The sequence below is a fragment of the Phalacrocorax carbo genome, chromosome 5 (assembly GCF_963921805.1).
Source record: "Phalacrocorax carbo chromosome 5, bPhaCar2.1, whole genome shotgun sequence".
NCBI lineage: Eukaryota > Metazoa > Chordata > Aves > Suliformes > Phalacrocoracidae > Phalacrocorax > Phalacrocorax carbo.
In genome coordinates, this window is record NC_087517.1 from 28,872,016 (window position 1) to 28,943,951 (window position 71,936).

Here is a 71,936-nt window from a genome sequence, read left to right on the forward strand (position 1 = left end):
CTCTCCAAATTTAGAATCTCAGATGCATATAGACTGCAAAGGCCCAGCAAAATACTAAAGGATCCAAGGCAGGGAGAAAGATCAGGAAAGCAACAGGTTTAACTTGCTAAAGGCAAACAGTTTTTGCACTGGGAACAGGAAACCAAGAGACAGTGCAACGGATGTTGTGGGTGTTGGAAGGGCCACCACTGTAGTGACTATGCATACCTGGGAGACTCATCATCACTGTGAATGCTGGCTTGCACTCACATGTCCCTCCTACCCCAGCTGGAGTCAGTGGGCTCATCCTGCCTGGCCTCTCCATGCTTCATCTCTCCTAGGGTATCATCTGGAAAGCACTTGGGCTGGCACTATGCTGGGCTAGAAGTCGTACCTGTGACATGTATAGACTATAAAAGTGACACACACAGGTGTGATGTGCTGGTCCCTGCTTGAGAAGATTAAAAATGAAAAAAAGAAATGAAGGGGGAAGCAGAGGCATGATGCTCATGCACATGTATGAAGCTCAGCAGTTGTGAGGGCAGAAAGCACAACTGGGCCATTCTCCACACTGCCTGAAAACTGTACCCACCTCACCACACCAATGTGTGGGTGTGCATCTTGTGGGGGACCCCCTGCTCCACAGAAACAAGAGGAACTAGTGGCTTGAGCCAGGAAATGCCCAGTCTGGTCACACCTGCAGTTTCACTTCTGCACTTCTGCCACAGCTCAGACCTTCCAGACTCAAGCTGCAGAGTGCAATGGCTGCTTTCATAGTCCAGGCATTTCTCCCTCCCTCCCTCACCTCACACCACAGGAAACTGCCAGCATATGTGTCTGGTTGTGCTATGTGGATCTACTCACTTCTCAGAACAAAATGACCTAATCCCTGTGTGATGACTTGTAGGTTTGGGGATTTTTTGTAAGGAGTTTTGCTGTGGTCACAGAGTTGCCCATCTCTTACAGACTTTTCATAATCCAAGATATCCCCCAGCACTTATGGACAGAGGATGACAACCTTCGGTTTCCAGAAGACAGGGTTGGGAAGCATGTGTCCATTTAGAAATGAGACAACATATCTCCTGCTGTGGGAGTGAAGGAGTAAAGAGGCAAGGCAGTACACTGTGGTAAGGGAGTATGGCAAACTGACGGCAGCAGATCTGTATCAGATTTTGTCTGTGCCACCAGGCTGGAGCCTTGTGAAGATCATCGGTCCCATTGCTCTTCAGGAAAGATCAGGAATATGCCTCATTACACAGCAATGATGCAAGTCAAGGTGATTGTCTGGCTTGGGAGCAGGAGGTTCTGACTGACTCACATTCTTTATTCCTCATGAAGATTGCCAGGGTATTGATAGGGCATCCTCAGCATACATTCCCTCTGCAATCTGTGGAACTTGCTTTGCATACTAAGAATAAATGTCTACAATTTATTCTTGCACAGATTGCAAGCATATTTGTGTACAGCAAGAATAAATACATGCCTGACCAAAACATTAAATAATATATACTATGTGTATTAACCTGCAACATACCAGCCGATCTCTAGAAAGACTGAAGTCTATTCCTTCACCTACTCCTGCAGATGTCCTGAAGTTCTTTGAATATCTGGGTAGCTAAGAAGCTGGTCTAAGACACCTTCTGTCCCTACAACTCAGCAATCTGGTGGCCAAGATCAACTGGGCTGAGGGGTCATCAGAAAGACTTGGCAAAAGCAGTGCAATGTAGAGATGACATGGAGCAGCAGAGAGAGATAAGCTTTACCCTCAGTGCTGCCTCTGAGCTTTCACTGGCACTTCCTATGTATCTTCCTTATTGAGACTGCAGGCTCTTTGGACTATGTGTTAGTAGTCACTACATTTTTGTGCAGTGCTTGGGACCCAAATCTTGGTCATGCTCCTCATACTGTAGTACAAATTACAGTGATAACTTTATAAGGTGTTATATCAGATCCCCGTCCCTTCCTCTGCAAATGGCAGCGCTAAAAGCCACAGAGGAGAAAGTATAAAAACAAACCTGCAAAGTTGAGGGGCTGGGACAGAAACACATAAATGTTCTTGTTTTCTTCCTTCCACACATTTCACTTCCTTTCTGAGGGCCTCTTATCTACCACTTGGACCACATCTGGCCATCAGAGCTGTGGTCTTACCAGAGCTTATTTTTCACTTTATCACTTGTTTATATGGCTGCACGAGTCATCATCAAAGGGAAGCCAAGAGACCTCTGTAAGTGATATCTCTTGATTTCACAACCCAGAAACCACAGGTAATCCCCTCACACTGTATTAAAGCACAACACTGCTCCAAAGGTTTTCCATTGTTGGAGAGAATTGCTGATGCTTGACTCGCAACAACTTTGCAATACCACAGTACTGGGGTTGATATAAGGAAGAGGAACAGAGTGCATTTCAAGCACACACACAAAATCCAGAAGACAAATGAGCATTTCTCAAAGGGCAGAAGGAAGCTCTTTTATGGTTCTCTAGCCCCACGTCACTCCCTCAGATTAGAACAGACTGAAAATGCTTTTCCTCATGGGGACCATGTGTATATGGTTGGGAGGGGGTAAACATACACACACATAATCAGTTCTGTGAGTATATGATGTTTCTTTTACAGTTATGTCAGCATGCTTTTCTATTTCCCCAGCTTTGCTAATAGTAAGGTCTCCTTGCGCAAATAGTCCATGCTGCTCAGTGACTGCTGATTGCCCTATTCTCTGGTTGGCAAAATGTGGCCCCTCCTAATGGAAAAAAACATGCCTGAAGAAACTTGCTATTTGAATGCATCACTCAGCCCTCTTACAAAGTAGATCTTAATAACTCTCTTGCTTCATCCTGGGGGACCCAGAACTCTTGTGGCTTTTCACATGCATTTTGCATCAGAACATAAACACACAGACCTATGCTCCATCTGGCAATGGTGTCTTGTTTCCAACAAACCTAGCTGCTCTAGTGGAAGATATTAAGCCTTTATGATGGACTATCTTGTCCTGAAAGAAATGTGTTTCTATCATTAGCTAGCAGTCATCTCATGGCCTTCAACAGGAGCTTTGAGAAGTAATCTTTATGATTTCCATTTTCTGCGATTGCAATCATTGTGATCACAAATATGCATTTATATTGCAGTGATAACCAAAGACCTGTTTTTTCACACTGTACAAGCTGAAAAGTGATATTCTAAGCCCTGAAGAGTTTAAAGGGTAAAAGCAAAACAGATGAGAATTGACTGACTGGGAAATAGAATACAAGAAAATGTAAGGAATTGTAATGTGATTGGCATGTGTGGCTGTTTGCTTTTAAATTGGGTGTATAACCAAGGAAAAAGGAATGAAAAGAAAGGAATATATAGTTAACTGCCTTTCAGGCTTAGCTGGCTTTGTTTTCAGTCAACCACCAGTTTAATGCTTGAGCAGAGGAAAACATTCTACATCTCTCAGCTACACAACAGTGAACTGTCAGTGGTGACTGGGATTTACACTGGTGCAAGGGCATGAAATTAGGAACTGGAGCTGTCTCTTTTTTTTCATAACAGCACATATAACTTGCCATAGCCAGCAATCTGCAGAGGAGTGTCTCCAGTTTCTGGCTAATTGGCTGAACAGCCTCTCTCTTCCCAGGATACTGACACTTTCATTACCTTCCTTTCTGCTCCCACGTATCATTCCTGGATGTTTTGGTAGGATGCTGTCAGATGCATGTGAGGGAGAAATTGCTTTGGACTGAAAGGAAGAGCTGATCCCATTTTCCTTTCCTGACAAACTACGGTTCTTTCTCCTGCCAGCATGTGACTTGGGCAGAACTGGGCTCTGCATTTTATGCCTCACCCTGACCTTGACTGTGGCATTGTATCAGCTGCATTCATTAATTGCAACAGTTCTCTTTACTGCATGTTGTAAAAGGGGAGTAATAAACCTAATGACTTTATGTATTGCAGACTTCAGCTCACGTTACTCATCCACTCAAAGCAGAGACTGCTCAGGAGAAGGAATTGCTGCTTAATTAACTTCCCTCTGCAGTGAGGAAGCCTTGGCAATTGGATCATGTTAATTCAGATTTCAACGCTGATGTTCTATTATCAAATACCTTTTATTCCAAAGGAACCCTCCCTTCCTTGGATCAAAACAAATTTGTGATCCGCAGCCCGTTGGTCTCCAGGTTCCAGCTGCACTTGCGAATATTAACCAACAGGATAGGGAAATTGGTTACAGTGATGCTGACTGAAAGCACAAGCACTGTGCCTTCTTTGCAATATCAGCATGTGCTGGTATTTGTTTAGCAAATACTGAATCTCATTGATCACATCAACTTAGAGCAGGAATCTCATTCCATAGGGAAATAGTATGGCAACTCATAAGTTGGTTTGAAGGACTAATACAAAAATACAAGCACAGAGGCTGTCTAATGGTTCTTTTGCCCTCAAATCTGAGGTCTCTGCTCCTGAAGCAGAGCCCTCTTGATGTGGCTGGGTCAGTCCTGTGCACAGAAGACAGCCATGTGAAGAAGAGTTCCTTCAAAGCCTCAGAAGAAATTTAGCCATCCACCTGGCAACAGCCTGAGTCCTGAGAAGGTGAACGGTCTCACTGTGAAGACTGAGACACACAACAGCTGCACATTCAAAACAACCTTCTGTTACAAACAAGCAAAAGAAGGACAAATGTAAGTTCTTCAAGGAATCAGATACTCTGAAGCAACAAAACCACAAATCAATATGGGATCCCCATTCCCCAGAGACAAGTACCTGAAAGTGATTTAAATACGTCAGGAACTCCTGAGCCATCAGATGTACAAAGACCGATTCAAGCATTACAAGGCTGAACTATGCATACCACCTAAATAATCCACTAAGTTTTTAGGACATGGATTCTTTTAAAAGCCTTTGAGTTCTCCATACACTTTGAAAGAGCCCCATATGAGGCCAAAATGTTGGATCATCTTATCTTTTCCCTGCTGAATAAAGCAAATGATTTTGCAAAATGTTTGCAGATGCTTTTACTTAAAAAGTACTTCAGGACACAGATTGAAGCTTGAAGCTTTTATCTAAATGGAGAGCCTGACTGTCAACCTTTTATTTCTTTCACATGGCAAGGAGGATGGAGAGAAAGTGGAAGTTTCTTCATTATTGCAAAGCTAAAATGGCAATCCTTACCTGTGTAAAGCCTTTTTCTATCGAGTTGTTTTAGGTTACGAAGGGTTAAGTCACCAGTATGAAGCAACGCCAGCACTGCAGAAAAAAACCCATGAGATCTTTTTAGTGGTGTATATGTCTATGCAGTGTGATGCATCTGCAAACCATACTGAATTATCTGATTAGAAAGTGAAAAAAAAAAAAGGCAGCCTGCAGTGAGAAAATGAGACCCTGTGCCGAACCCATCTGCCAGCGAAGCAATTAAAAAGATGGACTTCTTAGAACAGCAGTGATTGTCATTTGTGTATGACACTCAGTGGGCTATGATTTCCTCAGATAATACTCACGCATTGCAGCACCTGGTGAAGATCATGTGACGATCACTACATAGCCCACTATATTTTCAATAGTTAGCACTAGTTTAATCCCAAGCTAAGCTATTTAACAGGTGTGAAAGAGCAATAGGCTCAGTCTCCACACAGAGAGTGGGGCAGAAAGACTTGCTTGTGTGTTTTTTATTTCCTGCAAATGTGTTTCTCAGAAGGTTTGTGGGCATGTATCTCCCTCCTCTGGTGCACAATAAAGTAACACCCTGCTGGAAGACACAAGAGATTTGTTGTAGCAAAAATGAAAACTGGGAAAGAGTCATCAGTGAAGGAGCACAAATACTTAATAAATGTCATGGGAGATAATGTATTTCCTTTGCTTCTCCATTTCATTATACTGTCATCATATATATCTAATAGCTGTCTTCCACACCTGGGCACCTTGTATTGATGAATATTTTACCCTGGAAATAGTTCAGCCCCTGTTTTGAAGTCAAATCTCCATGATTTTCTCTGAACTCACTTATTTCATTCCTATCAGATTAATCCTGTTTGTTACTAGGACTATGCAGAGACCCATTTCCCCATTTTCCTAGTTGCATTGTTTATTTACAAAAATGCCGTGATTGTAAGTTTCCAGTCCACATGGTTAAAATGACCTGTATTTCAGTCATTTTATGTAGATCTATACTTGACACTTACTACAGTGAGTCCACACGGCCAATGACAGAGAGCCTAAAAAAGTGGGGTTCATCTTATCTAACTTCTGACACCAAGTTGAGTGGGGAAGTAGACACTCCAGAAGGGAGAGCTGCTCTGCAGGGAGATCTGGATAGGCTGGAAGGGTGAGCCAGCAAGAACCTTACAAAGTCCAGCAAGGAGAAGTGTAAGATCATGCACCTGGGAAAACATAATCCAGGACTGGGATCCACCTGGCTGGAGAGCAGCTCTGTGGAAAGGGATCTGGGGGTCCTGGAGGACAGAAAGCTCAACACGAGCGAACACTGTGCTGCTGCAGCCAAGAAGGCCAAGAGGATGCTGGGTTACATCAAAAAGGGCATCACCAGCAGAGATAAAGAAGTCACTATCCCACTCTACTCAGCGCTTGTCAGGGCACACCTGGAGTACTGTGTACAGTTCTGGTCCCCGCTGTACAAAAAGGATGTGGACAGGCTGGAAGGGGTCCAGAGAAGGGCCACCAAGATAATCAAAGGACTGGGAAGCCTGCCATATGAGGATAGGCTGAGAGAACTGGGTTTGTTCAGCCTTGAGAAAAGGAGGCTTAGAGGGGATCTCATCACCATGTACCGGTACTTAAGGGGTACCTACAAAGAAGATGGAGACTCCCTTTTTACACGGAGTCCCATGGAGAGGACAAGGGGGAACGGACACAAGTTGTTCTTGGGGAGATTCCGATTGGACACCAGAGGGAAATTTTGCACAGTGAGGGCAGTCAACCGTTGGAATAATGTCCCCAGGGAAGTGGTTGACTCGGCCACGTTGGACACCTACAAGAGTCTTCTGGACAGGGTGCTGGGCCATCTTGTCTAGCCTGCGCTCTTCCTAGAAAGTTTGGACTAGATGACCCCAGAGGTCCCTTCCAACCTGTGATACTGTGGTTCTGTGATCTCCACTAAGCAGATGATTTTGCTCCATTGATTTGAAGGGGGCTCCAGAGAACTACCTCAGATACAGACACCTGCATTGGCTAGCAGCCTGCCTAAAGCAGTTCCCAGAGAAAAATCTTCCCACCTCTTGCGCTCCGCTCTACCTTCTGTTTGGTTCATCCTCTGTTTGAGCTGGCTACTCTGCCAGAAGTCCTAGGAGAATAATATCATTGGCCTAGTCTACAACATCAGCCAGAAAGAAAGAGTGATCTGGGCAGGGAGTAGCAAGATATCACTGCTTACATCCATCTGTAGAAGAGCAGATATTTCCTCATAGGTGGGTAGAAAGCTGCTTGCTGCTCCTCCAAGTGCTGTGGTGACCTCCAGCCGCACTGATGAGAGCAGTGAGGCCTTTCCTTTATTACCAGACTGGCTCTAAGGGACCAGTCCCGTCAGCTGTCACCCAGACCTGGATATTAACCAAGTGCTTGCAGAACGAAGACTCATCTGCTTCAAGTCTGGAGTGACTTTTGCCTAAGCAAGACTGGTCATGATGGTGCAGAAAATTCAGATTAGAGAGGAAATCCTTCTGGTGCAGACTTCTTTATTCTTTGTCACAGTTAAGGGAGCTATCTTCAAAGGAGGCACTGTCATTCGCGCCCCCTCCCCCCCAATCCCCTGCCCGGATAAATCCATCTCATTCAACAGCTTCAAAAGAAACTGCTATTTTAAGAACAGAAATGTCTCACCCCCTTTTACGACTTGAATTTTAAATTATTCTGACACTCGTTTGTCTATGTGCCAGACTAACAAGAGACAAAAAGGATAAACACATCACTGTAGTATGAAAGAAGGCATTAACCCAAATGTACTTCAAAACAGGATAGGGTAGTCGGTACCTCAGCTAAGGTTTCCTACTGGATACTCCATCTTGTAACTACAGCAGCACCTCTCCTTTGTTACAATGGGTGTGTATTTGTTTAACACAACTCCTTGCTAGACCCAACAGCCAGTTCTGTGAGCGTTTACACAACATAAAGCAGGTAATTATTTTAAAAGTCTGAGACATTGAAATGATCTTTCTAGAGGGACTGATTCTGCCCCGATCATTCATTGCTATCTAAACAAACAAGAGCTTCAGCCAGAGCTTGCTGTGCTGTCAATGATATTCTGACATATTCAACTAACATCAGGTAGCATGTCCTGATTTGCACCACTGCCAGCAACGGGGCCCTGTGCTCTGGCTCTGACCCACTGAAACATGCCAATTAATAATGGCCCAACCTCATCCACCACTCTTAACCCCTGCCTAGCTAAGTCCAAGTGCTTCCTCTGGTTAGTTAGAAGACAAGTCTGGGAAAACAGATTGCTTCTGCTTCTTGAAAGTCATCTGCTTCTGGCTTAAGCAAATCTATGTCACAGACCCACCCCACAGCAAGAAAATCCTGACCCAGCTCTTCACATGCTGGTATGGCTGGGCTCAAGACTTTAAAAGACTTCACAAATGGACTTAAGTGACATAGGCTACATGTAAATCCTCAGAGAAATAAAACTGTGGGCTTGAGTACTTGCTAAGAGGAAAAGAATTAAAAGCCTTTATAGTGTCCAGAGCTTCACAGAATCAGGCAACTGCCAAAGAGCTGCTTAGCTCAAACAGCCTCACAAAACTCCCTGTCTCTGTACCATGACTGCTCAGCTAACCATGTCAGTGGTACAGTAACCCACATATGGTAATTTGGGGGATGGGAGTACACTGGTCATCTAAGCCTAGCTATCCTCTAAATGCTAGAACACGCAAATGAGCCTGAGATGATGCCTGAAGTAATCATGTCTCACAGTGGGGAAGGCACAGGCAACAGCTCTATTTACTCTTTCAATTTTGACTTGGTTGCACAGAACTTCAGCTTTTTCTCTTGAATACAGGGGGATTCTAATCCTCAAAGCTTTAATAACTTCAGGTAAAAGTGTTATCCACTCTGTATTCATGGGTCATTTGGATTCACGGTCTGACTTGACCATGATGAAAAATTAGATGAAAATCTGAATCTTTGGATGATGACTCAACAGTATGCAGAGTGAGAGTTACTAATTATGGTGGAGAGGATGTGTGCTAAAAATTCAGCCAGTGACCAGTGTGCTTTTGCATGCAAAGGCTTAGCAACTTGATAAACAACAGAAAGCTAGAAACTGATACAGAGTTGGTATATTTTTGGTTAAAAGTGTATAAACATATAACCTCAACCCAAGCCCTCACAATAATAAAACAAACTAAGCTTCTGTTTGAGCTATGAGATAAATAAAATGTAAAGAAAGAAATGATTCAAGAATTAAAAGGAGCATCTAATAATAAAAGATGAAATGAGGAAATACAGAATATGATCCTGAAATTTGATGCTCACCTATGCCTTTCTTGCTTTCAGAATAAAATGGCACCCCATCGTCATTTTAAACAGAACACTGTGTGTGTCCAAATACTTAGAAATTCAATTGCTTTCCTCACTGTGACACAAGTGTGCAGGACAGAGTGATTTTAAATGAATGAAATGACATTTTAAAAATTCTGCAAACCATTTAAAATGCCTTTAAACTTGTAGAGTTTGTACAGGAATTCAGTGCTGTCCCTGGACTAGAAAAAAAAAGTTCATTCTGGCACAGAAGCTTTTGAGATATGGATATTAAACAAGAAAGGCTCATATGTGGTTGAAGAGATCATGTTTTCCTTCTCCGGGCTCTCCAGTGAGTGGATTCAGTACGGTCCAATTTGCTGTAGGCCTACTGGTGGGCGCGCTGATGGTAAAGCACTGGGTTTCTGCAGGATCCAAAAGTTACAGAAAGCTGCATTCACGCCGTCACCTCCTGCTAACCCGACCGTGGTCTCAAAGGTAGCGAAAGCCGGCTGTAGCACGGCGCTGCCCTAAAGCTTGTACGCACAAAGCCCCACCTCTGCCCCTCTCCCAGCACGCAGGCACGCTCCCCTGGGCACCGGAGCTCGCGCTGTGGTGCCTTTTTGGGGCTGAAGGGAAACGCACGGCGCCAGAGAAGGAAAAATAGGAGGTCGGAAGGTGCGAGGGGCGGCAGGTAGGGGCGGGGGCGGGTGTGTGCGGGGCGTGCGCCGCCGCGGGCCCCGCGCCCCCCCGCTCCCGCTGCCGGCCCGCGGCCCCCCTCCCCGCGCCGCCCCCGCCGCCAGGGCGCCCCCCAGCGGCCGCCGCCCGCCACTGCGCCGCGGGGCCGGGCCGATGGCGGGGCCGGGGCACTGCGGGACCGGGCCGCGGGGGTGGGGGGCCGGGCCGGGTGTTCCCCCTCGTCTCTGCCAGGCCGGTTGCAGAAGGCAATGAAATGCCCTTTTGCAGCGAATGTCTCTGCAAACCCTCAGCGTGCACCTTCCCGCCCCGCGCACCCCTTCCCCCGTCCCATACGTGCCTTCCCGAAGGGCTGTGCATAGCCGAGGGTCGCATCCTGACTCCTCACGCTCACACTGATCCACAGCCGTTCTACCACAGGCAGACGGGGGACAGGAAGGCAAAGCTAGGAAGGGCAGCAGTTCCTGATACCTCAATGAGCCTCCCCACCTCTGATCCTTCCAGATCAAAATTCTCTTTCTGCCTTTAAAGGCCCACAGGGAGGTAACTAGCAGCACCCCACAGATTTTGGGATGTGCTTTGCCTCAGTTTTGGGCCTTGCATCTAGCTGCACTACGGCAAGAAGAGGGGCAAGTCCTGTAGCTGGAGGGAAAGCTGCGACCCTTCTGGCAAACCACCTGCTCCGGTGCGCCGCTAAGCACAACGCACCGCAGTCCTTGGTTCAGCTTGGGCAGTTTGTCAGCTGAGACTAGGAAAACTTGATGTGGGAAAAAAGAGTTTGGGGTATCTCATCTGCTGAGATCCCATTCAGCCTCTCCCCAGGGTCCTGAGGAATTTGATGCATTTCCAAAAGTAACAAATGTTCTTGCAGGCAGTGGCTTTCAGGGCTGAGCACCAGAGGTCTCCCAGGCCTGGTTCGGACAGTTCCCACGTGAGAGGGTGTGGGGAGGGGACAAAAAGGTTGGGGGCTGATTCTTTCTTTCTCTGAATGCAAAATGGGGGAACTGGAGGCTCCAGGAGGTTCACCATGGTTCTCACAACTCCATTCACTCCATAGTGCTCACTTGCCTCAGTTGGTAAACAAAGCCTGATAGTACAAAACCCAGGAACAAGCTTGGCTTGATCTAGCCAACTATTTCTGGTTTACACTTGTGCTTCCCAGTTTAAACCTGCAAAAGAATGGCTCCATCCCAGGAGAGCGGGAAATATTCCCCACATACCCCATGAACTCCCAAACTACTGCTAAACTTTGGGCTTCGCCCCTCACATCCGCATGCAGTGATACTCCTTTAGCCCCATAAGAATAATGATGATAGCAGCACCGAGCAATGTGTGGTGATGATGAAATATTCCCTGGCAGGAGAATTAGGCTCTGCACAAACACATACAAAGGAACTCTCCTCGTTTTTTTTCTGCGTGGTGCTCCCACCAGAATAGCTGCCGGGACGTGGCACCTGCAATGCCTTGCCTGCTGGCTGGGGAACGGCACTGTAGTGACCCTGCAGTGAGGAACGAACTTGAAGGACTGGGTTTGTTCAAGCTCTGGGCTGGACGCCCCGTGATACTGATACTGCCTTTTCCTTATCTCATGCAGTGCCTGCCATAAGGTGCTTTGTGTGCCTCGTCTGGGGGTCTGCGAATCTCTGCAACCAGACCTCAGTGCAAATGGGTCTGGCACCTGCAGAAGAGCACTGAGCTTTCAGCTGCGGTCTGCCTGGCACGACTGCAGGCAATACATATACAATACAGAGGCAATACAAAAGCAGGGCACATGTTCCCGTCTTGAAGATATCTGATGGGGGGACCCAGCTTTGCTACACATCCATTCAGCATTAAAGCAAAACCAGCAGTGCTGAGGAGGGTACGAAAGGGAAGACTTGGTTCACGCATGTTTCATAGTTACCCTTGATATTTTGTCATTCCTGCCTAGGGCGCAGTATTGCTGGTTCTGAGAATATAGTATGCCAAATGACATTTGGCTGTGGTAGACTTGTTTTACAATGACACTTCATACAAACCCACAGCTCTCAAACTGAAAAGGGAGAGGGCTTGCGAGAAATGAATTCTTCGGGAAGGTATGGCAGATGGCTTTTCTAAGAATACACCACACAATAACACATAACACTCTTGCCAAAGGGGAAAGGCAAAAGGATATATATTGCCCTGCCCATCTATCGAGGAGGTCTGATGAGAGTATCATTGTGTATCAGCTCATTTTTTACTTGTTTTTTAAGCTAATTTTTATTATCCATTTATAGCAGAGTCTTTACCTAATTGGTTATACTTCAATATTTTCAGGGTATGCTGAATTTAGAGAAAGTAAACTGAAACTCCCCCCTCCCTTTTATTTTCCCTCTTCTTTTGGGCTGGCAGGTTACAGTGGTCAGCAATTGTAATTTCTTGCTACAATGGCAGTCACAGCTCCATTTACAAGGACTAGATACAAGATTACAGTTGCCCTAAGGCAATGGTGAGGATGTCCACACCATAAATTCAAAGTGTGTATGTGTGGGTGTATTTCAGGGGTGGGGAGGGGAAAAGCTAGCAATGCTTTTAAGGTCTGAGGCCCACCCTTTAATGTAAAATGTATGTTCTTCCTAGAAGGGGGGAACCTTGTGAGTTACTTATAAAGCCTCAGGGTGCCAAACCCCAGAGTTACAGGAACAGTGCTCAGAAAGGTTGTAAAAAAAGGTTCCCTTTGCACCATTTTCCTGGGGCTAAATCTTGCTTTGGACTGTATGACTTGTGTCTGTTAGTAAATCAAACGGGTCCAGGAACACTCCTGGGAAAATCTCTCAGCCTCCAAAGCTGGGTGGCTGCACGCAAACTGCTTAACTGGAGCTGGAACTGGAACGTCCTCCCTCTGCACGTGTGGGGCCCTTTGGTGAGGGCACCTGCCAGCTCACCCCTGCCCCAGGGTAATGGCTGGCTCCCCTCCTGCCAGCACTACCAGCTGGCACCTAACACTTCATCTTGGAATTAAAATACCTTACAACAGTCAGACACAGCTGCTGGAGAACATGTGCGGGTGCAGCCAGGGTATTCCTTAAGCCCAGAGCCATTCATTCCAGGAGAAAGTACCTTATGGCAAACACCCAATGCTCACACAGGCACGTAGCAGGGTTCTTCATGTCTCACTCATTCCTATGGCTGTGACTGATCCAGCAGGATTTACCTTATAAACACAGAGAGCTGCAGTGAAATTCTGAGCACCCAGGACTCCTTTTCCCTGAGCTCCCTCTGTGGTCCCCAACATGCCCAGATTTGCCTTATCCTTTGGAGATCTCAGCCCTGCTTTAACCCCATCACATTCACTTGCCATGCCTGTCTGTCTCTGGAGTGAACTGCGTGTATCTGCCTCTGGAAGACATTCCCCTGCCCAAATTCAATATTGCTGATATTTCTCACAGCAATCATTCAATCAGCCTCTCCTTCAGCCCTTTCCATCAGAGCAAATGTGGCATTTTCATAGACTTTATTACTGTAGTCATTGCTTGGGGCCTTTGAGGTCAAAGCTGAGTAAACCTCAAATGCCTCACCAGGCAACTGTGCAAAAATAAATTTCAATTTCAAAGATCCATTCTGTTGATTTATTCCCCGAGCTGTCACTGCTCACAAGCTCAGCTGTATCACAGATCACATGTTTAGGATTTAATTGTCTTCACTGTACATTAAATATACTACATATGGTGTGCTGGAGAGTCAAGACTCAGAAAGATTTAAACACAAACAAAAGGTACCTGTTTGAAGAAAAAGCCTTGAGGAATTCTCCAGCCCGGTCTTGACTGTCAGAGAGTTTTGTGCCAGTGTTTTAGGACATGTTTTCATGATCCACTTTACCCGATCTGAGTCAGCATCATCAAGAAAAGGCAGTGCCATCCAGACTGCCCCTCTGGCCTCCAGCTGCACCACCCCACCCCCTTGTGCTTGCACTGGGATTAATTTGGCTGTGGGATGAACCGGAGCAGGGAAAGGATTTAGCTTGCACAGCTGCACAAGTGCTAGTGCTGCTACAAGGGAGAGCTATGGGGCTAGGGATTTTGGGGGGCAGGGAATGATCCTGCCCATTTTGGTAGCAGTTGCCCTTCCATGGGGTCAGGCTCTCGGTGAAATCACAGCCGCAGGACAGGGTCCATTCCTTCTTCGCTGTGTGATGAGGTAACTCAGACATTGTGCAGTGTCTCCTCACTTGGATCACAGTAATAAATACAGCAAACCCTCACAAATTTAATAGATTAAAAGATGGCAGTTTTGGTCTGCCTGAGGGAAATGCTGAGGTGGGTGGGCAACAGTCACTTTAGCTTAAGAGCTAAGAACTGAGCCCTGGCAGAGGCACACACCTAACTGCTGGACTTGCTGCAGGCCAGTCCTCCCTTGGTGGGGAAGACTTAGTACTGCCTTGTGTGAGTTTGCTGTCACAAAAGAAATCTTTCAGCAGCTCAAAAGCAGCGCTGCAGTGCCTACACTGAACGTGTGCCCACAGCGTAACAGCAGAGGTGTCCCTGTTGTTGGTAAACACTGCTGCTCCCTAAGATTTTCCTCTTGGAGGCTGATGACTGCCAAAGCAAATGAGAGCTGCCTGCAGCCTGGAGCTAAAGAGCACAAGGACAAACTTTTTGTCATGTCTTCACCAGAAGTCAAGCCACATGAAACGTGGTTTCCCGCAAAGACATGTTGATTGTCTGGGCTTCACAATGTCCCTGAAATGAGCACACACAGCTCAGAAGACAAGGTGCCATCAGCTAAGCCCTTCTCTTGCCTGCTGTGCAAGAACCGGAGCTCTTGGTATCATTGGGATCAAGGAACCGATCTGTTCTTGACAAATACCACCTTGGTATCTGCCCTCGCTTTCCTGCTAAATGGATGATGTTGACTGTAGGCAGCACAAATGGCCAACAATTATGGTAGGCATTTTCACAGTTTGTACAGGAGTGTACAAACTCTAGGTGTGGCCTTTATGACATTTGCTATTAAACCAGGTTACTACGCAAAAGCCTTGAAGAAACTATGGGCACTTAATCAAGATAACAAAGTAGATGCCAAGAACAGCACATGCAGGTTATCTAAAAATGTAGTTAATTCCTGAAAGCCCAGAGCAAATGGATCGCCATGCGCACTGTGTGCAAGTGGTTGCTGTCCATTTTAGTGCAAAGAGGATGGGTGCTCAGCTGGGGCACCCAGGACGTCACCCCAGGGCCCTGCTGGCCCTGTGCATGAGCGAGAAATGCAGGAAAGAGAACACAATATTTCTGTGCAAAATGCAAGCAGCAATACTAAAAGCAAGAGGCAGGTGTGTTCCTCTTTGAGGTCAGCTGAAGGGCCTGGTAGTATGTGGGTGAATGAGGCCGGGGTCCTGCTTCAGAGAGGCTGCCAGAGAGGGAGAGACTGTGATTCACTTCAGGAGAGCGTTGGCTGACTGTGAGGAGGAGGCTGGCAGCCCTTGCTTCCCACCACACTCACTCGTGCAGCGTCTGTAGTCATGGGGCACAGAGAAGGGAGGAAAGAAGAGAAAGGGGTGAAATGCAAAAGGAGAGGGAGATCAAAGCTTCTTTCTTTCCCCCTTCTGCTTTTGGTCCCTCTGTTTGAGCTACTGTGTCTTATTTCTGTTGTGCTTCTCAGTGTTTGTCTTCCCTAGAGGTCCACCTTCAAGGCCAGACCTGTCAGGAGAATCCCTTCCTCCCAGCGCCAAACAAGAACGCCTGCTCTGCTGGAGACCCTGAGCAAGAGCAGCCAGCAGGCCAGGCCTGCCATCCCTGGGGGTGCCATGGGTGCGACCGGGCCAGGTCGCTGCTCCTCGCCCTTTCCGCTGACACCGTCAGAGCAGCGACAAGTTTTACGAGTAACTTCATGAGCCAAGTCATTTAACTATTTCTGTCCTCCCAGCTGCATTTGCCTCATAGCACAGCAGCACTTGATATCTTGAAAGATAAAGAATATTTTGTTGTAAGCAAAAGGAAACTAGAGGAGATCGATGGTGGCAGTGTGGTGGGGGGATGAGCTGAAAACCATAGACAAGACAAAAGTCTGAATAATCAGATGAGTGAGGAGGGTTATAGTGTGCAAGTGAAGAGGCATTGAGTCACACTGCAAGCTTGTACCATAAAAAGATCTATACCTATTTCCCAGAAGGTGATTAGTTTGCATAATTCAGAAGTTTTATGAAGGGTGTTCATTGGAACTCGATGAATAATTAATTTTTTTTTTTGTTTCGTTGGCAAATTTGGAAAGTCAGAAGGACTCATTTCAATCAGACTGAAAGGAAAAAAAATTGATTTTTTTGTGAATTGAAAAGTAAAACAATTAATAATTAGGAGGCTTCAAATGAGACATTTGTTCCTAAAAAATTTTAATGCTTTGTTTTGATCTTGGCTATGTAAATATGGTTTGAATATTTAAAAGCAACCGGGATTTTGAAAGAAAATGTTGCTTTGAACAAGAAAAAATAAAATCATTTAATTTGAAAAGCATTGGGAACTATTTCATTGGAAATTCTGAACGTTTTTTTTCTTGATGTTAAAGAATATGATCATACTGGCCAAGCTCCTGAATTATATTAACATCTCTTATCCTGAACTTTAGGCTGCAGAAGTTCTTTTCAAAAACAGAAGCCCTATTTTCAGGCTCAACAGTTTATCATGCAAATCCAAACTTCACAAGACTCCAGAGCCTGCGGCTCCGCATGTGTCCAGCTCCTCAGTGGCCCAGGAACTCAACAACACATTAATCAGTCAGTGCAACATCACAGACAGAAATTATAGCTGCACTCTCTCCAGAGCCTGCATTTGCTGACTCAGTATGTTATAACGTAATATGCAGTCTACTCTTAAATAGTTTGCAAATGAAATTATTGTGTTTCAGGACGCAGTATTAAAAAAGCAACAACAAAAGCACTCTTATAGCTTTCAAGTCAGGAATGGGCAGTGCTGTAGACTTGTAGCTATTGAAGGAATAGAGGAATGGGAATGAAGGGAGACTGAGTCCTGCCTAACCCTTCTAGCCCAAAAGAGCTTGGTACAGAAGTACAATGTATTTTCATTGAATCTTGACCACTGGCAATAACCCAACACAGGCTGATATAGCAAGCAGGTAATATTGCAGCAATGCCACTTACAAGGCTGTGGCAGCAGAATTTGTTGATCCAGTTAGTCCTTACAGTAATGAGAACGAGGCCTACTGCTTTACACTTTTTCTTTTACAAAAGCTAAGTTGGTTGCTGACATTTGAAAATCATAAAAAGTGGGTTAATACAATGGCCATTTAAATGAGCAAACATAGCAAAAAACCTTAGGAAGTGAAACTTTCTCAAGAAAGCTCCGCTTAACTGCAGTTGCTCTTGCTGCAAAGGGTTCCCTTCACATTTTTCTCCTTTCACCCCATACTGGTTCTAGGCAGAAGAAAGGGCAAAACTACATTTTGTCAGCATGTAAGACACCTTTTTTTTCTTTGCAGAAGACCTGATGATTTAAAAATGAAAAATGTTGGTGGTGGTGGCTTGAAAAAAGTTTTAGGAAAAGATGTACATGCATGTTCTCAAAAATTTCCCCTTTTCCTTCAACATTTCATCAAAATTATAAAATTCAAAACATTTCCTCCCATTTTGCGTAGGGCTTTATTTTCATTGGACCCCATCCAACACATTTGTTTTCTTTGTATGCAGGAGATATAATCTCACTGCTACCTAAAAGAAAAATTCCCCAAGTGGTGTGTTACCCACAAGCTCATCCTCCTTTTTATCCCCTCTTACTGACTTTTCAGCCCTGTTTTATAACCTCTTTCTCCCCCAGAAACATATTTGCAAACCTTCTTGATTCTCCCCTTCATCTCTAGCACACATGCCAACCAAACTGCCCACTATCATATTTTCTGGTATCTGTTATCCCTGCAGCCAAAACATTAGGAATTCTTGGATGCTGGATCTGAATTTCAAAATGTAGGATTTCCTAGCTGGGTTTTCAGGTGATGATAGTGGTACGAGGCAGCTGGAGCTGTGAAGGCATGCATTAGTTGGATGCTCACTGCAATCAGAGGCTTTATAGCACGTATTAATCAGTGCTTAACAAAAAAAATAACAAGGAGACCAAACTGGCCATATTGACACATTCAAGTTCATATTCTTAGAGTTGCTATAGATGTGAGTATCTAAGAATATGAGAAAGAGAAAGCGTCTAGGGACTTGTAATATCTGTCAGTAAACAGGTATAGTAAGAGAGCTTCTGAACAGAGAAGTAGAGACTTGTCAGCTTTTCTCAAACTATCACTTTGGCTAACGGAAGACTCAGCCTCCCCCTGTGCACCTGTCCTCTCTGACATTTCAGGGTTTTATTTTCATACTTAGCCCTGGTAGGGGCTTCAGGAAAGGGGAATTGCTAAATCCTAGAAATGTGGTTTCAAGTACTTTGTAAACCAGGGAAGAGTTATCACTAATGCAAGGGTAAGGCTTTGTACATGAGATCAGATTCTGTGGTGAAGAGTGGGTTGAACAACAAATCCTGTAGCTGATACAATTTTGGAAGGTATAGGACCTGCTTTCAGTCTGCTGACTCACATGAGCCGGCAATGTGCTCAGGCGGCCAAGAAGGCCAATGGCATCCTGGATTGTATCAGGAATAGCGTGGCCAGCAGGAGCAGGGAGGGGATCGTGCCCCTGTACTCGGCACTGGTGAGGCCGCACCTCGAGTACTGTGTTCAGTTTTGGGCCCCTCACTACAAGAATGACATCGAGGTGCTGGAGCGGGTCCAAAGAAGGGCAACAAAGTTGGTGAAGGGTTTAGAGAACAAGTCTTATGTGGAGTGGCTGAGGGAGCTGGGATTGTTTAGTCTGGAAGAGGCTGAGGGGAGACCTTGTTGCTCTCTACAGCTACCTGAAAGGAGGTTGTAGTGAGGCAGGGGTCAGACTCTTCTCCCTAGTAACAAGTGATAGGACAAGAGGAAATGGCCTCAAGCTGCACCAGGGGAAGTTTAGGTTGGACATTAGGAAAAAATTCTTCACCGAAAGGGTTGTCAGGTATTGGAACTGGCTGCCCAGGGAGATGGTTGAGTGTCCATCCCTGGAGGTATTGAAAAGAAGGGTAGACGTGGTGCTTGAGGATATGGTTTAGTGGTGGACTTGGCAGTGATAGGTTAGCAGTTGGACTTGATGATCTTAAGGGTCTTTTCCAACCTTAACAATTCTATAATTCTATGATGCCAGCCACAAACCCCGTGCTTGCCTACAGCATCCCATTTGCAGAGAGGTCTGGGTTATGGGGTGACAATTTTTTTAACAACTGCCACACTTCAGAAGCAAGAAGATTCTTGCAAAGTCTGGGATTTATTCTACAACCCTCTGCCAGAAATTCCTTATCTATATTTTCCAGATCCTCCAGCTTATGAGTGAACACATATTCTAGTCCAAACTCACAAGCCTTGCACACATCACTGTAAACTTTCAGTAACATGTGGTGGCCCATGGACCAAAGGCAAACCGATGGAGCATATCACTTACATACATCAGGGCATCAACCCTACAGATTTTAGACATAATTCCCAGGAATTGATTCTCTGACAAGCTCTGAATAAACAATCTATAATAAAGGCATTATTCATTCCATGCTTTTTGTAGATAAAACTGCAAGGAAAGAGGCAAGAAGAAGGTGTGGGAAGCAGAAAAATGAGGCTTGGTTATAGCAAGGAGGAGTTCTGAAGTGGTCCCTATCCCTTAGTGCTGAGTGCTGTGTTTCCACACCACCTTGCTCTGTCATGGGAATTTTAAAGAGCGTTATTGATGGGGATGCAGGTGGTGCACTATCTGGTCTTTACTAAAATGTGTTTTCTTTCATAAGTTGCTTCTGGGAAGGTTTTGTCTGGGAATATGTTTCATTCACAGTCTAACAGTGACATCTGAAAGCACTGAAAAGCTACATATACCCTTCACTGATCCAGCCACTCATCTTTCTGCCCAAAACATCCTTTCTGCTCTTGGTATTCTCATTTCCCTATACCTGTCTCGTCAAGAGTCCTCTGAGATTTCCACACAGAAGCTGTTTCCCTAAGGCATCCAAGGCCTGTGGTGTCTGTTCCTAAACTCTCAGGGGGAGAGATGCATTCCTGTGCTGTAGTTCTGAAATCCAGTCCCCACACAGGCAAATCAGACCTGACTGTGGATGTGGCTGAATGTGACAAAATACCTTTAGAAGCCTCAGCCCATGATCACTATTGAAACATCCTCTTCTCTGGCCTTGACAAACTTTGTCTCACTGCTATGTATTCAAAATGTTACTGCAAATCTATCAATTTGAACACCTCTTTGCGTCTGTCCGCTGGCTTCCCCCTTCTGCTATATTGCTAAGTTTCCCTCCTTCATTTAATAAAATAAAATAAAATAAAACTAAATTAAATTTCATTTAATTTTCCAGCCCATCCCATTCTAACTATCAGCTCTCATTCAGTCTTCAGAAATGGCCTCTAGACTTTGACTGGTGAACAAAGCTGATCTTCATTACCCGCTCGTCATCAATTCAAAGAGGTGCTTTAGAATGTGCTCCGTGCCATCCCTTGGATTTGAACAGAACATCCCACTGTCAGGACAGAAAAATGCCTCTCCTTGTCAGGTCTCCAGTCTTTCAAATACTTGGATTCTCTGTATGTCAACTGAGCTGGAGCACTATCTCCTTTACGTAAACTTCCTTCAGTCCTTTGCTTTATAAACATTAACTATAAAGGTTTAATTCTAGGTTTTCCAGGAGTCCTGCTTTGATCTTGTAGTTTGAAATGCCATAGACTTTTTTTAAACAAAAACAACAACAGGGTCTTAATTAGCCCTGTTAAAACTGGAAGTAGGCTCTTAAGCTATATGCCACACGTGAATTATGCTTATCTGTACCCTTTAAAAATATTTCTTACACATCACATTTTTGAGAACAGCACTCCTCACATGTCTTCAGCAAAGCTTTATAGTGATTTATTCTTGTGTCCCTCATTAAATGCAAACTGCTGTACTGTCAGAGCCAGAGACTATCAGAAATACAGCTACCTTTTGCTGGTTTTCCTTTTTGCAATGCTTTAAGAAATAAGTGGAAGAAGTAAAACCTTTCTCCAGTATTTATCCACATCTCCACAGCTGCAGCTCATCATAAGGTATACATAACTGCTTTATTTTTAGACTTGGGGGTTCCTTTGGTTCTTTTTTGCTTATTCCTGAAAACAGACTAGATTTCAGTGTTCACCCTGGGATGAAGGTGTCTGCGTTATTCTGTGTTCACTCCCAAGTGACTGGCCTATTAACAAGAGATTTGTGGTGCTCTGCTTTGGAAAGCTCCTTCCTTGAAAGTAAGTCCTTAAATACCTGCCAAGATACTTCAGGGTCTGTGTTCAAATTCCTCCTAAAATATCGCCCTTGCCACAACCCCTTACAGGAGACTGGAGAAGAGCAAGGAAGCTGGGGTGTAAAGACCTTTTGCCTGTGTTGCTTCTCAGTCCTGTTTCTTTATTTCCTGTTACTTTTGTCTGTATCTCTCCATGCAGTCTCAGATCTTACATTTTGACTGTAAGTTGCATAGGGCGTGGGGATGGGACAATACGTTCACACAGGCAGGGGTCCTGGTTGCTACTGGGACATGTATGGACTACTACACATAACATGTAGCAAACCCACCCGGGCGTGGTGTGCAATGCAGTCCTTCAAGGCTAACTGACAACTGTTAGCATGAAAAGTTTGGACGCATCTTTCCCTCTGTGTTAGATCAGTATAGATGCCCTGAATTTCAGGCGAGCCTGTTGGATATAATTAACTTTACAGAAGGGGGGACAAAGCCTAGACTCTAAAAAGGAAATCCCAACGATTGTAGCACAAAGAAAAAGGATGCTCACTCATCCACCCACACCTCGGGTCCTTCTGGACAATCTGCTGGTCAGCAGAAGTGCACAAGAAGACCAACCCTGTGTGCCCTGAGAAGTAGTGGGTGGAGAATTCCTCAGCTAGTGCTGTCCTTGCCTCTGCTGAGGCTGGACTGAGGGCACAGGTTGGGACTAGAGAGCAGCACCTGTAAATCCAGGTTAGAAGCTGACAGAAGGGCCACATTTCTAAGAGACTTAAAAATCAGTGGTTTTGTGATGTGAATTGTGGTTCCTGAAGGAACCAAGACAGATCCACCGAACTTGGTCATATCTAGGCCTTTACTTACTCTAATCAGGTTTTAGTCCTTTAATGGTAATGAAACAATATTTTTCCAGTCACTGCGTTATTTCCTTTTCCCTTTACCTATTGTTTTGTAGAAAAGATTTTTTTCTTCAGCCATACCACTTACAGGTCCGGATTTTTTTCTCAAATGACAGTGCATTTCAAAACCCCAATAGGTTTGTGGCAAACTAACATGGTAAAAACGTGAACTGTTTAACATAATAAGACATGATCTCACATTCTGAGTTCAACAAAATATCCTGAAACCAGATACTTATGCAAATGATAAGCTTCTCTTCTCCCCATTACATCTCAAGCAATTCACCAAGCTAGTTCCTGTCACAGAAGAAAAAAACATGGGCAGCACGAGACAGGCTTTAAAGGGTGAAAATAATTTTGTGAATAATAACATCTTGCAATGGGAATTCTGACAGGGTGTCAGCAGCAAGGTTTGCCCTAGCAAGCATTCAATAAAGAAAAGCAATTCAAATCACTAAAATGTGAGCGACTAATCCAAAATAAGAAAGAAACTTAAATGAGAAACCTAGTTATTTAATTTACTAGCAATCTGACTAATCACAGTAGTGTAGTCCAGTGTTCAGTGTAAATTGCGTGTCCCCCTCTGAGCTAAGTTCAAAGAGGCTGTGAGATGCAAACTACTCCTAAGCTGATTCCTCAGTTTAAGGCTCTGCAGCTTAGCTCTGCAAGTCTCTCAGTCCCCTCCCTTGCTCTGACACTTTGCTATGGCAACATATGTAAAGTATAAAGGTTTCCTGTGACCTGGGGATTAATATCACCCCTAAGAACAAAGAGTACTATACTATAAAGACGTGCATTAAAGGAAAGATTTATCTTACACTGAGCTTTTGGAGACAGCCTGAGGAATATCCTTCCTGAAAGACCTTCTGAATCTCAAAGTCAAAGGGAGGGCTTTTCTTTCACCCATTCCCTTACCATGGTCCCTGGCTGTGTGTCAGGTTCCAGTGATGGGGAAAGGGTGGGAAGAAAAAGAGTTCTCAAGATGAGGAAGTCAGGGCAGGAAGATACCAGACCACACAGACAAGAAGGTGCAGTAACTAGGTAAGACAGGTCCTATGGCTGTAGGCCACAAAGCATGGCTGTGATATACAGAGAAAGTGGACCAAGCAGAAGCCCAGAGACTTTTCATCAGCTGAAGAGTAGTTAGAAGAGGGGCACAACGGAGAGAAAACATGTCCCCAGCGATTCCTGTGGATCTTATTTTAGCGGGGAACTCATTCAGTTACGAATACCTTGTTCCATACCATAACTGAGCTGGGAAGGATGGGAGCAGTGAAGGAGAGATCTTATTTGGAACAAAATCTATGTTTTACTGTGTTATCCATCTGCTATCTGCATACGTTAATTCAAATCCAAAGTCTGACTATCAATGATAGAGGGCACCACAGCAAGGGGATCTCTATCCTTTGGGAGAGGGATACTCTGGACTGACCTCAGGCTGCCTTGGCTGTGACGACAGAGGTGACTTCAAGAGAATCCACAGGAAGACATATTGTGCCTTACTTAGAAGAGCAGTCATCATAACATTAGGCTTTTGAGGAACAAGGGTGAAAAGTAAAAAATGGTGGATCTGAAAAGGCACACTGAGAACAAAACAGCCAGGAAATAAGATGAGTACCACTGGAAACACAATGTGTGCCAGAGCAGTCTCAATTGCCAGAGAGACCAGCACCAGAGCTCTGCCTCTTACTCCAGCTGTATAAGATGCTGTGGATACATGGGGCAGTAAGCATGGAGTTTTACATGGCAATCCTTTGCAAGTGTTTAGTGCTTAATGGCACCATCAATTTGCAGTCTCAATCAATTATCAGGAGATGACATTATGGTTGATGAGGCTCAAATGCATCATTTGTTTAACTGCATACAAAATCCAAGGCCAAAAGATATATAGGACAGGTAATTTGGTTACTACTCTGGATATGAAAATGTCAGGCATAAACTGTTAATTTCATGCCATAAATTTCACTGATATTCTGGTACATGATGTTGCAATAGCATTTATTTAATTCTAAATTTAATATTAAAATTGATTTAAGCTTGTCTAACCAGTAATACAATATGGCCCTGACTGGTTATTAGGGTGCAGTTTTTCATTTTCCCATAGCCATATTTTTATATTCAGTTCTGTTTTGAATGCTGGTTAAGATCAAACTGACTATGAATCTGTCATTACAAACAATTGTTGCATCACCTAAGTATGGAAGCTGTAAATTTATTTATATCATTAGGCATTTATGTGATTTCAAGATCAAATATTTACCCTGCATGTTTGGATTGGACAGGCTACTGCTACTTCAAGAACTAATGCTGTTAGGTTTTCTAGGTCACAGTCCAAAAGTAGGTCTTTGCAATCCAACAGCTCTACATATATAAATGATAAAGCACCTTCTAAAAGAAGTCTCAAAGTGTGGGAAAAAAAAAGAATGATGACCTTTAGTGTAACTGAAGTGTAACTTCATTTTTACTAAATTCTTTAGGCAATGATTCATGGATACGACAGTCTATCACATAAAAAAAGCAAAATGATTTTCAGACCTTACATGACTTTTAAAAGGCCAGTAGGTGAAAACTATTTCACTGATTTTTGGAATGACGCAGGTGCTCTAAGCAGAGATAGCAATAATCAAAGCTCCTGCAGTGTTTTTCATCTGTTAATCTCAATGTACTTATACAGTAAAGTCCATAGGTAGGGAAAGTCCTGTACAGATATGGAAGTCATTAGCTATAAACCTAGATAGATAATTTTTTTCTTGGAAACAGGAAAGCCTAAAGAAGCTGGGTTATGATTCAAGTCACATTGCTGATATGAAAAATCATTGCAGTATTTTGAAGGGGCAGCAATTTTTAAATATCAAAAGCACTAACATTAAAGGAAGCAAAGAAATTGGGGGCGGAGGGAAGTCCTCCATAAAAAAAGCTAGCTCACACCGTTCACTGTGCTACATTAGGCAGAAGTATAACTCTCTGTGTGTTGTCCTAGTAGGAAATACCTGATGATTGCTAAAATATTAAGTGCAATGATTGTGCAAGCTGGCAGCACCAAAGGGCCTGAACTGCTCTATTGGATGATTGCCTTTCCTCCCCCAATTCTTAAAGCAGAAGGGATGGCAGTTTCAGATTGAATATATATTTTCCATCTGCTGAATAGTTGTTTTTGTTCATGCTGTTTGAGGTTAACTGTGCACGTACTAATCAAACCCACTACTTCCTTTCTCGTAAAACCAAAACAAAGCTTCATATTACTTTCAGGTACAGCATCTGGGATCAAAGCTATATATATACACACTGACTCTGTGTGGGTTCAAACATTTCGAAGATTCAGTATCCTGAAAGGTGTCGCCTTTTTTCCAGTCCTGAGAGTTCCAGTTTGTCTTAAAGTCTGAAGGCATCAGACATCTTCAGCCCCTTCAGCATCTGTCCCAGCGCAGGAATGCTCTCAATATTGGTCACCGTGGGCTTTCTCTGCACAGCCACTGCCATTGCCGAAGGTGGGTAGATGAAGGAGGCAAGGTAGCTGGGGGTGTCTACATTTTCTCAGTTTCACATCTTTGCAGGAGATGGACTGGATACAACAGGGAGAGGGAGATGACATGGGACCCCTCCATAGGACAGTCTGGGAACAATGTCTTGGGGCACTGCGAGGTACCTGGAAAACCAGACACAGACTTTAGAGCAGTAGAGAGGCTGGGCAGGATTCAGAGTAGCTCAAGAAGGAAGAAAGATTTTGACAAAGCAGGCCCTGTGAGTGATATTGCTGGCAGCTGCTAATGTGGATATAGAGGTTGGAATGGATGGAAAAATTCTACTCCTCTTCGTCCCAAATTCTTGCACTGCAGAACTGAAGAAGAAAAGCCTGGCCCCAAAATGGACTGATATAAAATGAAGCTGAACAAATAATTCTCAGTCTTCACAGCTTATTAAAGCAAAAGTCAGTGCCTTCCCATTGTGCAGCAGGATAGAGTACAGAAGTTGTAAAATGCAGCCAGTGGGAATGTACATGTTACGCTAGTTTCCCTTTAAGAATTGTAATGATTTTTTGCAGTATGTTTATCAGGCTTTGTTGTGTTGCTATACTGTGGCATGGGGTATATACTGCTGCTGTACTGTGGCTTGGGAATAACTGGTTAAAAATGAGGAGTAAAAAGATCAGAAACAAAAATATGCAAACAGGCTTTCCATTCATTTTTTTCTGTTACCCTAATGATTCTGTTCCATGTTCCATACAGGATGTCAACCTCTTCATTTCTAAATGTGAACATGCTTATTTCTACCAGGCAGAAATTGTGGTTTAAATGCCTAATTTTAAATTTAGAATTTCAGCTTTACCATCTGAAGTCTATTTTTTTTTTGCTTTCTTATGTGTATTAAAAAGTTTGTGTTGAGGGAAACTGAAGATGCAGGTCATTGCTCCAGTAAGTGGGCCAAATTATCTACTATTTAAGCAAGTAATTCCTGAGATTTATAATATATATAGTAATCGAAGTACTTCTTGAGCTTTTTAAAGTACATTAGTGCAGTGCCTATGTGAATCGTGGTCTTGGAGTCCTTTTTTCAGATGGATTTAGCAGCATTTCTAGGAATTATCTATGGAAAATAGGAGGTGGTAGGACTCCCTTCCTACTGTGCAGTTTTCAAGTAAATGACTGCAGATCATTGCTTGACAGCTCACTTACCATCATGCTCTTTACTTCCTTACAGTAATGGAAGTGACTCAGCCAGCAATGGTGCTGGCCAACAGGCAAGGCGTCGCCAGCTTGGTGTGTAAATACAAGCACATTGGGAATGCAAAAGAAATCCGAGTGACTCTGCTCAAACAGACGGGTGACCGGTTTATTGAAATTTGTGCTTCAACCTACACAACGGAGTTTAAAATGTTCAGTGTGGAAGAGGTCATTCAGTGCCGTGTTAGCCCTAGCCGAAACAATGTGACCCTCACCCTCACTGGCCTGCAAGCTAATGATACTGGTCTTTATGTCTGCAAGATGGAGCGGATGTACCCTCCACCCTATTTTATGAACAAGGGAAATGGGACGCACCTCTATGTCATTGGTAAGCCAAGCAGCTTTACAGTACTGTGATATTCCCAGGTTAAGGGAGTTGCTATCATGTCTCAAAGGTCTTCAAAGTTCTGTTTTTTAAGAAGTGAAGCTGAACACTGTTTCAAGCTCTGAGAATCACAATTAGCTCTTAATCCTTTCCGGTCTCCCTGCACACACCTAAAGCAGGCATAGTCATAGCCATGCAATGTATTTAGCAATGTATGGATGTTTGACAGCATAAGCAATACCATATAGTGTACATGTATGTCTCGGCAGTTGGATGTATAAGTGCAGAAACAGAGGAGAGTAAGGTGTGTATGTTCTACAGATAAAGCTTATTTTCACTGGAGGTTGAGTGGGCAGGGATGCAGAGCTCAGTCCAGGTAGTATCCTGGGACAGCATATGCTAGAGAAAAGCAGTGTGGAGGCTGACTTATTGACTCTGGGGGCTTCCTTATAAAGCTCATGTGTGACATGACTTGTGTGATATTATATGTTTTAGATCCAGAACCTTGTCCAGACACTACCATATATCTCTGGGTATTAGGAGCTACTGCCTCAGGATTTTTTCTTTACAGTATCATCATCTCAGCCATTCTCGTGGGCAAAGCGGTAAGTGCCATCAACTCAGCCCCATCCTGCTAATAGCACCCCTTTGTGTGACGAGGACAAGGAGAAAGAAGTGAGTACAGGGAAGAACACTGGGAACAAACACACTGGGATGCTCCTTTTTACTGGTACAATGATGTTACAATAATGCAAAATAAGAGAACTTGCTGGAGCTGCCATTTAGATTTGTTTATGGCTCATTTGTGTTGCCAGAGTACCAGAAAGCAGCCAGCTTACATCAGCTGGACTGACCCTTGGCTTAGTAGTGGTTGCTTAGAACAGGTTGGAGTCCTGGATGCTTCTGGGATCAAAGGCAACCGTCTTCACATGTACTTTGATTTCCCAACTGATTAATACAAAATCCCAGGATTTGAGTTTTCCTTTTCTCACCATTTACCTCTGTGCAAAGCAAATTTAAAGAGGCTTCCCCTGGTGATGGGAGGTGATTGTAACACAGCATTTTTAACTTTACAGCTAGAAGTGTCTGCACAAGACAGAGGCATGTGAAATATAAGGCTGGGCTGCCTCTTTCCATGGGGGTCTGGAGCACTCACAGTAGTTGTTAGAAATAAACCTGTCGCCAAAACTTAAAACCAAGTAGTATCCCTGTCCCATATTTTTCAGTCCACCCTTGTTCCGAGAAGCTAAATGAAACTTCCCGGTGTGAACACTCCTAGTTTTGAACCAACACTGAACTCTGCAGCAGGAGCACTTTCAAAGGGCTAAATGAATGGCAGGACTCTGTTTTTTGCTAAATGACCCCTGTAACTCCTAATTCTCCCTCAAATGGTCTCAACAGATCTTCTACAAAGAGGGGTGACAGGGAAAGGTGTCTAGAATACCTTCTACTCAGTAAAGGCAGAACATCCATCGGTTTTCTCTAAAATGTGCTGCTCAATGATCATGCTGAGATCGCTTGTTTATTTTACTGTCTTCCTGTATTTTATAGATAAAGAGAAGACGATGTCTCACTACTGGGGTCTATGTGAAAATGCCTTCTGAAAAGCTAGAGAAAAAAGTTATTCCATTCCACATCACTGTTAACTGAAACAAGGAAAGAGAGAAACCGTTTCCTAGCTGGGATGGAGAGTCTGATAATTCACTTAAGTTAAAGAAATAAAATTAATTGTCTTATTACAAGGGTGTATGGGAAGGAGAGAGAATATTCTTTGTAACTTCTATGGTTTGGAGGAGAATAAATAGTTTATGCATTAATATTTCAAGGTTAACCCTGTCACATAAAAATGGCTACCGTAGGCCATTGATTCTTTGAGTTGTATTGTACCAATATGTAGTCTATATATATATACATATATATATGTATAGCATTAAGAGCTATTGCTGTTGCAGCTGAGCATCACTGTCAAATTTCACCATGTCTACTGGTCAACTGAAATCCAAACACTATTGCGACAGAGGCTTGTGTGTCATTGCAAGGCTAATCCTATAGGTCTGGGGCAGAGGCAGAAGAGCACACTAATGTACAAAGGAATGTTGACTTGTTTCCCTGCATTGCTATTTATTGGTCCCATTTCTGGCATTAGTGCTCTGCGCTTCCACAGAGGCATCACCATAGGCTGGCACTGATGACACTGCTGCTCTAAAAGCCTGATCTTAACTCCTTTCACTGGCACTGTGTCCCAGCAATGCCATGCTGGAGTTAACATTGATGATATCTGAGCCAGTGTTGACAGCTCGGTTGGAGAGGAAGGCTGCCCAGCAGGAGCCCTCTTAGGCTGTTGCTGGGAGGATGTTCCAGCTCTGCTGGGGCCTTGCGTTTTACAAATGCTAAATTAGCATCTATCCAAAAGGCAGAAATATGTTGCTGTGTTTAAGTGAGTCTATTTTCCATGAAAATACTGACAGTGTATAATCTTGTTTATTAGTTATGTACCATTCAATAAAAACCTTGAAGCTTTGCCCAAATTCAAGTTCATTTCTTATTCACCGTTCTCAGATGAAACAGGAAGTGGCTACATGTTAGAAAGCAGCGATGACAAGATGAACCTTTCCCCTCTGACCCTGTGTTTTGCACTTCTGAGGAGCCTGTGTGCTTATGCCAACACTTACTTTCTCAGATCTCGTCCTCAGGGGACACCATTAAAATCTGTCAAGTCTTCTATTTGTCTAGTTAGAGCTGCCGTGATGTGGGTCAGAGACGCTACCAATCACCTTTTCACTTCCAGCAAAGTTACTCACTTGCAGAAGGTAGCTGTAACGACTTTGACAGTATCTCCTGTACATGTTTATACAAAAAGCTAGTCCTAGTTTCAAATCCTGTTTTCTTTGCACCTCTTTGACACTCTCACTCACTAAATGCTAGCCAACACACAAAGCTGCTGGAAATTAAAACAATTTCAGCATTCTCAGCTACGACCTACCACTTTGACTCTTTGCTATTAAAATTTCACCTTGCAACCCAAAAATTTGGCAGAATGTGTCTCTGTTTCATGGCTATGAATCCATCTTCTTGGCTCTGTAACTGTGAACCCAAACCCCACAACCCTCTATACCATGTTTCTGCAGTGGCAGCAGTTCCCAGAACACCAAATCTCACCGCTCTTTGGTTCGTTTTTCTCCTCTTGCCCCTTCATCTGGCACTACTTCCAACTGTACAAATGAACATTCACATTCTCAATTTGCCAATGTTTGCAGGTGCTAATTAATCTCTCAGTGTTGACCTACAATTGTAGTGCATTAAGTAAAAGTGGCATCTGATGACATATCCTTTTTCTGAACATGTTTTAGTATTCTGACATCAGTCCGGGATTTTTTCCCCTAATTTTCCATTAACCTGTTGTTTTGGCAATGAAAACGGTCAGAGATCACACATCTGATGCCAGTGCAAAATGACTGAATTTCTGCCTATTCAAGTGCAGCCTGCTCAGAGAAAAGTGTTCCATGATTGGTAAAAATAGATTTGACCCACACATCCACTTGTACAAGCTGTAAAGTCTTCCAATAAATTTACTATGGCAAAGCAAGAATAATTATCCAGGGCAATTTTTTTCCACCACAGCAAGTAGGAGCTCAGATATGCCCTGAATCCTGTGTCTGACTCCTAATCAGGAATCAACCGTTTCTTCTTTTTTTTTTTCATTGACAATTCCTTTACACTGGGACCAAGATCTCAGTTTTCTTAAGCAATCTAAAAACAGCTTGAGTAAATTATTTTCAAAGTTTATCCCTCCTGGGTGAAGAGATGGTTTGGACCTGTATAGACAACCTCATGACCTCTGGCCACAGCTGGCTGTGAATCTGTGTCACCGCAGGACCTGTGTATATTCCAACTCACCTTCATTTCTGGCAGCTAAGTTGATCATGGTTAGACCTTCTGCACCCACTCTCTTAGTACATTAGCATTTCCTTCAGATATTCAGCCTGTAATGACCAGTAACGAATTCTGCCCTAAATAAGCTGAAGGTTGCTACATTACCTCAATAGTGAAGGTTAAGGGAGAGCAGAGCAGAAACGATCATCTCATGCAGGGCAATAGCAACATTTTGTGTTTGTTCCTGCACTTAAATAACTCCTGGTATGATATTTATTAATTACCCTATTGGAAATTACTTTGCCCAAATTCTCTGGCTGTTCTGAACTTTTCTTCAACCTCAATAGCTACTTCTTCCAACTGCCTCTTACTTCTGCAATACTTAATTTTCTCTGGCTTTCCTTACCACTGTAGCAGCCTTCCCTGAGCTCAGCGTTATATAGATGTGCATTATAATTTTTATTCTAAGCCAGGTTCTCCTTTTGAATTTTCTGGCAGGGTAATAGGTGCACTTAAATCAACAAATGTAGCAGTGATGACCAAAGTGGGATTTCAGTTCAGATTTCATTGACGATGCTCTCAAATTTATATCTGGCACTACAGAGATGAGTGGGGCCTAAGTACCTGCAGAGATGATATTTATACCTATCTCCATATGGTCCATATAGCAGCTAGCTCTGAAGAGTGCAGAGCTCAGACCTCAGGGAATTTCCATTCCCCTGGTGCCCTGTGCTGCCCTCCAGGAGACTTTGAGCTCTGTGCTTTTTCCAGTTACTTAGAGAGCATCTTGCCACAATCAGCACTGCAAAAAAAAATTGAGATATGTAAGTCAGATATAGTTTCCTGTCAATCACAGCAGTACCAATATGAATGGTGCAAACTCTAGGTCAGTGTACATGCCAGAAAATGCAATAAAGATGAAATCCTGACTCTTTCTGGGGAAGAAAGTGAAAAGCAAAGGTGAAAGGATTTGGTCTCAGAACTCTGCTCATTAGAACAGGGAATTTAAAAACATGACTGAGTATTTTACCTCGACAGCTGAATAATTAGACCATACTGCTTGGTGAGGTTCAGGAAGAGTCTCTTTTGATGTACCCTTCACCCAGCCAGGAGATATGTCAGCCTGTTTATGAAACAGAGATAGTGAGTTTCTGGCTGCATCTGAGTGGGCATTCACAGGTGTACTTGTCTGCATGAAAGACAATGGCACATGCATACATCACCCCCCTACCCCCAGCACTCTACTATCATTTTCATCCACTTTTTTATCTGAACTACTTTTCTCCTTGCCATTTTCAATTATCAGAGTCCTAGCTGATACAGAAAAATGTGTGACAAAAGCCTCCCACCTGGCTACTCTGTAAGTAGGCAATGAGTAGTCCACCATTTTAGCACTAGAGATTTTCCCATGAAATATTCAGATTCCCCAATCTTTGGAGGAATATGTGAATCTGAACTCACTACCCAGTCAGGCCTTGAGGTCTGTAGAGAAAATCCATTCATGCTGTTTTCTACAGGTCTTTGCCAAATTAAAAAAAAAAAACAACAAACCCCAAAACCCCCACAAATAAAATCAAGGACCCCTAGGCTATGGAAGAGCAGACTTTTGTTGACCTATTCCTATTCTTCCTAACCTCCTGACCTTTGCTCAAGATTCCCCTGGGCCTAATTTCTTGTTTTTTCAATAACAAACATTTGCATTGGTCAGATAACTCATAACTGGTTTGATACAATTCCTGCCTGAGTACTGACTTCAACCTTTACAGCTCCAAAGAGTATGAGTATGTGTATGAGGGGTTGAGGTGAGATTTGGAAGCAAAGTACATTAGGAGGTAAGATACAACTGGCTTCTTCCTTTCCCTAGACAAAAGCTTTCTGGGGAGTGAGCCTTGAAAAATAAACCAGAAAATGCACCAGTTTTCCCTGCAATGGGAACAGACCGAACCATGCCTAAAGAGCTCTGCCTTTAGGAGAGGCATAAACAGGAATCAGATGATGCAGCCAAGAGTTATATCACGAAATCCAAACCAGAGAAGGCTGGTGTATAGCAGATAGTTTTATGCATTACTAAAACCAATTTATTCTTGACATTTGCGAACTGCATGCTTCCTTGAACACATAAATGGTACTTTGAGCTAGCTTCTATCACAGCTAGGCTGTGGGGCCTCTAGAGTCCTTGGGAGGGTAATGTAAATTTTGAATGCAGGCTGGGAGGGAGGTGTGGGGAAGAGGTGAAATTCAGAAAAATTTTGAGCTGCAGAGAGTGAGGAAAGAATTACGAATACACAGCATCATATTCTGCTGATCCTGCAGATTCCTGAGCATCACTTGGGCATAATTATTCCTGTACTTCTACATGCAGACATTTGGCACTTACACGACTTTGTTATCATTTTGTGTGAATGTTTTTTGTGACTGATAAAAGAACACTCTTATTTAAGGGTACTTTTATATTGCATATCAAAGAGGAATGGTGAGGAACTGTGGTATGATTGAGCAAATAATAGCTACTGATAAAAGGTCTTAGTAACTATGGGAAGGGGGACTGTAAAAATTGTCCCTGAAGTCAGTTTAAATATTTTTTGTTGTTTACTAGAGGGATAGAGCAAGGAAGACTTCAGGTAAGGGACACAACTTCTTTGGGAATCATTAATAATTCCTGCTGACGTGGCATGACAGATGCGTCCATGAAGTAGGAGATTATTAACTACTCAAAATGATATTATTCTTCCCTTTTTTAACTTTAAAAATGGACATTTCTTTCTGTTTCAATAGTCAGCTCTCTTAACGACAGCCATGGTTTTATATCTTACTGAACGTTTTTTAGTGGTTATGAAGTTACAGTTGAACAAAAAGTTCTCAGTTTCTTCACTGACGGTTTTCTTCTTCATTCTCTGTTGTTCTGAAAAAGTAGTACTTTAAAATGTTCAGTTTGATCTGCTTTATTTGCTGCTCTGGGGTGGGACATTTCTACACAACAACGCTTCTGTTCTGTTCAAACATCCACATGATACAGATGATGTCCCAAACTTTTCAAGTTACTTTTGTTCCCAGGAACAGCAACAGGCAAGCTTCCTGCAGCAGAAGCGATAAGACAGAGGCATTTTTCAATATATGTGTATTACAAATTGAAAATAAAAATATGCAGCCAAAATTCGGATTAAAGAATCTGGATGAATTCTGTTATAGCACAATATTTATAGGCATGCAATTTTCTTGCAAGCATGCTATGTAGTACTTCTTTATTCACCAGTAGAATTGATAAGAAAGCAAATCTTACTTTTGAGCTATAATACAGCCAGTTCAGTAATTAATGAAATATTGACTGATCAAAATTAAAAATAATGTATTGGTGGTTCTTTGTTTTCACCACAAACTCTTTACACATAGGTCATTGACAGTAACTGTGCAGCTGCAGTTGCCCAGAGTGTTCTGCCAGAGTCCAGGAAGATATGTCACAATCCTGAGAAACCATATATCAGGCAACCTGACAGCTACGACCTTGACTAAAAAAGTCCATTTTGAGATATGTTTCTTTTGTCATTGGACTGCTTCTATAATTGGTTGGCTTTTTTTCAACAAAAAGATCTTGTTTTTAAGGAAAATGGAATTCCTCACATAATTACATGCTTCCAATAGCTGGGACTTTCAGAAGACCACCTCCTGTAAGAGGACATGAGATACAGCTGGGAGAGCTTGAAACACTGGGTAACACCTGATTGGACTACCATGTGTCGTGGGTGGGATTTATTGACATTCATGCTCTGCCCTGTGATGCAGCAGCTTGTGTTGAAATCTGGAATAAGCAGCAGGATGCTTTGTTCTTCCCAGTCAGGATCAGTGCCCAGGATGTGGGTTTCCTATGGGAAATTAACATGAATGTTTGCGCCGAGATCTCCATTTACATGAAAAAAATAGGACTGCTGTTTTTACATGAATGAAAATATCTACACTGAGCAAATAATCCATGCTTCTTTCAAACTAGAAACTGAGTAGCCAGACCCCAAAGACTCCTAGAGTTCAGTACATACAGGTAATAAATTAAACCTGCTCTACACAAAATGGGTGATTGTTAACTTACTACACCTTAGTCCTGCTTTCAGAGCTTCTGCTTGGGGATTTGTAGCTTCCTTGAACTAGTGATGGGTGGGGCCAGCAGAAGTACTGCTTACTTTTGTGCAAACTAGAAAGTCTGCCCCCAGAGTGTGAGGGTATTGGTATGTACTAACTTCTACAATACTTAATGCTGGGCACTTGCATCATCATAAACTATAAGAAAAATTTCAACCTCCTTCCTCCCTGTGAAAATTCTCATTGAAAGTTGGTCTCTATTGGCCTTCAGCCACACTACAGAAACCTCTCTTCATGTGCTGGTGTGTGGCAAAAACTGAGGCGTTTGAAGTTTTGTAGAAACTCTGATAAGAATTCTTTTCTTCTTATATGTTTTCAGAGTCCGCCTTCTTACCTGCCAGTCTGTAGTTCCTGCTATTGTCACCTTTTTACTTCATTTGAACCCAAACAAATAGAACAAATAGGTGATTAAAAATAGGCCTCTTCTCCTGCACTAGAAACGGTGTTAGGTGTTACTATGGAAACACAAAACCTGCTCTAATTGATTTGCATCATACAGATTAATAATTTAGAGGCAATGAGCTGGACAAAAATTGTAGAAATACTTGGGGGGAAACAAGAACTAAAAATAATCCACATTTGAAACTGTGACAAAATGTTGTATGTTAGCAGTACTTAATCAAGATCAGAAAGCAAAACAGTTCATTTCTCTGTAAGTTATCAAATCCTTCTGGTAAGTGACACTCTGGAAACATTCAATAGCTTCATAATTGGCTGACTTAATGTTTTACATGCAGGAAAGATGGCTAGAACAGCAGTAATCAGCAGAATAAGTTGGTTTCATAGTTGAGCTTTGGTGAGGTGTTACATCGTGTGGGTAGCATTTATAAGAGCTTTTAATTCTCACTTTTAATTCTGTAGCAAAGATGACTGTCTGCTTCACAAATTAATAATATTTTCCTTTCTTTTATAATGCCAAACTAATTCATTATATCATATTTTATTTTATTACTATTTGTCTAGTCTTTTTATAGTACTCTCTCATTAAGATGGAACATCTTTTAAACTCTTTCCTCTCTTTGTTGCTCTGCAATAATATAATGCCATTCTAATAATTTTACCAATAGGTTCCAAACTCATGTTACTCCCCCTCCCATATGTAAACCACAGACGCATATCTGGTGTAACAATTCATCACATTAACGTCATAATTTATACTGTAATCTTCAGATTAACTTCCCTTATTGTTTCTCATGTTTTTACTTTGTATTTTATGATTAAGAAAGACCAGGGTTCCGTATACTTTTATTAAGTACAGCAATTGCTCTACTACCACTGATCACAATGAAGTTGAGGTTCTCTCATGGGAGTGGACAACATTGCTTCACTCTCAGGTTTCAGATGCCTCAGTCGGAAACACACCTTAAGCATTTGCTTTATGGTTCCTGGAAGTAGGGCAGTCACGACGCTAAGTGCGGACATTTGTTTCCTTTCTCCTCTTTTGTCTTTCAGTGCTGGATGCTGCATAGGACCAGCTTGCTAGTGTCTCGTCCGACAGATATGTGAAATAGCTAAGAGGGGACACAGGCTATGTCTTATTCAGTAGGTGGATGACATGCAGAGGAGGGTAACAACCCGCATGGCACCTGAATGAAAGTCAGGCTGCAAAATGAAGAGTCTGGAGGAAGTGAGAGGAAGTCAGTCTGTCTGCACATAGAAGGAATGCCATCTCTAAATCTGGCGCCTTTTAAAATGATTGTCCCCCCAAAAAGTCAGTTTAGATATAGCAACATGGTTGCTTTTGGTGTTACCTTCTACCATGCAGAACTGGAAACACTCAGCACCTAGGCCTGCTCTAGAGAGATGAAGTATTTGAACTGAATATCCTCTTCCACTGATAAACTGCTCATACTAAACATTTTGCCTGTATCTATTTTGGCCAGTTTTTGTGTATAGAAAAATTATGAAAAAAAAGGAAATACGTTGGTATTTAAAAATGAAATGCTTTGAATTCTTTGAAATAGCGTTTCATTTTAAAATTTACTGTAACGAATTTATAACAAAAAACGTGTTTACCAAACATAAATGTTTTTTTTTCAACTTCCTACCTTGTCAAAATTTCAGATTCTTTTCAGATTGGACAGTGAATTTAAAACTAGTTATTCTCATAAATCTAGTCTTTGCAAAAGAATAGAAATTATGTATGTGAGTGTCGAATCTGTAATGAAAAAAATATGATGAAGCTTTAATATCACAAAATCCAGATGAGGCCAAATATAGCTGAAACTATTGTGTTGATCTTCCTTTCTCACCTTACAATGAAACCAGAAGCATTTTGTGTTAATTATGACATTTGAGTGGGTAATGAAATTACAATTATTTTTCAATAACTAGCCAGCATTTTTTTTCTTATTATAATTCTTTTTGTGCTATAGGTAGTTACCATTCTGGGATTCTGAGTTCAATTAATTATTATGACACATAGAACTTTAGATACTGCCAGTTGGACCCAACTGGATCTTTCCAACTTCCTTTTAACTTAATCCTCTCTTTACTTTACAAATTTAATTTTCCTGGAGGCCAGTATATGGATTAAAAGAATTGACACTTGTAGCTAACTACTCAGACTCACACTAAAAGCTCATTCATGTGGCTTTAAGCTCATGAATAAATCACAAAATCTTACTCAGCATATAACAGTAACAATAACGTAAAGTTTAGCAAAATGTTTAGGTGTTGCAGAAGGCTGTTCCTGCAACAGAACTGGAAGAGCAGAAGCTGAAAATAGCTTGTTGTACATGAAGCAGGTAGTGTGGGAAAGTGGAATTAGGATTTAAATCTATTAAACATATACAATGAAAAATACCAATACAGAAATATGCATGTGAGTTATGCATAGCTCTATACTGAGCACCCTGAAGGCTTCCCATACTACCTAACCCACATTTCATTATAATAAAAACACTTGGAAAAGCCTATCAGTTATTCAGAAATACATTGTCTTGACTCTCTTCTGAAATAAAACCTTAAAATTATCTGAAAAATGAAATGCTGCCAGTTTCCATCTAGTTGCTAGAAAATTTTTGCATGTTTTGCTGAAATACTGTTTTCAGTTCTTTCGACACTGATTCTATGATTCTATGATTCTATGACACGAAACTGATGCTCTGATGATATGTGATCACTAGAGATACCACGGCATTTCTGTAATCGTGAAGTGTTTGAAGAGAATACCCCAGCAAAATCTGAAATCAAGACATTCTACAAGTCATGCAGAGTTCTCTTTAGTTCCTGCCCTAATTTGTTCACTTGGGTCTCCATGAGTGCATGTCTGCCACTTTCCAGTGGTGGGTGAGTTGGTCCTATTACTCACCTTCACATAATTAGAATTGGCCAGAAAGTTCATACAGAGAATGCTCATTTGTTTAAAAAACTGTGCGAGTGCGCGCACGTGCGTGCATGCATGCAGCGATTAAACCATTTTTGACAAAACTTTCTTTGGGTCAAAATTAGACTTTCTGTGCAGTGCCAGAGACAGGAACGAGAAGAGCCACTTGCCCAAAGGCTGTGGTACTCAGCTGGGAAGTGAGGCACACAGACTGCTGCTGCCTGATCCCACATCAAAGGCAGGAACATGCCTAGACCGCTGACTATCCTAGAAGAGTGCTCACTCCCTCTGCATTTTCAGTGGAAAAATTCCAAGCTTGGCAGGCCTTCCTTATTTTTACTGACAATCTGTGAAAGATTGCAATTTTGCAATTATACAGGTTGGGAAATCCTTATCTTGAAACTTTGCAAGTCCAATAGCAAACATCGTAATAATTTATTTGTTTGTTATATTAAAGCTCTTTGACACTGCTAAAGGGGGTATGCTATTAACAACATTGTCCTATTACAGCACAGATCAGCAGCAGATTTAGTGATGGGTATTGCGAATCTATGTCTTGCAACAGAACTAGGAATGGTTTCCAACAATTTTGACACACTTAAACATCCTTTACTCAGTAGATTTTTATGACAGAAGAAACTGACTGTATATGGTTCGAAACCAATAATACAGGATCTAATTTCTATGATTCTAGATTTCTACACAAGAAAGATCTCTGATCTGAGAAACTCATGTAACTCATATCATCCATTTAGGTGCTGCTACCTACCAAGGATTAGTCTTTTGAATCCATTTCCAGCTGTAGTTTTATCTATGCTGGCAACACTGTGCTTAATTTTTCTTTTCCCTCTCCAAGCCACACATACTTCGGTCATGCATCTTATTTGTACTGTCCATAGATATTTAGGCATGAGACATCATAGCTCATCTTTTTGAAACTGGCAAACTATGTAGCAAGACTGCACTGCCTCTGAACCCTGCTGCAGCTAACTCACTCTGGGACAGAGATTTCCAACAGCAAGACAGGCTGTACCTATGTATTCATTGTCACCAAAGCCGTCTGCACTAGGCACATATCATACAGAGACGTTTTAATTTAAAAAAATGTTGTTTCCGACACTTTTTAAATTCAGGCAATTCAGGCTTGATTAATGGGCCTTCAGTTTACCCCTGTAAGTTCCTTCCTTTTTACCGTATTTTTTTTTTTAAATCTGTAAGTTTATGCCTTTGTGAGTAGTCTGGGCCTTACAGGCTACTGTATGGGCACACTTCTGAGCGAATCCACGGGTAGCTGCTGTTGCAAAATAAACCTCTAGCATTTGTTTTTCATTATGAGTTTCTATTTATTCCTTCCACAGACACAGAATAAGACAGGCACTGTTAACTCCCTGGCTGTGGGAACACCAAAAGACACTCAGTTCTGTGGTAGGACAACACAGCAGCAGTAACTATTTTATATGTGGTAATATTACTATTTGCAATAATCAAGAAGAGTACAATATAAAGGAGTACTAATAAAATAGTACCCGCTTTACAGTGTCTGCAGGTGTGATTCAAGACCAGACAGAAGGCAGAAAAAAAGTTAGGAATAATGCTAAAAGACACTGCAGCAGCTATATAGATGGTGATTTCCACCTCTGAATTCCTAGGTGGTGAAGCAGAAAGCCCTTACTCTTTGGTGTTTCTGTTGGAAAGGGTGAGGCAGGATAAGACCTAAAACTTATACAAACACATCACAGACAATGTGAGAATGCCACAATACAGACTGACTGGAATAAAGACATGGAGAATCATGGGATGGTTGAGGTGGAAAGGCACTTCTGGAGATTGCCTAATCCAAACCCACTGCTCAAAGCAAGGTCAGCTGCTGTGCCAGTGTTTGACTACCCTCAGTGAAAAAGTTTTCTTATATTTAAATGGAATATCTTATATTGCTGCTTCTTCTGTCACTGGGTACCACTAAAAAAAAGTCTGGTTCTGTCCTCCTTACAGCCCCCATCAGGTATTTATACACAGGTATTTATAAGATGCCTCCTAAGCATTCCCTTCTTGAGGCTAAACAGTTCCAGATTCTGTGAAATCAGGAATGGCCCTTGCTTGACTTGGATGTGTAATTAACCAGTTAAACTGATAGGAGACAAGACATTACTCACTTTAAGCATGGCAGGCTGCTCACAGAGTTCTGTGACTATTTTTTTCAAGGCTGCTTGCTTCCTTTGTGTGTACTGAGCACATCTGACTGCTCCTACCACCCACTGCATTGCAGGAGACTCTGTTACATGGGTGATCTGCCCGGCCTGCAATGGAAATAGCAGGTCAGTCAGAGAACCTGCAGTTGTTGACCTATAGAATTACCCTAAAGTAGTACCTTTTTCCTATACAAGAATAAGCCCACCCGAAAGGCATGATAATCCTATGAGCATCAAACAACATGCATGATATTGCACTTCTTAGGCTTTGATGTTATTTATCAAACCAAACTGCAATTTGCTATCATAGTCAGCAACAATGAGAACCTAAGAATACAACTGAGCCCATAGCAGGTCAGACAAATGATGCACTCCACCCACTGTCCACTTTCCCAGTGACCAAGAGCAGATACCAGGGAAGAGTATAAAATCAAGGGAAGTATGCTATGAAACCTTCCTAAAATACTGTCTCAGCCCTCCCTCCCCAGCAGCTCAGGAACTTCAAACGGTTGTGTCTTTGCATTTAACAACCCTGAGGGATTCCTTTTCCATGGATTTATCCTGTCACTTTTTGAAACCCTGTGGACTTTGAGACCAGGTAAACAAGGATGATCAGCTGTTCTGTATTACAGAAGAAATGGAAGAACTTGAAAACACCTCAAATAGCCTTGAAAACAGCAGAAAAACCTAGACAGACAAAAGGTGATATCTGAGGTAGTTTTCAAAGCTTGGAAACAATGAAATGTTTCTTTTCGTAGTGGAAAAATAGCTATGTTTCCATATCAACTAGAATCATTTGTAGCTGTATTATATAAAGCTAATAAAAAAATCACCACTTGCTCCTCTGTAAACCACTAACACATCACCTAGTTACGAAAACGTAACTAGAAGGAAAGATGCAAATGGCCAAATTAATTTTTTCCCCTTCAGCTATTTTTTTTTCTTCAAGCAAAAAAGACACCAAAACCGTCCATCACGCAAGCATTACAGAGCCCTCACTGATGTCGCTAGAAAACATAGTGTAACCACAGCAACCCAATGAGAAGTAAAGCGGTGTGATGGGCTTACTTTTTTTTTTTTTGTAACAGCTTTGTTCTTACCTAGCAAAGAAGGAAAGAAACCAACAGCCTGCAGAGCTGAATGCCTAAATCAATATAACATGAATCAATCACTTGGTAACTAAAGAATCCTATATTGTTGATTGCATGTGCAGTAAGACCCCTAGCATGGGAATTAATACATTTGTATGTTCCCCATCATACTGTGAACACCAACAAAACAAACAGTGCTTAAAAATTCCTGGACCACAACAGGCACCCCCTAATATCAGGCACAGAGATAAGTCTTTAAAAAGGTCTGGGATAACCAATAAGCACAAAATTGCATCCAACAGCCCCTTCAAAGAGGTACACAGCAGCACCTGAAGAGCCACTTTTGTCAAAGGGAGGATAGTTCAGCTACGAAAAATGAGCATCAGCTGTGATGCTGACCTCTATGGTATGTACTGAATACGGCTTCCCAATGGCCATACCTGGCCTCTGCTGCTGACATAGTATAGCAGACAGTGAAGGATAAAGGATAAAGGATTCTAGCAGCCAAACAGGGCAAGCAGCAAGAAGAATTGACTTTGAATTAAAGAGAGGATACACGTGTGTGGCTTTTCAGTGGTCACCTGAAACAATGGAATAAGCAGCTGATCTATAAACAGATCTGCACAGAGAAAACTGGTAAACTGGTATTTATCACACCATATTTTCCAGGGCTATCTGATGAGACATAGCTCCATTCCTGGCCTGGCAGCAAACCAAGGCAGCTCCCAGCCAGAATGGGATTCCTGATGAATTCTGATGTTAGGCTTGGGAACAGTGCTATGATCAGCCCCAGACACTAATGTAACATCAATGTTTAGCAGCAGTATCAACGCAGTGAGAACATAGAAACACCAACTTTCACCTTTTCTGATAGTCATCTAAACAATTCATGAGTGTAAAGGTAAGAGCTGGCTGGACCAGATGAGAACAAGAAGTTGTAGGTCAAGTATCTTGCATCCCAGATTAAGTATCCAACAGTGGGTGCTTAGTGAGGAATATAGCAACAGGAAAAGCGTATGTTAATGCTACCCTGACTGACTCTAATAACCTACAAAAATTTGCAGACTGAGGACTTTTCTTGGGTTGATGTCTTTGTAACTCAGCTGACTAAGATGAGGACACAGAAAATCCAGGATTCTGTATTATGTATACAAACAATATGGACACCTCGATTTCCCCAGCTTCACTGTGCTGCAGCAGGCTCCAGCGGGCTGCTTGACTTCTCCTCTGGATATGGGCGTGCTTTGCTCTGGCTCAGTCAGAACTGCACAAGGCTACAGACCCAAAACTGAAGAAGCACTTTGGCTAGGACAACAAAAGCCCCCTAAGCAAACATTCACTTTCAATGACCAGCAACCACAGAGCTGAGATCAAAGAGATCAAGTGTGAAAAGCCTGTTCTTTAAAGTTCGCCAGCAGTCAGTCACGGGCAAGCAGGGAGCTGCACATTCCTATACCATGTGTGTACATCTGCCTGTGCCAACTTAATAGTAGCTGGGAACAGCTTAGACTGAGCAGAGGGTACTGAGGCTTTATTCTGAGAATAGGGTATATTAGTTACTGCAGAGCTTGCCTGAATGTAACTAGGTACTTCCTGCATTCAGGTTTGCTCTGTGATCCAGTTAAGAGCTAGTTTGAATACATTCACCCTGAACTGTATAGAGTGTGCACTAGAGACACAGAAGGACAGCTAATCGAGATGGGAGCTGGACAGCTGCAGAGCTAGTTGCTTTTGCTGAGAGTGCTGTGTCTTGGCCCTATTAACTTTTGTAACTTGCATGCACTGCAGTTTCTTCTGGTTGCACCGTCAGGGTGAAGTCCCTGATAATCAAGCTGACTCGACATGGTAACGTGTGGCTGTCATGGGACCTCGAGACGAGGACGAATGTCATATCTTGAAGGTCCAAATTCAGGAATAAGATGTGCAACTTGTTCTTACGAAGTAGCTATGCCTGTTTCCTGGGAGCATGGAGGTGCATGGAGGCTGGGAACTTCAGTGAGGAGATCTGGAGTCTTTAAATGACAAAGGCCAATTCACCAGAATATCCTATGGTGATCTGTAATGTGATCAATGTGGTTAAAGTGATGTTTTAGAGTAGTCATTTCAATCACTTATGTTCTCTAGAGAATATAGATATCTGATTTCTATTTTTGGCTCATTGTCATTCTAATTTTTACTGCAAATTTTTTTTCGTGTGGTGACAGCATCCAAGCTGGCTGTGAGCGGGGTGTCTAGATTCCTTCCTTACAGTGAGCTCCCGAAGAACATCAGAGGCTTTTAAGCTATACTTCACTGGATTAAAAGTAGTTTGGGACAAATAGCAAACATATCAGAAGGGTTTATAGACAACTCCTGTTGTCTCCTGCATTCTTGCAGGCAGGTATTTGCTCCCAGGCTTAATGTTGGTTAACTCAGTGACTTTCTGAGTGGCAGCAAGTTCTGCTGAGTTCTGTCTGGCCTCTGGGGAGTTCCTTCAGCCTCCCTTTGAGTTATGGCTGTCCTCCTTCCCTCTTCGCTATAGTGTCTCCAAGTCTGTATGAGTCACACACTTGCAGGTCCTTGCTGTGATTCCCTGGTCTTTTGCATCTAACAGTCCCTTCAGCTGTCCCTCAGCCACAGCATGTTCGGCTGCTTGCACGGAGACAAAACCTGCACCCTGCAGGAGTTTCCAGCCAAGCCACCCTTCCTGAAGGATGGCAGTGCAACAGCCGACAGAGGCACCATCCACCCCAACGGCTAACGCAGGGGCTGAGTCTTCCCTCCACACAGGCTGGGCAGCCCCCTGCCCAGAACTGCCCTGGGCACCATGGTGTAAATGCTCTGCTTGTGCTACAGACTCTGGGTCCACCAAGCAGATCAGGGAAGAAGATGATGCCTTTGATCACGGGAACCTCTGTTTGGCTGTAGGGAACTGTTTCTGGCCAGGATCAGGACTCAGGGTTGCTGTGACAGAAGTCATTTTGCTCTGAATTTCTTTTGTGTTCTGGACTTTGTATTAATGCCAGGATAGGGTATTAGTATGATCCTCTTCCTCATTTTCTTGAGGATGTGATGAATTTTGTCCTCTTTTCCAATTTAACACATGCAGGCCAGTACCACGTATTTCCCTTAATATGTTTTGCATGATAGATATTTCCAGACCTTGTATAGCCACACAAGCCATGCTGATTGTAAGTGTATGTTTTATCTTATCAATTAACTGCTCTGATTTCCACAGGTTCATCAATATAATTAGACTCAGCAAATTGTTACTGACCGTGTAGTATGGGGAGATCTTCCAACCTGAAGCCTCTCTGCTCTGCATCTGGGTAATCACAATTCTACTAACAAGCCAACCTGGGCTTTGGCTGGAACCAGCAATCCTCACCTACTCCCTGAGGAGAGGCTGCTAACAATCAGAACGAAAACACAGTGACACAAAGAAGTGACTTCTATTCAAATTCCTTTGCTTCTGGGTCTTTCCTGGCCTGCTGGAAGTACTGTTTTTACACCTTGTTCTTTCTGATCAAATTAGCAGGCACAGACAAAAAAAATGTTTAAATGTCTACACAGAAGACCAAACCGCCCATTCTCAGCCACCACACCTTCAAGACCTCCTGAGCCCTAAGAAACCTGCTCCGTCCCTCCAAGTGGAGGCATTGGAGATGGAAACATTGCACTGGTCTATGCCGCGCAAGTTTCAGAATTTCGTTCTGATGGAAAAAACCCCTTTTAAACATACAGCCACGTGTACGTGTGGAGACTCGGGTGGGATTCTAGGAAACCATAGACAGCAGTCAGGCCTTCGTAAGCGTCAGCAGCCAGTGACCGCCCCTGGGAGGGCTGCGCTGCAAGCCACGAGCCACGCTGCGCTGAGGGCAGGCCGCAGGAGACCCCGGCCTGGAGCCCAAAGCCGCTCCCCGAAAGCAGATCTGCGCCTCAGGCCGGGGAGGAGGAGCCCGCCCAGCGCTCACAGCCCCGCGGCGCTCGCTCCTGCCGCCTTTCTGCGCCCCCGGCGGCGCCGGGCCTGCGCCAGGGGCCGGGCCGGGGCGGGGCCGGGGCGGGCGGCGGAGCGCGGTCCGGCAGCGCCGCCGTGCGGCCCTTCCCGGCGCGGCGCGGCCCGGCCTCGCCCCCCTCCTGCCGCCCGGGGAGACCCGCCCGCAGTTTCCTGCTTGAGGCGGACAGAGGTCGTGGCCGCGGGCGGCTTCGCGCCCTGCCGGAGAGGCCGCACCGCGGCCCGTGGGGATCCGACCGCGGCGCAGCGGGCCCGGCGGGGGGGGCGGGGGCTGCGTGCGCCGGGGCACACGGCGGGCGGGGGATGCCCTCAGAGGTGCTTCTCGCTCGTCAGGGCCCTGGCCAACACCCTCCTTAGGTGGGGGGTCTCACCTTATCCCGGGGGCCTCCGCTAGCGGAGGCGCACGCAGAGCAGGCGCGGTGGGTCACCAGTGGGACGCAGAGGGCTGTCAGCCGCGGGCCTGGCTCTGAAGGGAGTGGGTTCATTGCCCGGGAACCACCTACCCCTTGCCCCACTGCCGCTCCCCCCCGTTTCATAGCACCCAGGTCAGCTCAGCCTGATAGGCAGCTTGGAAGCATCTCCTACCAAAGGGGAAACAAACCCTTGGCCAGTCCCTTGGCACCGGAGCCCAAGGGGTGACAGCACTCCAGCGTGCCCAGCTTTGGTTGTCTTTGTTCTGGCACCCAACCATAAGAGGAGTGTGGCTGGACCAAGCCTTGAGCGTGACTGAATGGAGTGAGTGCTCTCTGCCCTGTAGGCAGGAGTACTGCCTTCTGTAGCTTTGGCCTACCTGTACAAAGCAGTTTGTTCCCCAGGCATTAACCTGTGAGGTTCTGAATGACGGATGCAAAATAGAGGAGGCGTAGCTACCTATTTGAGAAAGCTGTGATTTCATTGTTGGTACTCCTCCAGATCCACCAAGACCTGAGCTGTCTGAGCCTAGCTCCAGTTTACCACTAATAGCAACAGCAAAACCTGGCCTGAAAACACTTCAAAGAAAGGGTTTTCAAAAGCACTTCAAGACAGTGGCATGTGTGTCTTCAGCCACTTTAGTGTTTCTGGAAGTCCAAGCCAGGGTTATGCAGCTTCACCTGTCCTTGCAATTTGCAGCATGACATGTGATTTATCTGCAAGAACGCATCACAACTTTGGTGGCTCTTTCTGTTGGAGAAAGTTCCCCCTTTATTATACTGTCAACCCAGTGGTAGCAAAAGTTTGCCTTTAAAAAGTAATCACTACAATGCTGAGATAAAAATCGCACCACAAACCCCAAGTACCACTGCAGTGTGTGGCTTCTTCAGTTCTAACTCCTCCAAGGCAGCTGACCAGATAACCACATGACAGCAGTCCCCACACTACTACGCGCTTTGAAACAGTTGGGGCGTGAAAATTTTGCAGAATGTGTTTAATTCATCACTGTCTCACTCAAAAGACAATTAAATTCAAATCCAAAAGCAGAATAACTTTCATGGTCACCCAGTTCATCATCATGTATCTGTCATGCACTGCTCCGCAAATGGCAAGACAATACCAGTCTGGGTCCCCAGGTTTGCACTTCATTTGGGTTTTGCATATTTACTACCCATGCTGGAAGACCTCCCTTCCAAACCTAGATATAAGCGGTGCTGGTGACAAAGTCCCACTCAGCGGCGTGTTTGCCACAGGGGAACTGCAATGGCTTCAGAAAGTGTAACAGGTTCACAAGATTCCTATGCACAAAGTTCATCCAACACACAATATTTAAAAAGCACAATGGTATTTATTGCTCTATTATAGCCTTGTATAAGCAGTTACTAGCATATTGTTTTCCCTTTATGAGAGTCTTACCAACCCAACTATGCCCGAGACACCGCTGAGCAGGAGGATGAGCATTAGTGGGGTCATCGCGGAGAAGGGAGGTAGGTGCGGCACCTTCAGGGTGTCCCCTGTGGTTCGTAGAGCGTGCTCTGTGTCCTCTCTCTGCTTTGAGCGTGCTTTCTTACACCCTCAGCAGATTCAGTGGAAAAATGCTCACGCCTCACGCGTGGCCAGCACATGCAACAAGGCCTGCCGGGTCCGTGCTCTGCCAGCTAACAGCAGCTCCCAGGTTGCAACAACATACTGTTCAATAGCAATCCTCCCAGGCCCCTTCTTCAAGGTTACGTTCTCACAGCTGCATTCAGATTGTAATTTTTCTGTTGTGGCCCTACACAGACCATCATCTAAAATCCCTCACACAGAATGTATCCTGTTCCCTCCAGAGCACTGCCCGTGAATCCAGGCCACTTACAACACTGGTATTCGAAATACATCCTGCACGCTCAGGCATACACCTCTGAAAGATACCTACTGCTCACAGTCCTCTTCCCAGTACACCTTGAAGGGCAGGAGCATGGATGGTGTCTTTGTTACTGTTATTCAAGATAGTAAACCTTCCACAGCCATCCTGTAAGTCTGCAGTCCTTACCAACAGCATATGCACCTGACCTTCGTTGGTCCATTTGTGCCTAACTCGGGTCCTGGAGGAGTGGTTAGGTACCTCTTTAGGTAACTGTATTGCAGCAGGAAGAGGGCTGGATATGCAGAGGCATAGCAGCTCCTGAGACCAGATGTAGACAGTCTTTTGCCTAGAGGGCTCTCAGTGCCTTGAGCCAGCCAGTCCAAAACATTAGTCACAGGTCCAAAGTGGCATTTAGAATCATAGAATCATAGAATGGTTTGGGTTGGAAGGGACCCTTAAAGGTCATCTAGTCCAACCCCCCTGCCATGAGCCACAACATCTTCAACTAGATCAAGTTGCTCAGAGCCCCGTCCAGCCTGACCTTGAATGTTTTCAGGGATGGGGCATCTACCACCTCTCTGGGCAACATGTTTAGACTGACTGAATTTGCCACTTAGCACCTGTTGACTGAATTTATAGGTCTCCTTGCATGTGTTAGATCTGGGCTTAAATCCTTAATGTTCATGGGTTTTTTCTTCTTCTGGGAAAGTTGATGACCATGAAATATTCTCAAGCATCACCCCCAAAAAAAAAAAAGTGATTCATGGGTTACCTGAGTTTGTACCAAGAAGCAAAGCCACAGACACACCCCAAACGGGACCATCTCATTAGATATGCTTTTAAGGGAGGTGTTTGCCCTGCCACTGAGCTGAGCCCTGGTAGCCTTCGCTGTCGTGTTGATGGAGAGAATATTACAGCGTGCCCCATGGGCCTGTGGGAGATATCAGCACAATATATCAGCAAAGGAGGCATCAGAACAAATGAGGGAGCACATGAGCTGCATTTCAGGCTGAAATCTCTACATCCTGAATGACTGCAGCTTGTTTACACACCTAATGGTGAGTGATGCAGTTGGGAAGTGGGATTTAAAGCCATGACAGAACCTTAAAAATAGCACACAGTGAAAGTCATTGTTCCCTTTCTCAATTAGGAAGACAAGAAATGAAAACGCATGAGTGTGGAGGCTTTCTGCTCCAACCCTGAGGGAATGACCCAGAGTCATGAGAATATAGGCCAGATATTGAGGCAAAGAATGAGAAGCAGCAGGAGACAACAGAATGTAATTTGAGTGGATAGACTGTAGCAGCCTAGAGAAAGAATCACAAAACATTTTATTGAGGGAATATTTTATATTGCTGTGGGAAACTGCTCATCATCCACAAGCAGAAGTGGGAAACTGCTGGTGAAACAAAACATGCTACTTCAGTGTAAACATCACCTTTGTTTCATGGCCAGCATTGCAGTAGCATTTTGCTACATGGACATCGTTTAGGATGATAACAGTAAGTATAATAAGAGTTCTGTGATTAAACAGAGCAAATAAAAATATACAATGTTCATCACAGGGAAAAATCTTTGCTCAGAATTGTTCTCCTTAGGGAAGCAGCAGAAGTGTTGTTTTCTGAGTCATTTGGAATGAGAAGGGAGAAGCATTGAAGATCGCATGGTAGAGAACACTGGTGTATGGACCAAGGGATGAAGCAGCCTGTTTCTCTTTGGAATTGGGTGTATCACTGGATGCATTTTTAAAGGCATAAAAATGCCCATAAGGACTTTCCAGGTTGTTCATAGTCAGTGAGGGCAAGTTGGAAGCGAGATGATAGGAGAAAAAGGAGTTTATCACTGTAGAGTAGTTTTGGGGGTAGGACATGAAGAAAGAATGGGGCTTGGAGGAAAGAGGAGCCACATTCCAGAAAGGAGTTGCTGCACATGCTGAAGGGCAGCCTGTGCTTGAGGAGAAGGGCAGACAGGGACTGGGCTGGGGGCCAGTCAGGTTAGAGGAGGAAAGAAGTCAGCTCTGAGAGACGTGTGTGGATGAGGGAGTGAATATCAAGACAAAGAGAAGATAAATGAGTGAGAATGGAAAAAGGAAACACGTGTTTGTGAGCAAAAATAGTTGCAGTTATAGGAAGTGTGTTGCGGAAACACACTGCTTCTCCCAGATGGTTAACTGTAATCAACTGTAGTATTTGCAAGAAATATTTCCAAATTGCAGTCATGATGTCCTTGTGAAGTAGGTAAGCACTGACAGAGGGAGGCAAAGACAGAAAGATTGAAAGGCATAAAAGAATTCTCTGTTGGTGTGGGCCTAGAAGGTGAGCATCCCTCATGCTTGGCCCTGAGCTAGATTTTGTGCCTCTCCACTTGTGAACATACACTGTGCGTGCCCCAGGCTATGCTGGCTCATCGTCAAATACCCTCGACTAATGAAAGAAATCACTGTCTAGATCAAACTTCAGAGTGCTGCCAAGAGTACCCCAAAGTATACCCTGGGCTGGACCCTTTTGAAACAAAGGGAGAAATATATTCCAGCAATCTCAAGTGCCAGGAACCAGAAAAGGAGAAGGAGTAGTTCTAGACTTGAGGCTATAATGACAGGAGAAAGAGAGGACAAATACAAACTCTTTACTGGACAGCGGGACTTGCTCCAATTGTTGTAGCGATATCTATGCCAACCAAGCTATGCTGGTATCTGTTCTTACCCCAGGAGAGAAATAGATGTGTATTAATCATCTCTATATTAGTGTAACTGGTAAGAGCACAGAGAGGGGAGGGAAGGAATAAGTTGCTCAAAAATAACTATATTAGTTAAAAAAAAACCTCTATCAAAATTACTTTCCTGGCAACATGTTTAAGTTTTTAAGAAAGATAACGCATTTTTGAACCGTAACAATACTGATTTGTTTTAAAGCTTGTTTTCACAAAAAATAGCTAAAACTTTGCTCAAAGATGTACATTCCCCTACACCTTTATTGGCCTTCCCAGCCAGTGGTAAGCTTTGTAGGGACTCAGTCCTTGGTGTGTTGTCAGCACACTTTTCCAAAGGTGTGGGTGGGGGTACTTTACACATGATTCTATTCCTCCTTTTGTTTTGTAGCAGCAGCAGCTCTTTTTACTATAAGCCTTTCTGGCTGTTTGTATTAGGGTTGTTTGGGGGGGCAATAAAGGTCCTGTCTCAGGAGAGGGCTGCTCCGTTGTTTTAGCACTTCCCGTAAGTTGTTACGGGGGATGGGAAAGATGGTCCTACCTGGAACCTCAGTAGATCCCAAAGTAGATCATAGTTTCATAGGCAAAGCTCAGGAGTCAGATGTATCTTCTTCGGCTTTATCATTGCTTGAACCTCCACATATTACTCTTGAGCTTCAGAATTACAAATATACTGCAGGAACTTTCTATAGTTAGAGTTGCTTAGGTTTGGCTCAAGAGACCTGAGCTGAAAATTTAGATCAAATCCTGGCTTGAATCAGGCTTAGCTCCAATTTCAATTTAACAAAAAGCAGATTTGCAGGGCTTTGCAAAGATTTGAAGAGAATAAAACTCTCTGCCAGTGTCCACGTGAACAAATCTTTAGTATTAGTTGTGAGAGAGATTAAATAACTTTTTGGGGAAGAGTAAACCAACGTGTGAAGGTTTGTTCATACAGTACAAAGTAGGAGTGACTCTGTAACCCACACCTGTTATTCACAAATTATTTGGTACACTACATGACCATTACAAGGACTCAACCCTAGGAGTGTCTGTCAGGCACCACCGTTAGTCCATTGTGTCTTCTCTTTGTGCAATCAGAAATGCTAATTACATCTAATATACTGAACATTATTTAGAAGCTGTTTTTCCAGCATGTTATCCATGCTAAAATTAGTATCACAGGCATAAATAAAGAGCCAGTTCTAAATGATTGTAGAACATGTTATCCCAAAGGGTCCTAAAACACTCCCAGAACAGAGATGGATGGCAGGCCCAAATAGAGTGTGCTACACAAAAGCAGAGAGAGGGAAGGAGAGAAACTTTTGACCTAAGGCCGTAGAGCACTGGGTCAGCTCTTCTCCTCCTCTCACAGAGCCACATGAAATTTCTCATGTCCATGCAGAGTAAGCCTAACCTCCAGGGTGGAAGTCTTATGTCAGAATAAGCCTCCAGAAATTCACAAGGGCTGAGGAGATCCTTCTGCAATTGGATATGTTCTTCCAATGAATTCCAGGACCAGGACACACAGGAGACTCCTACTCTACTAATGAATGGTTTCTACATAGAGCAAGGCCATTAGTTACATAAGAGAAGCTGAAACTGGTGGGAAGAAACCAGGTGGGCCATTGCAAATGTGTATGTATTGTAAGTTTCTTAAAGTAACAAGTTGCTGACCATGGGCCATCTGCAGGAAGTATACTGAAGATGACTGTAGCCCCTATCATGATAGATTTAACCAGAATCTGTCTTTGCAGAAGTGAACATCAGATGTGATGTTAGAAAATCTTTCATCTTCCTGCCTGTGACAGCAAGCCATGAGCTAGGAAAAAAAAAAAAAAGCAGCAGCAAACTCCACAGGTGTGGGCGACAGCTAATGCTGACATAGCTATAACGTAGTCAAGGTTAAATTAAAAAGTACTTCTGATTATCATATAATTTCCCCCATTACCCACAAACCACTTCCTTTTCTACCCATGAATTCTTGCCCATTTTCACAGTAGACAGAAGGCTGGTGCCTCTGCGTCAGGCAAGCATGAAGTCGGTGGCTGTAATGTTCTGTGTCCTGTGCTTTCAGTTTGAAGCCCTGTACGGTGAGTAACATTTTCGATTATTCTCCATGCAATAGATACCTCTATGGAATATAACCTACCCAAGGACAGGAGACAGTAAATGAGGCATGATAGCAAGGGGCTAGAGGAATAGAGGTAATTAAGCGGCAAAAAGACTGCTCTCAACTTCAGTATCAGTAGAGTTGGTGGGAAGAGAATTCCAGCCAGCACAGGGCATTTGCTCTGAAACTAAAAAGTACAAGTGTTCATTGTTTATATTCTTTAGCTCATCTGCTCAGTGTTACCCTCTAGCTGTTTAGACTGTAGTGCTCCAGCCAGCTTCCCTTGCAGGGCATAAGGTCGTATAACAGCATGATGGTGAATGGCTTAATAAAGAGAAGCCAAGTTATTGATATTAAACCTGCTCTTGTTTGGGCAGGGAATTTTTATACTATGAAAAATGTACATGGCATGGAAGAGTGGATGAGATTGTTTTGGTGCAGGCTTGAAATGCAGACTTAAAAGGAAGTGTAGCATTCTTAATGCTGTGTTTGAGAAGGGGCACGGTGACAGCACTGATCTTAGTCCAGCCATAAACATGGATGGAGTGTTTTACAAGATTCAGTGTTTTATCACTGCTATGCAAAGTAAAATACCAGAGATCTCATTTATCTCTCTAAAACCTACATATTGCCAGGCCAGGGTGGAAATACAGACAGTATACAGAATCATAGAATCACCGATTAAGAAGAGTCTTTTTTTCATACGTACGCTGTCCAAGGATTTGGTATGAGGCATTGTATAAGTAAGACCTGAGGTATAGCGTGCATAGTTACTAAGCACCATCTAAAAATGTTCCTTTGCAGGTCATGCCAAGGCTATTGAATATGTTTGCTTCTGAAATTCTAGTGATACAGGATACGTTTCAAGTCCCCCTGTAGAATTTAAGTACTCCTGAGGTTTCATACGGAATTTAAGCTTTCATTTAAATAAAAACCAGTTTCCAGTTCTTTAGGCAATGCAGATACCCTTCTGAAGGTTAACAAATACAGCAATAGTATACCGAGTTTTCAGATAGATTGAAAAGATGAGTGAAATCACAGGGAAGGAGGACTGTGATCAGTATCTCTAAAGGGGCATGAACTGCTTTTTTTCTCCTTGAAAAGTTCTTCTTAAATCTACTAACAAAAAAATCCTATCAATTTTGTTAAATATTTCTCAGCTAGTCTATTTAGCAGGTATACATGATGAGCATGTTCTTACCTGTGGCTGGAGCTATCTAAAAGGCCATTCCTTGTGGGAAGAAATAGGCTGCAATTTTAAGGGTGCAAATTCTGTCTGATACTGGCATTTCTCCCTTCTTTCTCCCTTCCTTCATATATGGAAGATAGCATTTGGGCAGGGGACTGGGGAGAAGAGAAGGCAGGAGAAAGAGGATGCCTGTATCAAGAAATAGTGTCTCTCATGTTTTTTACCTTACAGCATAAAAAGTACTAATTATTATCATTCTTGCTAAAAAGAAAAGGGCTGTAAAAGATCAGCTTGATGTAAGACGCATTAGCATGATACTCTTATTTAGAGAACAAGCTAGCACTCCAGAGAGTGCTGCCAAGCATTGTGGTGAATTTTTGGGAGTAAAAGCAGAGTGACTTGTGAGATTTTGGGGGGTGAGGGCTGGGGGGTTGACTTAGCAGTTAGCAAGCTCTACTTGTGATCTATGGGTAGGTTTTTTCAATGTAAATAGGTCACAGAAGGTGATATATGTGTGTGCATATATGTATAATGATTTGATAACCCAACTGCAGTAAAGAAATAATTTGTAAGAGCATGGAGCCTCTCTGGTGCCTGTAGAGGAACATGAGCAACGGGATTTTGGAGTACAGAGCTGTAGGATTCCATAGCACTTGAGGCCCTTGCTATGAAACATTGCACATGAGCTTTTGCATGCCAGCATCTGCAAAGCATTATCACTGTTCACCCACAGATCTCCTGTTGCCAATACAGGAGGAAATAATGGTAATTTCTTAGAAGGGAGTCTGAAATATTATCAACAAAGGCTGACATGTTAGTGGTATATTTTATAGGAGTTTCTGTATGTCACGACATATAGAAATCGTTCAGATTATAGATGGCTTCCCAGAGTAATTCTGGCCACTGCTTGCTTTGCCCAGAAGCACTGCTTTCCTCTCTTAATCTTTGATTCTTGAAAGATAGGAACATGTTAGTTTTATGCATATGACTAATGGCACTGAATTGACAGTGTCATCTTTCAGGGTGCCTTGAAAGGCCAAAGCTATAGCAACTTAAAAAACTGTGTATGGCTTCATTGCCGACTTAGTATGAATAAACCAAATGCGTTTGTTTTAAAGGCAGGGTTTGCACTCTCCTTGCTCATCTTCAGAGGCAAACACACCCAAGTGAACTTACGCTTGTTCTTTTTATCAGCTCATGAGTTTTCTGAGACTTGGGGCAGGTAAAACAGACCATAAGAAAACCAATGGATTGGTGATGTTTGCAAATAGCATTGGGTCTGCCAAAAAGCAACCAGAAAGCTCAAAATTGCAATCCCATTAAAATGAAAATAACCCACCTTCCATTGGTCTCAGTGTCCAAGCACACTACCATAGAAATTCCCAAACCTCTGCCAAAGTGCTTTCCCACTGCAGTAGAGATGAAATGGAGACAGAAACATACATGTCTGTAAATACATGTTTACACAGAATGTACACACACGCACACATATTTCATAGTTTAACGTAGCACGATGTTACTTTCGTATACATTTTAATCTCTTGGATTCACATCTGAACCACAGTATTTGTCTTGACACTGCTTCACATGAGCCAGGAACAACTCTATGCAACTCCACAGTGTGACACTGCTATGTAACGAATGAAAGATTTGTTTCCTCATCTCAAAATCCTCATTTACAATTGAATTAGCTGTTTTATGAAAAATACCAGAAAGGTATCTTAAGGCCAAATCTAAACATTTTTAATACTCAACCAGGGAGATTCTTCTATTCATTTCCAACAATGTAGTCTTTTATTCACATATTTTTTGAGGTAGTATTAGGGAGGTTTAGTGAGTGAATCTCAAAATATTATTGGACGTTTAAACCCCAATTTCCTATCTCCAGTCCCAATAAATGTGTATTTATTCTAACTGTAGGTGAGCAAATGACATCGCAAATGCATCTGACCATTAACCACAGAGTGTTACAGGTCCATAGGATTACCCTAGGAATGAACTGGTACAAATGGGCACAGGAGAACAGCAATCAGGCACAGGGAGTGGGGAATAACCCACCTTTTAGTGTGCAGTGAGAGCATTCACATTAGGAGCTGATGGAGAATAGCTAGTGAGTTGGAAATTCATATCAGATCTCACCCATTGTGGTCATCGATGTAGACAAATTTGTGTTTTAATCTCAGGCACAGCTAATATAATTTTAAAATGTGCTCCCTTTATACTGTGCTAAGCACACTCTTCTGTGTGATCACTTGTTTCAGGGGAATGCTAATTACATCACATTTACCAAAATGCTCATTCAGAGAAACACATTACCGAGTCTTTCTTGAAAATAGTCAGTTAAGGCTTCTGGGCCTGGGAGGATACAAAATGATCTTTCAGCTTGCCACAAGGTCACACGAACTACACGCTTAATGACCTCTCTCTGCCCTTTCCAATTAAAACCAAGGGTCTGACAAACATTTTAAACCACCCGGTATGAAAGGGCGATTTCATTAGCTGATAACAATATTGAACTATTCTCAGAGACAAACAGAGAAATTAAATTCAAAGCTGTTGCTTTAGCACTCAGAGTAGGGTAGCCCTGCACTGCTCTGGGGTATTGGGGGAATATGGCACTGCTTTGCGCAGTAGCTGCCCTGACAGAGTCAGCATCTGCCTCTCTTCTCAGGTGACCAGTGACAAATGTAGAGGTCTCAGCTACAGGTGGATGCTTCTCAAAGGTATCAGCTTACATATTCACCATGCTCCCTAGCTTCTGCTATATAAATACACTTGTTTTTTTTCTTCCTGTCCCTAAATAATTTGCTCTTCAGCTTAATTTTAAAGGTATATGTTACAAAACTACAGGCCATCAAACTACAGAGCATTTAAAAAGACATTTATTTCAAATGCTGTTATTGTAGCAGCTGTTTTCTTTCACCATGCGACATGCAAGTCATCAAGAACTGTTTCTTTATTTGACCTTTGCTTTCAGCTTTTCAGACTACATACTATTATGAGGGCTTGCACTTTCTGTATCTGTGCCTTCAGCATATCTAGAGCTCTATTTCATTGTGGGTTGGCGAGTTGTGTGTTCTGTCTGTCTTATGTTCACACCAGCGCTACAAGATGCCAAATACCTTGTCTGTTATCACACATTTAAGTAATAGTCTTGAGAGAAGTACAGATATTAGAACTGTGTTTGAATTAGATAAGGGTGCTGACTGTGCACAGTAAACAAGGAAGAATGTGATAACTAGGAAGAGGGTAAATCAATCAAAAAGGGATAACAGTTTCTATTGCTTTCCAACTGAGCATCGCAAAGCATCTTCCAGAAGTCCACTAGCTTATGTGTCACACTAAAAATCTTTTCAACTAGTATCATTCACTGCAATGTCCTTGCCAATGGTGGTAATTGGGGAGCAAGAATTCAAAGAAGGAAAAAGTATGGGCACTAAAAGATTGCCTCTGTCTAGAAAGAGTTGAGAGTGTACAAAGGTACCCCAATGAGAATAATCATTTGCTCCCTTGCATACGTAGGCTGGATGTCAAAAATAACAGGTGCCTTGGGAAAAAGGTTATTTATACTGTGTAATCAGTGCAATACCTGGCACAGTTGGGGACCTACTCTGTGTGGATCTAGACTACCATGTAGCAGTAAGAAGAATAGGATAGCGCATCAAAGTCTTTAAGTATTTGCCCTGTGCTTCCTTAGCATCATAAAATCCTGATGTATAGTATATTTCAGTCCAAGAAGCCTCTGAAGAATTACTCAGGCTACCAGAAAACAGGAAAATCAGATACATTTCTTTTCTACTTGTCTGTGTACCTGCCTGTACCTCTAGTTTTAAAGCACTCCGAAAACAAACAAAAATTCCAAATGATGCACTATCAGCATGTGCTACGCTGCCGATGCTGACATACAAACCATTTCAAAACAGTACATGCCACCAATGCAGTTAGGAAATTCCACTCTCGGTATTGTCATAGTGGCTGGTGATGGAGGCAGTGGCCTAAAAAATGAATCCAGATCAATTATTAAAAATGTGCCTGTTTCCTGTAACGGAGGCTGCCTGTGCACAATAGATCAAATACAGTTTGATAATCATGAAGAGAAAAAGTTTCTGTTGAAAAGGGACAAAACTGTATGCACTGCTTGAATATTTTCTTGCTGTATGTATTGGAGCATCTTCCAGATATTCATTCTGGATATGCCATAAGATGTTTTGATGCAGTGTTGAGCAGTGGGAGAAACAGAATGAACAGAGGCCGAAATGAGCAGTTTGGTCTGGAAACAAAGTATAATGCTGGTGCGTTGCAGACTCTGGATTCATGAGAAATCAAAAGTCTGTTCTTTTATTTGGGGCAGATTTCCTCAGGATTTTAGGGTAAATTTTATTTTCATCTCAGCTTCTATACATCTATTACTTTGCAGAGGTGTTTTAAGAATTTCTAAATGTTATATGTAAGATCAATATTAATTCTTGCTCAATGCATTTTCTTTCTACTTTCATTTTTATATTTTGTGCTTTTCTTACATCATATGATTTTATAGTGTAGCACATACAGGATCAGATAGGCTAATGACACAAATTAGAAAATAACTTCAGCATCTTAACATTGCATGGCTCAACCTCTGTTCCTGCACCTCTCTTCTTGAATTTTAAACAGGAAACAATTTTGTATTTTTCAGGAGTTGATAGCTGCTTATCAAGACCATGCAAAAATATAGGTAAGACACATTTGCATGATTTGATGTACGGTTTTAAATGCCTTTCTAGATCAGAAAATACTGCCCTTGAAGAAAAAAAATGTAATTTTTTTACAGCACACATTTTTGTCTGAGGGTGTTTCCCATGGTATTGGTCGTTGACTTTACAAAGTCAAACTGTGAGGCAGCAGGAGTTCCTCGGTCAGTTTGCTGTCTTTTTCTTCTCCAAGAAATTTGCAAAATGAAAGTTGCACAGCATCTGAGAAAGGAAAGATAGATTTTGTGGTTAAGGCACTTGTGTAGGAGTTTTGGGTTCACACCTCATTTTAAGTTTTCAGCTACATCATTAGAGTGCACATTATGACCCATAAACCAGAGATAATTGTAATCATCTTTGGCCCACCTTAATTTATCTATGAATAGGACAGTCAGTCTAAGGCAGGGATTAAATGTCCATATAGTGTTTGGTCCATGGTGACCTTTAAACATTATCGATTAGCATACTGATCCAATGCTAACAGTGACCTCTCCAGCCTTATAGTGGGTAACAGGCCAGGCCTTATCATATCTCATTTATTTTCTCAGTGATGTCTGACATGACCAGAATGATGCACTAGTATCTCATTGTACAGGCTGCTTTCCACAGCCAGACTATTCTGAGTACCTACATGCCTTAAGTTTCAATCACATGGTTCACTTGCTTTGTTTAAATGATTTTCTTAACATTTATGGGATTCTTTTCATTGCTATGTGAGTGACTGCACTTATTATTTTCATGTCTCCAGATCAGCCTCATGTCTCTGACCCGCAGGTGATGGTGGAATTTGAAAATGGAAACTTCAGGTTCACATTCCCTAACCCCAAAAATGTGAGTGAGTTCAGCATGACCCTCTTCAAAGGGCATGAAAAGAAGGAGATCTGTGCACTCCATTTGGGTGAGAAGAAAGGTATCCCCAAGAGCAATGTCACCTACTGTCAGACAGAGTATTCAAATAGCAGCACCACTTTCATTCTTAAAAATCTGGAGAGCAAGCATATTGACGTTTATACCTACTGCCTGGAGATATTCTTACCTCCTCCTTATATAGATTGCCGGCTGAAAGAAACCTATTTGTACATCCAAGGTAAGTTTACTTCTCTTCTCCCCTCACTTCAGTTTACTGATAAGTAGACATTGGGCATAGCGATGCTGCAGTGAAAAATGTGACTAGAGTTTCCACAGATATTTCCAAGACAGCTTAAAACAACTTAGCAGGGGGCTGGTAACAGTGGAGCTGTGTTGGCAGACTGCTCAGCATGGCCTCTCGGTATTTATTCATCATATTGGACAGGTTTTGCAGGCCATGCTGAACTCTGCATATTGTTAGTGGCGCCCAAGCTAGCTAGACTACATCTTCTGGAGTACTGCAGTCCCACATTTGCCTGAAGCAGTTATTTCCCATTGTCCATTTTCCAAGCTGCTGAATGCAAACATTAGACTATTTCTAGCCAGGGAAGAATATCCATTCTGAGAGCTATCTTCATGTGTGTAGAATAAAAAAAAATCAGCCATCAAATATCTGTGCTAGTAGTGGTATATGGAACTCTGATGCCACACTGATGTGAAGAAGATGGTGTTCTCCTCTCTGAAGAAGGCCTTCAGTTTTAGAGCCTTCTTAGAGCAGAATAGATCCACAACTGCTGAGAATTTTTGGCCTTTTACTGAGAAGGGCATGGACCAACTTCAGAAGACTCACTGCACAGGCTTTAATTTTGAATTGCCTTTCACTTGGTGGCTCTTTGGTATATTCAGCTGAAAGAGCTAGTGGTGTTTTTGCTCACACCCCTTCTTGGTTCTCCATATAGTTCAGTTACAACATGGTACTGCCTGTTGTCCTTCCCTTGCTATCTTTTCCTGTCTCTCAACACCAGGACTAAACAAAGACAGAGCTGAAATGTTAAGGCTAAAATTATGTGGTTGGGTCAAATTATCTCTCACCTCCTCTGAAGTTAAAACAGCTTCTCAGAATCAAGCTGTGACATCCTTTTTCGTCTGCAGTGTTTCCCAAAGCTGTCCATTTTCATTTGTATGGTTATCCAGATGCTCATTGCTATGCCAGATGTTTCATGTCTTATCATATTCTCTCCCAGATCTGGGCAAGGGTAATTTTGTGTCCCTCAGCTTGCCTTCCTATCCAAACATGACTGCCAAAATCCACCCTTCTTTTGACCAGGCTGCCCTTTAAATCACCTGTGGTACTCACTGAAAGTAAGCATAAGCCTTGTGCAGATCTGAAGTACCATCCTGCTCTCAAGCCCAGCTTTGTTTCTTTTAGTCTCCACTTTCAGCCCTGTGTACCAACAGTTTCACCTCTCCCTTTGGAAAACAGCAATGTTCTGTTTCCTCCTGAATACACTTTTCCAAGGTGGCTTTTCACCTCAGGAAAATCCTTCTGCAGACCTCACTTTTGCTATTTTATTAATATGAAGAGAAGAGGGAAAAGCATTTGAAAGGGTGTGGGGGGGCAGGTCAGAAATTAAAATTATCAATAATGACTTTTTTTGCCTCCCCATCTCCAGATAAGGTAGACTGCATTTCACTGGGACTCATGTCATGGATAGTTATTGGCCTGATCATGTTTGCCATGATTTCCTGTATCTGCTGTGTTGTGGCCTGTTGCTTAAGGAGCAAGGTAAGCAAGTCTATGAGATTCAGCATAACCCTCCTTCGAAGGGTCATGGATGGGGAACTTGATTTAATGAGATTTAGAGGGTGAGACAGGCATGTACGCAGCACGTGATGTGTTTTTTGATGAAGAGACTGAGTTGTTAATTTACCACTGGAATTCAGTCATTGATGACAGCAGCTCAGATTTAATTTTTCTAAGACAGAATTGTTTATTGATTTAAAGGCTGGGAATCAAAGGAAAGAGGAGAAATGCTGCACAGGTCAGCAAAATTACTTCAGTAAGCAATTCACCTGATTGTTTTCTTCGAGAAAGGGAAACAAATCATCAGTGGAGCAATTCCAGCTCTGTTCTGGAGCAAAACCACTTAAACAAAGAACCAGTTGGCTCAGGAAAGAAAGGAGACCATAGACATTAGTTATTCTTTTGGACAACGTGTTTTTTTCTTTTTCAGTTTGTTTTATTCCAAGTTTTCTACATGAGTGCCTGTCTATTCTGACTTTAATATTCCCACTGAAAACAGTTAGAGTAACTGCCTTACTCAAAGAACAAAGGCAGGAGTGGCGGAGGTTAGTGACCACAGATTAAATTCGTGGCATTTTCTCTCTGTTTGCAGAATCAGCAGTGTGAATCCAACTCCCATGAGTACAACAGTGAATACATGCCTATGGCAGCAGTGAATGCAGCTAAGAAAACAAGAATCTGAGGTTGTATTAAACCTAGTTGTACTTGTACCTCTGCTTGTATCTGTTACAAGGCTTTCTCTGGGAGGGAAAGGGCTGCTTGCTGTGTCTCCTGTTGGGTGGTGGGTGAGACTGTTACAATAGCTTGTTAATGGAGTTTGTGCTGCCGTGTAGCAGGAAGAGGAAATGAAAAGCAAAATTTCTGGAAACCTTTTGAATTGGAATGGTGGCCTGGTTCCTAGAAATGCAACTGCTTCACATCAGTGCAAAATAATGATCTTATGCTTGAGGAAGAGAGCTGAAACTGTTCCATTTAGATTCTTCAGATGATGCGTGGTACCCAAAATATATCTGGGGAAGTGATTTGTTAGATTTACTGAGTGTTACTCATTAAGGGCAAATAATCTGTAGAGAATGAGGAACTTCCTAACTCCTTAAGCCCTTGCATAGTAGCCAGAAGCAGTTTGGGATACAGAACAGAAGCAGAATTTGGACTGATTCAGATGTATGGGGTTGCATGTAACTAATTCTCCATTCCTATTCCAGGTGTAAGTTGCTTGTGGCGCAGAAATTCTGGCAGTAGAAGTTTCTAGCTACTTGAACCTGGGCAATGGGAAATCAGCATTTCCTCACCTTTCCCTGCCGCTCCGAACTCTCATGGTGGGCTTGTGCCCAGTCATGAGACACCCACTCTAGTACTGTTCTGAGCTGTGTTTTGCTCTAGCCTTGTGTGTTGTGGCACACTGCCTGATTCACTGACCTGTACATGAAGTGCTAACAATGTGTTAAAGATGTCAGCTTTTACTTGAAGAAAATGTAGTGAGTTTGCTTGAAAGTAGATTTCTGTAGTGCTGCTACAGAGGGAATTTTTATTTTCTACAGTCTCCTTTATGATAAACTTTCCACTGGGCACAAAAAAAAAAACCAAAACAAAAAACCAACCTACCTCCAATGTGGCACAGCCATGAAGCATTGTCGATGTATTGCACATTTCCTTTTCTTAGGGCTAATTTAGCCTGATGCTATCAATTCACCCTCAGATTCACTGCCAAACTTCTTAGCACCACACTAGGAGAGTGCAGTATGCACACATGCTCTCCTGCACCAAGTTGTGGGACAGCAGGGGAGCAAGACCTGGGAGAGCACAGCAGAGACTTCACTGTGACACAGTACATGCCTCTGCATTTTTCGTATTTGTGCTATTGATAAATCTTTGCCATTCACACCCTGGGGCTCCTCTTATTTAATTAAATTCTGAATTCTTTTACTAGCAGAGGAATGTATTACTTTTAAGACTGTAATTGTTCTTTAAATCAGTTCAAACCTGCAGGATCAGTCCCTAAACTAGGAGGCACAGTCTCTCCTATTCACGTTTTGCAGCACAAGTACAACACAGTCCATAAAGCCAGTGTATTCATGACTCTGCATTGCAATTATCTTCCTCTTATGGTTTGACATGAAACCTTTACCACTTCCCAGTGGGTCCAGGGGTTACTTGACCTGCCTCAAATTGCTCAGAGCCTTCAGTATGAATGAAATGATCAATCCTTCATGCTCCTTGTGAAATCCGTCAAAACTCTGACCATAAATGACCAATTGGGAATCCAGCCTGGATATGTTGCCAGACACCATTTTGCTGCTGGAATCAGTACAGTGCATTGATTCTGGGTCTCTCTGTAATTCATTGAAGAAAACAAATATCAGTCAGAGGACACTATTGTGAAAGATACATAGCCTGCTTGTCTGACAAACAGAAGGCTGGTTTCAAATTTACTAGAGCAAATAGGGACTGTCAGGCATGAAGAGGACTTAAGCTGGTATGTCAAGAAGAGGGTTTTCCTTAACAAACAGCTAAATACATAGAAGTATTGCAGAGAGAAGGTGCAAATAGTTAAATGTGACATTAAGCAAAGGGGAAATGAGTAAAGCATCAAATGAAGTGGGGACTGCCAATTTCACAGTGCGTACCCTGCTTAGATAACCATTTCCTATGCAGAGATGTAGAAGGGCACCCTGGCATGTTTATTGCCTTTGAAAATTATTGGTGAAAATAGCTATCCTCTGCTGCCTGTGAGAAACACTGGATGCAAGATCCTATGTAACTGTGGAGAGTCCTGTCCCCTGGAATCTTTCAACAGACTGAGAAGGAAATTCAAGGAATAAAGAGTTTCTGAAAGGAGAAACTTGAGGTTTGACTTGAGACACTGCTGGATAAAGGACAAATTATGAAAGTCTGAACAAGGTATCTCAAAATATGTACATTCTACTCCGGATAGATAAATGATTTATACTCATTGTAACAAAGATTTTGGAAGTCTCAGGTTCCATCACTTTTCTTTTTGGAAAAAGCGACTTTGATTCTTAATAAAACATTTTTTTGTTATGCCACATGGTTCCATAAGAAACTTCATGCATGCATAGATTTTGTGTGAAAGAAATAAGCTCTATAAAATCCACAGTGCAATGGGGAGAGAGTATAGGGCAATTTATCCTTGTATAGCATCTTAGTGGGAAACAGGAAAAGGACTAAGGAAAAAAAATCATTAAAAAAATGAAAACCAAAAATTTGGATCTGTTTCTATGCAGTGAGGTAACGACACTGTTTGGATATGTTTGTTTCCTTTTATTTTCATGAGAAGTCTTTTTTTGTATTGTCCCATCTCTTCTTCCTTTCTTTTAATCCCTTGTGCAGTATGCAGATAATGTTCAGGATTATTTTGGGACATTTTTCAGTTTCTTTCTGCCATTCTTCAATACCTCCAAATCAAAAGGAGCTGGAATAAGGTAAAGGATGGCAGAATGGAAAAAAAACCCTATGAAAAAGTAACATGAGCTGAGTCTATAGACTGTGTGACAAGAAAGGATTAAAATAAAAGAAAACAAAAACATTCTGGCAGGTCAGCATTTCAAAAAGTAAAAACTCTCTTTGGAAACTCCCAGTTTTGGGAAAAGTCCATTTCGTCAGGGGTAAAAATTCACATAAGAATATTTCAGCCAACTCTTCTACAAAATCCACTTTTAAGACAAGCAGAAGCATGAGTACCATCCAAATAACATCTAGGAAACCAAAGTTTTGAGGGCAGAAGAAACTACTAAGACACAATCTCAACCTATGTTTTTCTGTTTGCTATGTAATGATTTAGGATTGTAACAAAAATTTTACAGTTGTACGACAGTCCATGAGGGGGGTTCTACAAACTGTCCCTCTCCATCTTTGTCTTTTTATTGCTTTATGGGGAATATGACTGAAAAAGTATTTTCTCTAGGGCTTTTCCAGGAGCTGAATCTCTAACAACGTATCAGTATCAGTATCAGTAAGATTCTGTTATCCTTCCTGATCAATCATTGCTATAAGTTGCCCCACATGTATTTACATTCAGTAATGCCCTTTGGATTTTCCCAGTCCATTCCAGTATGTGGTGTATGAAGTCAGTAAGTCACTAAGCCAAAATGGTATGTATGGGAAAGAACTACTTGTAATATCCTTGAAGGTTAAGACCTGAAATAAAAATTTACAACTTGAGCAAAATTAATCTTGCTAAACAGATACTATGATCTAATGTGAACAGGTGAAAAATGTTAAGGGTGACAACTATGGCTACTCCAAAATTTAAGGAAGGATAAATGCCAAGAGTATCATAATTTGAACAGCTGCATACCTTGAGATGATTTGAAATCCAAACCTCAATATGTATTTTGCAAGCTTGTCCTCCCAGCCTGAATTATGAACCCAGATCTGAATGCTCTTGGAGTTTAATGATTAGATTCAAGATTGCAATTTTGTACCTAATATATAGCACTGGGAATGAAATGACACTGTGAAAGGTTGTGGGCCATTTTCCCTTAGTACAGGTATTTCATTAACTTGAAATTTTAAGTAGTTTTAAATTCTATCATACTTCTTACAGACTTCTACAAACTTTATTTAAGTCTGGGGAAAATAGGCTCTCAAACTAGAGTAAAGCGAACAAATGAAAGGAGGACCTGTACTGAAGATATTGTACACCATTATTCATAAAGTGATTTACAATGTGGAAAGTCCCTAGTGCATCTGTAAGTCAATCTATAAGTTGCTATGCAGAAGAACACAGCAATAAGAAAAATAGAAAAAATAGAGGTCGTTGACATTATTTAGTTAACAAGAATTCCAATTTGTTAGTGGGACTTCCCCCCCATACAAGGTTGACTGGGGAGCTGGGTCTAAGTCTTTGCCTTTGGTTTGACTTTAACTGCCATGGGACACTGCATATACCTAAGTCCCTTGAGTTATCCAGTCCATCATTGCTATGGAGTCTATGCAGCCTAACCACTATCATAAAAATTTCCCATTTCCTTGAGAGAAGAAATTTTGAGATTTGTATTTATGTTCTATGACTATGAGTTCGATTAAGTGTGGGGAGCCGGTTGGAGAAGAGGGAGGAATATGAAGGATTAAAGAGCTTTTCTGGCAAAATGGACTGGACAGGTATGAACTGGAGATATGAAGAAGAGGTCAGCGGGTGAACTTCATCTAAACGAGTATGCCTGAGCTATTTAATTCCTTCTGTGAGTCACAAGATCTTGTATGGCGTGAGATCAATTTTTAAAAAGAGATAAATCAGCTGTGATTATCAACAAAAAAGATTTAGTGCTGCACACATCAAGCGTAATCATTTTTAAAAACTGCAAACATTAACAACTTTGAAATACCGAAAGTCTTCCACATATTATATCCTACATCAGTCCTCCCAGTTTTTAGTACACTGTTGGCAAATCCATCACCAATGATATTTCATCCTCTGTCCCAATGCATTGCAGGAGCAAGTTTCACTGCAGCTTATATAATTTGTGGCCATCTCTCAGAACTGAGGCTGGGATTTAATGTCTGGATTGTGCAAACACTTGCAAGGGAGTATTCCCTTTCCCCCTGGCAAAAAGGAGGGACCATTTGCTGCCCTAGGGTTCTTCTGAAAAAAATGCTGTAACCCTGAGAAAAGTGGATATGATATTAGCACTAGCTGATGAGAGCAGGAGGGAACATATTGCCTTCCAAAGGTGGCAGTTTAACTGAATGTAATCTATGGAGTATGAGAACTCTGCATAGACTTTTCAAGCTACTGAGGCCAAATTTTGGAAGAGGAAGCTCAAAACTGGGATTCTCTGACCTTTTGCTGACCCCTTTCCTCCATAAAATGTAAAGTACTTATGTTTGTCTACTCAACCAAACCATTTTCCCTTTGTAAGACAGGAAAAAAAAACCAGGATTTGCTCAATAAAGCTCTTTTAGGCCTGTGTGAAATGGGACATTGTAGTAAGCACCTGGCTAAGTGCCAGCAGAAGTGCCTATGTTGATCCTCCTGTCTATGGATCCTCCTGTTGATCAGGCTGGCATGGGGCCACCACACAGCTGTGCAGGACATGAGACATGCCTCATGTCCCCATAAGACAATGGGACAACAGGCTGTCATGAGGGTCAGAGCTGGAATCAGAACTTAGCGCTTCTGCTCTCATGAAACTCTCATGAGATATACCTAGGTAGCTCTTACTAGCTATTACATCCTTGAAAGCCAGACCAATGCTTGTATTTCCATCCCTTTTCCTGGCTATGCCCCTGCTGCTCAGTCACAACCACAGCTCCATGGAAATCTACCTGATCCCATGCCCTGGCTCCTCCTAAGGCCTGTGCTTCAGAGGCCAAGCCAGGACTTTCCCTCCTGCAGCACAGGAAGCGCTGTGGGGCATCAGGCTGTCAGGAGCAGGACTTTACAGTAGCTCATCTGCACAGAAAGGGGAAGCTCAGGGGAGATTCATGGCAGAAGCCCCTGCTTAATTATCCAGTGGTCATGAAACAGAAATTAAAGTAGTTGCCACAGTCGTGTTAGAAGGATGTGTGGGTTCCAGGAGAGTAAGGAAGATAACTAAATTAAAAGATTTAGGATTTAGGGACTTGCAATACCTCACGACCATGACACAGTCCCCATTTGCAATAAAAGACTGCAAACACTGCCTGTGAGGACAGGTAGTTTCCAGAAAAATACCTGGCATCTGCCAAGTTGTTTGACAAAACTTCAGGCCAGCAGTAACTTCTATGGACTACAATAGACTAAAAGAGGCAACTCTTAAGGCATTCTCTCAGAGCAAAATATATCCTTTCTTCCCAAAACTAATATTTTTCGCTCAAAGTACTGACTAAAACATGCAGCCAGTGAATAAGGATCTCTTTCAAACACAGTATACTTATTCAGCAGAACACTCCCTGGCCTGGGGCTTCATCCCCATATAAGGGTCTGATGGAGGCACTGCCTGCCCCAACACTAGCGCTACCCAGAGCTTTTCCTTCTGCGTAGAAGCTAATCCGCCCCTGACAGCAGGACCCTCTACAGCCTGCAGCAGTCCGGCCTGGTGAAGGAGCCATATCAAGGTAGTGCAACAGCTGCTGATGAGCACCTCTTCACCTGTAAATGAAGAGTCACCTTTCCTGCATTTCCTTGTTTCTTTTTCACTCAGCCAATGCAAAGAGGTATAAACAATTTCCTACTGCAATATCTGTCTCATCAGCCTCAAAAGCTAAAGGAAACTTCATCTCCATCAGGAATCTGACCCAGGTGAAACAAGCCCTGTCGTTCCTATTAAGTCTGTTGTTAATCTTTCCATTTAAAGATTAAAGAAAAAAAGTGTGCCCTTTACTGGAAAACATAGACACACTAAAGAAAATGGCCCCCCATGAATAGTGCCTCATGATTCATAATTTCCACTGAAAATCTGAGTAAAAGAAATATCCTATTCTCTCAAGACGGTGAAAGCATATGTGTTGTTTGGTGAGAAAAGAGGCCTCTGTATGTTTTAAGAAAACTCCTGTCACTAAGTGCAGTTATTAATTTGAACACAAGTCTCCAAGTGACACCAAATGATGGCTAACCAGAGCATCACACCATGTGACCATGGAATCACTTCTGAGTCATTTTTAAGCTACACTTTCTCTGCTTTCTGTGGTGCTGGCAAATGCAGACAAAGAATGTGAGTCCAGAGCAAGAGCAACAAGGATCATTTTTCAGGCATTTAAGTGGTACTGACCAATCCACAAAGGACCTGCCTGGGTCTTCAGCACCTTGAGGTGCCCAGAGATCTTGCCCAAAGACCCTATTAGCATAAAAGTGCAATTCCTTTGCCTGCATACAGTAGCACCTGGAAGCCACATTCCAGCAGCTGAATTCACAAGTGTTATCACAGGATGAATGGATTTAACATCAGAATGGGATCTTTTTTAAGTGATTAGGACATGTACCTAGAACATGGCTGATTCTCCAGTAAGGTATTGGTGTCCTGTGTGATCTGAGATCTACCAAAGAGTTGAGAAACTGAAACACTGAGCTTCCTCCAGCTTGATGTATAGCTGTTTGGCTTGGTCAGTGGATGCAAGGACTGACTGAAGTCCTGTTGTGTCATATCCCAGGGGCCTAGGGGAAGCACTTCACCAGGGGATTCACTGCAGCAGGTCACAGAGCTGGAGAAGGGCTGGAGCATGTCCCTGCAGCCGAAAAGTTGCCCCCAGGCCCTATCCCTGCCATCCCAAGGAGTGCTAATGAACTTCATGTGAAAAATTCAGGGATGAAGTACCAAAATAGATTTTTAATTAGAACTATGGCTTGTCCATCCTCAGGTGAGTGCCAGTGACTAGTGGACTAGAGAGGTTTCTCTCTCCCACACTCTCCCTCTCCCTCAGAGAATGTTCAGCCTGTTACAGGATGTTTAGACCACCCTTCCTGGCAGGGGCTATTTCATAGCCAGGAAGATGCTCAGTAAAATACTCTGCATTGGGTAAGCCATGTGCTACTGACGCAATTACAAATCACTTTAATTAGGCATTTTGCAGCTGGATGCTAGCTAGTCTCTGTGCCTGCAGACAGATGGTGACCCATATCTGCCAAGGGCAAGGGAACACCTATGAGAGTTTAGAATTTTGGGAGGCTTTTTTGCAACCATTTTATACATCATTGTCTGGTATCTCACACATTGCCAGTGTTTACTGTGTCACAGTCTAATACTGCTGTAAGGAAACTATCAAGCGTGTTTAGAGCTACCCCCGATTACTGCCCCTCAAATATACAGGCAAAACTCAAGCTGGTAGTGAGGTCTTAGTGCAATGAAGGAAACAGGAAAGAGACACTGCATAGGAAGGTCTGGCTTACAGAAGGATCTTTGAGACTTCAGGCATGTGTAGGAGGAAGAAGGGGAGTCTTAATCTCTCCCCTTCTCCTCCTGCTGCTACCTCACTTCTTTGGGTTACAGAATTCCCACCTGGGACCCTGTGATACAGCTGCCTGATTTCTTCCCCTGCAGGAGCCTCTGCTCATGATGTGTATTCCGCAGTTCTGAAGAGAAGGAAGAGGAGAAAGGGCTCTGCATGTAGCTCTGCTCATACAGGAAGCAGGGTGAAAGAGATGAGACCTGCTCTGCAAGCTAGATGAGGGCTATCCTTTGTCTGCACTTTAGAGAAGATTTGCTCAAAGCCTGTCAACTAAACTGGGTCCTTTGGAGGGAGGAAGGGAAAAGAAAATAATAAGAGGCTAAAGGGATGAAGAGAGGTTGAACTTGTTCCTTTGGAGAACTTGTATTCAAGTAATGCTTTGCAAAGGCACTTTATTTCACAGTGTAAACTGTATGGACAAATTTTAATGAAAATCCAAATTATGCAAAAGTCAAATGATCTGGACTTTCTTAACCAAGGTTGATATTCAGGTCACATTTGCTTAAAGTACAGTTAATCTGTGAATATTTCTGCCACATATGGCTACTTCTGTTTTGACATCAAAATAATGCAAATTTCACAGTCCTTTCATGGTGTGCTTGCATTGTAGTCAAACATTTGATGAAGCTCTGTGGTTTTCATTGTTTGCTTAAAGATTTGAGTGAAATTATGTCCCTTTATTTCCAGGGGCAACTTATGTAAATGAACTCAAATAAAATGGAGAGTCAAGCGGTTTTTCTCTGGTTCCTAGGTGGTCATTGTTAACAACTCTTCAGGCCAGTTCCAGCACTGCTATGGTAAAACTCTCACTGGAGTCTCTCTCTTACTGTCCTCAGAGGTCCCTGGGAGATTCCCTTCCAGGCAGCTCTCTCTGGGGTCCTGTATAAGGTCTGGACAAGCAGGACTAGCTTTCTTCACAAAACTTCTCTGGCTCATCAGGTTTTGTCAAGGCCACAGATTTCTCAGGCTACCAGCAAGAGACTTGAGCACAGTAAATAGTCTGAGACTAAACTGCCTGTTGTGAACTTTGAAGAATTCCCAGAGGGTTTAAAGGGGTGGAAAATAGTCTCTGACGCCAGCCCCTTTCCCAGTACAGACTTCTAACACATCATTTCCTCTGCTACATCAAAAAGGGTTGAAAAACAATGCAGAGCATGAAAAGCAGCTAGTCTCTTCTCTACACATGGACCTGGGCCTACAGCACAGTTCTGATGACACCTGCACCCACTGATAACTGTAGGAGAGTCCACTGAACATATACAGAGCAATGCTTAGGATCTTTATGCAGCACTGCAATACGTCACAGATAATGATGCTCATAAATAACAGTAAATAAAAATAACAGCAATGTGAGTTCATGTGTTTGGCAGTTCAGGTGATGAGGCAGGCCCAAAAAGCATTTCTCAGCGTGCCACTGCTCTGCAGGGCTACCAGCAACAAGAAATAAGTGAAATA

At 42.7% G+C, this 71,936-nt stretch overlaps 2 protein-coding genes and 1 long non-coding RNA gene across 3 annotated transcripts; 2 read left to right on the plus strand and 1 right to left on the minus strand.

Moving 5' to 3' along the window:
- Window positions 1-22,299: 22,299 nt before the first annotated feature.
- Window positions 22,300-46,435, minus strand: LOC135313685 (uncharacterized). Its single transcript, XR_010373224.1, has 3 exons — window positions 46,337-46,435; window positions 32,263-32,355; window positions 22,300-25,959 (listed from the first exon to the last, which is right to left on the minus strand). It is a non-coding gene; the product is annotated as an uncharacterized LOC135313685 (long non-coding RNA).
- Window positions 25,691-29,009, plus strand: CTLA4 (cytotoxic T-lymphocyte associated protein 4). Its single transcript, XM_009515300.2, has 4 exons — window positions 25,691-25,801; window positions 27,012-27,362; window positions 27,855-27,964; window positions 28,911-29,009. The coding sequence occupies exons 1-4, from the start codon at window positions 25,744-25,746 to the stop codon at window positions 29,007-29,009; spliced, it is 618 nt and encodes a 205-aa protein (XP_009513595.1). The 5' UTR covers window positions 25,691-25,743.
- Window positions 46,436-52,930: 6,495 nt separating the features above from the next.
- Window positions 52,931-62,277, plus strand: LOC104039323 (inducible T-cell costimulator). Its single transcript, XM_009505614.2, has 5 exons — window positions 52,931-53,003; window positions 58,888-58,926; window positions 59,691-60,029; window positions 61,465-61,577; window positions 62,188-62,277. The coding sequence occupies exons 1-5, from the start codon at window positions 52,946-52,948 to the stop codon at window positions 62,275-62,277; spliced, it is 639 nt and encodes a 212-aa protein (XP_009503909.2). The 5' UTR covers window positions 52,931-52,945.
- Window positions 62,278-71,936: the final 9,659 nt, after the last annotated feature.

What these genes read in the sequence shown, in the direction of transcription:
- CTLA4 (XM_009515300.2), top strand. Translation starts at nt 25,744, where the DNA reads ATGCTCTCAATATTGGTCACCGTGGGCTTTCTCTGCACAGCCACTGCC. An exon ending in GACGCACCTCTATGTCATTG is followed by an intron (nt 27,363 to 27,854) that starts GTAAGCCAAGCA and finishes TATATGTTTTAG; the next exon opens with ATCCAGAACCTTGTCCAGAC. An exon ending in CCATTCTCGTGGGCAAAGCG is followed by an intron (nt 27,965 to 28,910) that starts GTAAGTGCCATC and finishes TGTATTTTATAG; the next exon opens with ATAAAGAGAAGACGATGTCT.
- LOC104039323 (XM_009505614.2), top strand. Translation starts at nt 52,946, where the DNA reads ATGAAGTCGGTGGCTGTAATGTTCTGTGTCCTGTGCTTTCAGTTTGAA. An exon ending in TCAGTTTGAAGCCCTGTACG is followed by an intron (nt 53,004 to 58,887) that starts GTGAGTAACATT and finishes TGTATTTTTCAG; the next exon opens with GAGTTGATAGCTGCTTATCA. An exon ending in CCTGTTGCTTAAGGAGCAAG is followed by an intron (nt 61,578 to 62,187) that starts GTAAGCAAGTCT and finishes CTCTGTTTGCAG; the next exon opens with AATCAGCAGTGTGAATCCAA.